A 72,089-nucleotide genomic window follows, 5' to 3' on the forward strand; every position below is an offset into this window, starting at 1 on the left:
ACCAATTAAACAACGGGAGCTATTGAAGCATTTGATCGAGTCAAAGCTTTCTTAAGGTGTTGAATATCATCCGAATTCCGATGTTACAGTCAGATCATATTTGTTCTGACCACGGTCTGAAATGTCTTTTAAAAAATCTTAAAAATCCACTGCGGAAACTGGAAGTCTGAAATAAAGACTGAAAATGCTGGGCTGTACCAGTCGTACTGACAGCATCTGTGGAGAGAGAAAAAGAGTTAATATTTCGAGTCCTGTGGACTGATGGCTGCAACGGATACAATGGCCGATTGGCTGAAAGGCCTCTTTCCGTGCTGCAAAATCCTGTGCCTTTTATGATCCTATTTCGGAACTGCCCACCAGTTTATATTATGGAGGCCATTGTCTCTGTGTACATTAGAATCGATCTTGTCTTTGTTACAATTCGTACAGAACCTCTCTGTTTATATTACAAAAAAAACACACACTCTTAATACGCTTGACCCTCTTTCAGTATCTACTGAACTGGACCCAGTCTTCCTTCATATCAGTGCAGGTGATGTGTCAATAATTGGTGTACTAGGCCTTTTCTTTGTATTATTAAATTGTATTATTAAATTATTAAATTGTATTATTAAAACTGCGTGGGTTTCCTCCGGGTGCTCTGGTTTCCTCCCACAGTCCAAAGATGTGCGGGTTAGGTTGATTGGCCATGCTAAAATTGTCCCTTAGTGTCCTGGGATGCGTGGACTAGCGGGTAAAATATGTAGGGATATGGGGGTGGGATTGTTGTCGGTGCAGACTCGATGGGCCGAATGGCCTCTTTCTGTACTGTAGGGTTTCTATGATTTCTATGATTTCTATGATCATGTTAGGTGTATTAGCCATGCTAAATTGCCCCTTACTGTCGAAAGATGTGTAGGTTATATGGATTCGCTATATTAAATGCGCGTGGTTTAAGGGATATGACAAAGACGAGGGCCTAGGTGGAATGCAGAAGCATTGGGTCAGATGGTCCCTTTCTGCACTGTAGAGTTATATGGTTCTATGTCCATGAAATATTTCATCATTTCCCACGTCAGATATTTGAGCGCTTACTTATTTTTCAATAACCCTCAATGGAGAAAATGACCTTTGTTGTAGCAATTTCCATTCAGTTGTCCCAGTGATAGCCTTCAATCCATTTCTGCCTTCTGTGAGTGTACAAAAACTCCAATCACTCCATGCATTTGAATTGAAGATTATTTAAAAATGTAATTATTTATTGATAACCGTTCTGTTGTGCGTTGTTGCTTTTGGAGTGATTTCAGATAGTCTATTTCGTTCCCAGCATCGACTCTCATGTCTTTCGAGCTCAGTTGGAAAATTGATTAAATCACGTCGTGAATGAGGAGCGGATTACTGACAAATGATTAACTCAACCTCTCACAGAAAGGCCTCACACAAAATTCGAACGCGCAAATGATGGCAAAAACGTTCCTGGGCTGTACTTGACAGGAGATAAAGACTCTCGGAATTCTCAGACTTCTTATTGCTATTGATGCAAAGGATGGAAACCTTTGCTTCTCGCCAGAGAATGTGCAATATTTCTGTTTCTACAAATTTGAACGTTACCTTTCCAAATCACACAGTAATCGCCCGAAATATTTTAGACTGATTGAACTCCCTGCAGATTGTACAATCTAGAAAAATTGATTTTAAAAATGAATGAGGATTACATGTAGCATAAAGAGAGACCAGACCTTGTGTAATGTACAAAGTAGTAGGGGCTGGTGTATATGGGCTGCAGAGATTCAAGGCGGCAGCTCATCACCACTTTATATGGGTCAATAAGAGCAGGCAACCAATTCTGACCTAACCAGCGACGTCCACATGCTATAAATTATGAATAAAGACAGATATGCCAGTGCAATGGTAACATAAACTCTTCATGGGAGTAATATAAACCAATATTTGGGCTGCATGGAATAAGAGAGACTGGACCTGCTATAACTTTAGAATAAACAGAAAAGTTATTTGTGTGATCAGTAAAGAAAAGTACTTTGTCTAATAATAACTAGGAGGAGTCAAATGTACCAAACCAGAGATAGGTCCTTATTCTGAATTGATTGTGAAACTGTTTGCAGAAGTAATCGTAGAAAGTTAGAGTGCTAGAATTTGAATAACCGGCTCAAGTCTATCAATAACAGAGACTGTCGGGTCTGTGGACAGACTTGACGCTGATATAAGGAAACAGTGATTCTTATGGCCTTAACGCAGGTTTCTGTGTCATTGTGAGTGACATAGCGATTTGTGTGGTAAATACGGAGAGAAATGTCACGCCAAACGCAGGAGTGACTAACTCCAATCTGACTGAGGGTTAATATTCCCAGAGATTTTTGATATCTGAGGCGACAATGCTGCATCTGTCAGAGGAACAGAAAATCACCTGTTCCTTCTCATTCTTACCAATAGTTCCCCACTTACACAGACAGACAAATGTCCGATCCGGCATCTTGCAGAAAACAAGGTTTAAATCTTCAGCTTAGCACATGCGATGACTAAAATTTGAAATTTCAAAACCTCATCGGAGGAAAAACTGTGCATCAAATATGAAGGGTAATTGTGCTTTTCCTAAACAACTTATATCGTGTGTTATTCTGTTGAAAGCGATGATTTGTAAAGTGTAATGAATATCGGAATTGTTCCTGGCAATTATCAACACACTCAAGTTCTGTTAAAAGACAGGATTGGCACAAGACGACAGCTATATAAATATTCTCTTCTATTAAGTCTCAGTAAAGGACGGAGATGGATAGAGAAAGGATGTTAAAATAATGGAAGGTAACTTATGCTATCATTTCCCGGCTTCAGAGAACAGAGGGAGCTCAGTGACTGATCCACTGACCATTCACTTATCTCCTGCAATGGAAGCGCTAAATAGATCATAACAGCCTCATTTGTAATTGTCACAGCAAGGTGACTACTGTGACTCTGCCCTAACGCTGTGGACAGATATCGGCTGTCTTGACAGGTCTTCTCATCAGATTGTGGCCCCTGGATTTATTTTCTGCTCAGAACTGAGATGTGCGGTTTGGAACCGGCAGCAGAGAAACACCAAGTTGTTCAAAACAGCCGGAGTCAGTTTGATGTTATCTCCATGAACAGTCTCCCTGCCTGTGAAGGTGAACTCACTCTGAGAGCACCAAGAAAAAACAGAGAGATTACTGCCGCTCTCAGCATTACATTTACACCCATTCCAATTTTAAAGAATAAAACCAATGACAATATTTGGGTTTTAACACATTAACTGAAGGGGACTTGGAGAAAAAAAAGGAAAATTCAAGTAATAATTTTGCTCACAGAGTTATTCTAGAACAGAAAAATGTAGATGTGTTAGGTGTTGTGTGGGGGTAAGTGAGGGGACAGGTAATGCGAGTGAAATAGTCTGTTTCTCTCACTGAATTTCCTCTGATGAGAATTTTGTGATTCATCTTTTCAGTTAGAAGGTACCTGAAGCAAAAACTTAAGCATTGTTTACTACTAGCTGCCAGGTCCGGCAGGTACCTGTTTTTGTCAGTTGATGGACTGAGAGAGAGGGAGAAGAGAGGTTATCTGATTTAGGTACAGTCTGAGACAGAGAGAGGAGAATACAAGCACAGTCAGTCATTTGAAAGATGCATTGCCTTATCAGCGGAAGGCACAGTGGTTCGCACTGCTGCCTCAAAGTGCCAGGGACCCGGATTTGATTCCTGTCTTGGGTCACTGTCTGTGTGGAGTTCGCACATTCTCCGCGTGTCTGCATGGGTTTCCTCCGGGTACTCCGGTTTCCTCCCAGAATCTGAAAGACGTGCTGGTTAGGCACATTGGTCCGAACAGGCGCCGGAGTTTGGCGAATACGGCAATTTCACAGTAACTTCATTGCAGTGCTAATGCAAGCCTTACTTGTGAATAATAAAAATAAAATAAACATCTCTTTTAGGAGCGTCCAGGGCAATTCATTACCTTTAGGTATTGACTGAGGCATAGGATCCATAAGTGAATACTCAATAAATTATCATAACATGCTTAAAGACAATTACAGTTAATTGCAGCTCACTTTTGTAAACAATGAAAAAATATATGTTTCAGATGCAACCACATCCACACTAACACATACAAGTGCACTCACAGGGGTGGTATGGTTACAAAATGGCTAACACTGCTCTCTTACGACTAACCCAGGTTCAATGTTGGCCTTGGGGGTCTGTCTGTGTGAGGTTGCACGTTCTGCCTCTTGGGTTTCTTTCTCGGTGCTTCGTTTCCTCCCACAGCCCAAAGATGTGCATCTTCGGTGGATTGGTCATGCTAAATTAACCTTTAGTGTCTATTTGCATTGCAACATTGAGACGTTTATTCAGTTCCTAAGTCTCTTTTGAATCAGATCATGTTACAAGATTCACCCCAAGCTTCCAAACAAATATTACACACAATACGAGAGTGATTAGATATCGTGCACAACAGCTAATAGTCATTAAGAAGACGAAACGTATTTTTCCAACCAAAGGCGATTGACAGCTTTCACCCATACGCATATATAATATTTTTAAAAAGTTAATATCCATCAAGTCAACTAGTTCTCTTTCTCTCCCTTTCTCTCTCTCTCTCTCTCTCTTTCTCTCTCTCTCTCTCACACTAACTATCAAATGCATTTTGTAGAGAAGTAATAACTGAGACAGTCTCCGTTTTATTATTAGAACCCAATGTAATACAAATCGAGTCACACGTCCGTTTAATAGTGAATTAAATAGAGCCGAACACCATAATAACCGAGAAGGAGCCTAATGGAACATAATGGACACTTTATGCAGATAAACAACACTGGAGAAATGAAAACTCGTAGTTTATCTCGCGGCATTTCCACGTGTATTAATAAATGAAACTGCATAGAATGTAATGTGAATAGATACAATGTCTGTGACAATAATCTCTCAGAAGGAGTCAAATGTAGTATATAAAGAGGCATGGCCTAGTGCATGACTGGATGCGACTCCACCTAAAGTAATCAGTGTCTAACGTAGCAATAACCGAGAAAGGATTAATTGGGGCACAAATAGAAGCAAGGCACTGTGCATTAATAAACTAAACTTCAGATCGCGTTATGAACATACGTACAGTGTTGGAAGAAAGATAAAATGAAACATGTCTAGTCCAGTCATAACTGAAACAATTCATATGCAATAAAACGATTGCATGGTTAAATGCAGTAATAATTGAAGTATTCAAACTCAATAATTGAGTGTAATCAAACTAAACTCAATGTGCAATGAAATATAAACGCACACATGGCCGCACTATAGCAAGTGTGGGGCGGCATAGTGGTACAGTGGTTAGCACGGCTGCCTCACAGCGCCAGCGACCTGGTTTCGTTTCCTGGCTTAGGTTTTCCCTCTGTCTCTGTCTATATTGATTTGCCTCCGGGTGCTCCGGCTTCCTCCCACAGTCCAAAATATGTGCTGGTTCTGTGCATTTTCCATGCTAACCTCTCCCGCAGTGTACCCGAACAAGTGCCAGAGAGTGGCGACTGGGGGATTTTCACAATAACTCAATTGCAGTGTTAATGTAAGCCTACTTGAGACTCTAATAAATAAGTAAAAACGTAAAAAAAGTTCAGTTGTAGGTTCCACGGAATCATAGCCTAGTTCAGTAAAAACAGTATAAGATCTGATGTTACGAAACCTGAGAGGATCAATTGCCGTGGTGACAGAGAAAGACTTGGTACAGTAATACCGCTCCAATAATACTCAAAGATTGCTGAGTGTTTCTGGCATGTTTTTTTTTCAGATCCCATGCATCTGCAGTATCATGTTTTTGCGCAACCAGACATTGGATGACTAAAAGGATGGTCAATAAAGGGACAGTTTTATGGATTGAGTTAAATGAGGATAGTGAGATAAAGAGATGTAGTGAGGGAATAATAGAGTTTAAGGGCTAGATAGGTGAAGGCATCACAAACTGAACGAGATGAGCGCTTTCTGATTGTATGGACATTTATCCTATCGTTCCCGCAGGACTCATCCAGCCAATTGGAGAGAATCCCATTACACTCCTGACTTGTAACTTGTGGATGTTGGACAGGTTTTGGGGAGTCAAGAAGTGAGTTATTCGCCACAGGATGCTTATCAGGTGTTTTGATAATCTAGCGGAACAATAATCTGGCAATCCAGCATCCAGGGACTGCTCAGTGGTATTCGCCAACGTGTTTAAAATGGGCGATTCAGCGTTGGTAATGCCATTGAATGTCAAGGGGCAATTATAAGAAATTTTCATGTTGGAGATGTCGTTGCATGTCACTTGTGTGGCGCAAAACGGTATTAATAATCATCAATTCAGAAAGAGAGAAAGTTAAATTGACCAATGCCGATAAATTCAATAGATTACTGTACTTTAGATTACGATAGCATACTAGATGCTATAACTACCATAATTTACAAAAATAAATCATTGTTTTCACTAATTATCATCAGTTCACAAACATGAATAATTATTTCACCAATTACCATCAATTCACAAAGATAAATAATTATTTCACCAATTATTTTCAGAATTTTATTATATACGAAATGCAGTGGTTTATTTAATGCAATTTTTTGACATTGAAATGCATTGAGATCACTTTGGCATTTCTGTCACCAAGGAATTAATTCTGTCCCAGATCTCAGTGAGAAATGGAATTAATTCAGACCGAGGACAATGAGCAGCTACTCGGCAGCCTCTGCGCTTTATTGGCAAGTAATCCCCTCACCATCAGACAGAAACTCCTGATATATAACTGGAGTGTGTGATCAGTTTGAAAGTGACAGGATGAATGGAAAAAAAAAACCTGTACATTAGACGAGGTTGTTGACTCTTAAAATCCCGACTAATTATTAAACTATTTGGGAATGTTTCTGTTGCCACTGAGGATATGCTCAATGATTTGTTGCACATGAAAGGACCACAAGTTCGAAATATATGCCCTCCTTAACCTAATCATTTTCCCTTATTTTTATCTTGGAAATGAATATTTTCACTATCAGTAAAGAACCATCAGTCCCGCCGAAAAATCTCCTCCGTCTCTTAATGAATGCTAGCTCCCGGTAATCTAGGGATGGATTTCACCCAGAAAATCTGGATGAGTGGAAGGTATTAAACAGACACAAATAAAATAAAGCAGCTGCTTCAACTTATGAAGTAGTCAAGTACAAATATGGGAATGTAGAACACCAGCTTTCAGGGACATCTACTGACGCATCCATCAATTAATTCACTGATTTCTCAATTCAAGTTTTCAGGCACCCAACTTTCATTCATTCCTGCATCAACGCAATCATCCGTTTATTTTTTGGGCTGATGGTGGCGTAATATTCATGCCATTAGACGTAATCCAGAGGCTCAGATCAATGATGTGGGGATAGGGGTTTACAGTGGCAGCTGGTGAGATTGAAATGAAACAATCTGGAAGATGTACCGATGGTGACCAGGGAATCCTCTCTCATTCTCCAATGTAGAAAATCCGCCATCCCTACCTGCTCTCACCAGGATGTGACTCCAGACGGACCACAATATGGCTGAACCTTCATTGTCTTATGAGATGCCGTAGCAAAGCGCTCAATTCATGAACAGTTAGGGGCGGGAAAGGAATATTGGTCTTGACAGTGATCCCGCAGCCCATGAAAACAAAGGGAGAAAAAAAATATGCATGTTTACGCATTACTACAGCTATAGAAAACCTTGTGCAGGCCGTACTTGCAGTACTGCCTGGAGTTCTGGTCACCACACTACTAGAAGGACGTGGAAGCTTTGGAGAGAGTGCAATGAAGTTTCATCACGATGTTGCCTGGTCTCGAGGGTGTTGCCTATGAGCAGAGGTTGAATAAACTAGGATTGTTTCCGAGGAAAATGCAACTGGTTTGATCAGTAAGTTTGCTGATGACACAAAGGTTGGTGGATTTGCAGATCGTGATTAGGACGTTGAGAGGATACAGCAGGACATAAATCTGTTGGAGACTTAGGCGGAGAGATGCAAGATAGAGTTTACTCCGGACAAATATGAGGTAATGCGTCAAGAAGGCATACAGCATGCTTACCTTCCTCGGTCGGGGCATTGAGTTTAAAAATTGGCAAGTCATGTATAAAAAAATCCAAGTTTATAATAACCTGTGCTCATAGCCAACACCATCGAGACCAGGCATGTTGCAGCTTTATAGAACCTTAGTTAGGCTGGATTTGGAATACAGTGTTCAATACTGGTCACCACACTACCAGAAGGATGTGGAGGCTTTGGACAGAGTACAGAACAGATTTAACAGGATGTTGCATGGAATGGAGGGCATTAGCGATGCTGAAAGTTTGGAGAAACTTGGTTTGTTCTCACTGGAACGACGGAGGTTGAAGGGCGATCTCATAGATGTCTACCAGATTACGAGGGGCGTGGACAGAGTGGATAGTCAGAAACTTTTTCGCAGGGTGGAAGAGTCAGTCACTGGGGGGCATCGGTTTGACGTGCGAGGGGCAAGGTTTAAAGGCGCTGGACCAGGCAAGTTTTTTACACAGAGCGTGGTGGGTGCCTGGAACTCGCTGGTAGGGGAGGTCGTGGAAGCAGAGACGACAGGGGCGCCTTGACAAATGCATGAAGAGGATGGGAATAGAAAGATACGATCCCCAGAAGGGGGGGTTTAAGTTCAGTCTGGCAGCATGATCGGTGCAGGCTTTTTAGACAATAATTGTTCTTTGTTCTTTGTTTTCACTGGAAAGACGGAGGCTGAGGGGAGACCTGATAGTGGTCTAGAAAATTTTGAGAGACAGACATGATGGATAGTCAGAGGCTGTTTCGAAGGCGGTAGTGTCAATTACAAGGGGGGACAGGCTCAAGGTGTAAGGGTGAAAATTTATGGGAGGTATGTGCGGAAAGTTTTTCAGGCAGAAAGTGCTGGGTGCCTGGAACCCGCTACCAGAGCAGGTGGTGGAAGCAGGCACATTCGCATCATTTAAGAGGTAACTGCGTGGGTACATGAATATGGAGGAAATAGAGGGGTACAGACCAAGTAAGGGCAGAAAGTTTCTTCTTTAGTTTTGTTGGGACATTATAATCGGCACAGGCTTGGAGGGCCAAAAGGCCTGCTCCTGTACTGTAATTTTCTTTATTCTTTGTTCTTTTTCTTTAACATCAGTCCTCTCTTTGAGTCATCTCTCACAGTCTACCTGCATTTCTTTTCAACCAACCATCGCAATGTCCTGATGTGTTGGTGAGATCACCATTGTTGCTAACAATGTGCCAGAGAACCTGGTTAACTTTCCTTTCCTGAGAAATGGGAACAGTTCAAACACGTTTACAACTTGATAAAAGTAAATTGCCTCCAGTCTTGTTGCCAGGTAGATTTGTTTATGAATATTCCTCATTGACACTGTTAAGAATTTGACATTTGTACCCAACATTCTCTGCCTGAAAAACTTCCCCCACACATCTCCCTTAGAGTTTACAGACAAGCGGTCAGTACTGAGGAAACAAATCTTTGATTTGCAAGTATAAACACCACCAGATGTTTCCTGTAATTAACTTTGGGCGTTTGGCAACCGGCTGGATTGCTGCTAAATGCTGTGTGGGGCAGATTAGCGTGAATCCTTATGGAACAAAATGAGATTTAGCCTTTTAGACAATAAATGTTTCATTCCAACAAGAAATGCACATTTTAAATGGTACCCATTCTAAGCAAATGTTTTAAATGAATACCCTCATCATTATGTGGTTAAATTGTATCAGAAAATAATAAATTGACCAGATGCTATTTTGTTCGTTTAACTTCTCGTAGGTGTCATTCCAATAATTAAAGCCTATTTGTGAACGACTTAATAAAATGCGACACAGAACTGTTTCCAATTTTGCAGTCTGCTGAGATCAGTGTAATGGCAACACAATCAATAAAATGATAAGCAAATCATGAATTTGCCTTGAACAGAAGTGATCCCGAGAATATTGCCAGAGATTTGCAACTCATTTAAACGGCAGAATCTCTTACAGCAATCAATGAAACGTTGCAGTGCAGAAGAAGGCCATTCGGCCCTTCAGGTCTACACAGACAACAATCCCACCCAGGCCCTATCCCATATATTTACCCTGTCACTCCCTCTAACTTAAGCATGCCAGGATACTAAGTGGTAATTGAGCATGGCCAATCAACATAACCCGCACATCTTTGCACTGTGGGAGGAAACCGGACCACCTGGAGGAAACCCAGGCAAACATGGGGAGAATTCGCAAATTCCACAATGCAGTGAAAAGAGCTGGGAATTGTATCCCGATCCTTGGAGCAGTGCTAACTGTGGTACTATGTCACCGTGCTGCCCTTATAACTAAATAGCACCGTGTTCTATTGTGCAGTATAATCTGATTTCGATTATTTAACAGTCCTGATCATAGCTGCCAATGAGTGGAGAAGCGGTCAGGCTTGGTTCAATGGAAGATAAACATTTATTCTTGTGATATTGTGTAATAGGCCACAAAGTCCTTATATCCTGTGTTCCCAATACCAGTGAATGTTAGACAGCCGGTGGCCAATTAAATGAGCAGCAATAATTTGGATGCTGAAGGACAACTTTACTTGTCACCCTGTCCGTTCTGATTTTCTGTCAAAAGCCCATGCCAATTTTATGTTTCTCTCTCAACTCACTGCGTAATTATCATGTAAGGGATTTTCTTTACCGCTAATTTTAATGAGATTGTTATGCGCTCAGAAGCATTTTGAAAAATGTTAGGAGACTCCCGATAATGTGAACAGTTTTTTGTTATTTCGAAAACCAAATTGTATCGTGATAGCCATTCACAACGTAAGTATCATAATTTGGCTCATCCCTCGCAATTAGTTACAGAAATCGATAACAATTCATCTAATAAATGATGCTTTATTATTTGAATGAGATTGAGACCCTGCATTGTTGCAAAATAGACTGATTGTCTCTTTATTCTCTGTAAACGTAATTTAGTTTAGTTTTATCTGCTTGCTAAAGGGTGTGGAAATTAAATAATTACATTTACAATAGAATCAGCGTTTTTAATGCAGAGACGATGAACTGCAAAATCTCCATTAGAAATGAGACATTACAATGAATCTATTCAGTCAAACCAATTTTCCGATACCAATAAAAGGTCAATTTTAATAACAATGCATTGTAAATGTCAGAGTCCATTCTGTTAGGCGCATGGAAGATGGGACGTGGATCCAATCGCCGCTTCCACCAGGGAATCAAAAGGCTGGAAAGCCGCGCCCTTCAGCCGGGTATTTAAATGCCACTCACTGGGACCGGAATACAACAGTCCGGGAGCTGGTGTGTTCACTGAGTTCCTGACACAACCATTTCCCCCAAATGACCAGAAGGATGAGGTCGACGATTTCTCTCAGTTTGTTGCTGACTTTCTTATCCGGTGAGCAGATTTATTGTCCAAGCCTCTCACTGTTACTGTCTCATTGTTATTTTATCTATGGAATGTTGCAGAGTCAGCAATCATTTCACCAGGATTAATCCTCTTGTTTTTTGATATATTTGTACAGGTGTCCAGTCGGAGATTATGTTAGCTCAGCCAAAAGCAGAGCCCGGGCATCCCGGAGGCTCCGTGAGACTGACCAGCAAAACCTACGGGTTCAATCTCGGTAGCGCTCACATGCACTGGATCCGACAGGTTCCCGGAGAGGCGCCGGAGTGGTTGGTTTACGACCAAACTTCATCAAGCAACCTGTACGCCCCAGGGATTCAGAATCGATTTACTCCCTCCAAAGACACTTCAACCAACATCTTCTCTTTGGCCGTAACTGACCTGAAGACCCAAGACACCGCCATCTATTACTGTGCAGTAGACCATGGGGGTATCACAGCATTAACTGCCAACACAAAAGTCCCCTCAGCGCGTATTAAGTGAGGCTAGGTCAGTGTCGCTTTTACAGTCCAACTCTATTTACAGTGAAGTACTGTTTATGTTCAACTCTGTTCAAATAACACAGTTTAACATGGGAGATCTGTGATAACCATTCAATTATCAGTCGGTATTTTCAATAACATGTTCATGTGACACTCTGTGAAATAGAAAAGATTCCGATCATTTATGGAGAGCGAATGGTACTAAAAATACAATTATAATTTCATGAAAATTCATTGTGAATTTACTTTGCCGCAAGATTATGAATATTTTTTTAAAAGGTGGTTTATGTCGTTTTTGTGCAGATCCGGTTATTGAATCACCCAGCCCAGGGGGTGTAACACAGTGATCCTATGGACGACTGGGGACAAGGGACCATGTTGACGGTGACTGCAGGTATGAACCATAGATTTATTTGCTAAATATTATATTTGAGTCATTGTTTTACATATTTTTTCTTTATTTCTCAAATCTTCCGATCACTGAATTGTGACTTGGTGAATCCACTACTGAGATTTAATTGCGAGATTTCGTAGAACCATAGAACCATAGAAAATTACAGCTCAGAAACAGGCCTTTTGGCCCCTCTTGTCTGTGCCGAACCATTTTTTGCTTAGTCCCACTGACCTATAGAACCAAACCAAATCATGTGATTTATTGTAAAGGAGGTACAGAATTACTCTGTCTCTTGACAAAAGGTGCTACTGAGGGATTCAGGTTCAAGTTGTTGTGATTTTTATATTTATTTGCTGAGGATACTGCATGGCCATCTGCCCAGCCGTTTGGCGAATTTACAATGATTAATCTCGATGGTATTTAATGGTTGTGGGTTGTACCATCTAATACACAAGGGTTTGAAATATAACCCAAGATTAACAAAAAAAGTTAAGGTTTTTACATTAATTTATTGAACATGTTCCTCTTACTCACAATGCTAATGCTTTTATTCGATATTGCTGTTTACTTCAACGATTCATTGACTTGGTGACGGGCAGATGTGTTGCGTTCTCGATTGAGATTCTCTTTGCAAATTTACATTTGATTCTGTTGAAAGTGTTTGTAGCTGAAGTGCTTGAGCAGTTTCTCCAGAAAATTGGCTTCAGCCTCCCAGTGATGTGCTTTGATGTTTCTTTTTCTGCTGAGGGGATTGTGAGTCTGGATTATTTTGAATAAGTCAAATTTGTGAAATGCTATTGCCTTTCTGCATTGTTTCCATATTAGAACATGGAAAAACTCCAGCACAAACAGGCCCTTCGGCCCACAAGTTGTGCCGAACACATCCCTACCTTCTAGACCTACCTATAACCCTCTATCCTATTAAGCTCCATGTACTCATCCAGGAGTCTCTTAAAAGACCCTATTGAGTTCGCCTCCACCACCACTGACGGGAGCCGATTCCACTCGCCCACCAGCCTCTGTGTGAAAGACTTCCCCCTAACATCTCCCCTGTACCTACCCCCCAGCACCTTAAACCTGTGTCCTCTCGTAGCAGACATTTCCACCCTGGGAAAAAGCCTCCGAGAGTCCACCCGATCTATGCCTCTCGACATCTTATACACCTCTATTAGGTCTCCTCTCATCCTTCGTCTCTCCAAGGAGAAAAGACCGAGCTCCCTCAGCCTACCCTCATAAGGCATGCCACTCAATCCAGGCAACATCCTTGTAAATCTCCTCTGCACCCGTTCAATCTTTTCCACATCCTTCCTATAGTGAGGCGACCAGAACTGAGCACAGTACTCCAAGTGGGGTCTGACGAGGGTGTTTGCATTGTTTAAACACGGGAGCATTGAGCGGTTATACGCTTTGATGCTGAATACAAATAATATTCGCGCTTGCAACTGCTTGACACATGATTGTAGGCAGAAGAAAATACTTTAAGTACATTTTAAAATTTTTTTAGGTGATAACTGCAAATTAAACTGTGCCACGGTATCCGAGCAGAGATTGTTAGAGCAATCATTGCAAAGCATTTCTGCATTGTTTAATTTCGGTGACATCTGATGTCTGCAGTTTTTACCATCTACTGAAAATATTAAGTGTTTAAATATGTTTGAACTATATTTGAAAAACGACCCAAAATGAACAGCACGTGGTAAATCTTCAATGTTACTCCGTTGGACATATTCGACCTTCTCACAATGCTGTTGCTGTTACTCCAGATTTATGTTTAGTTTGATAATTCATCGATCTGAAGATGAATCGTTTTGCTTAGTTTGACATGTGGATGTTGTTGAAATATTACTTATTCTGTTGAATGTAAGAACTGAGCTGCTTCTCCATGAACCGAGTTTCAGTCCCTCAGTGATGTGATTTGTTGATTTTTCGCCTGAGGAGGTGATGTGTCCGGGTGACTTTGAATGTGTCCAATTTGTGAAATGGTTTGGCGTTTCTGAATTGCGCCCGCCGCGTTGTTCAAACTCACTGACACTGAGCGGTTCCAATTTTCTACCTGAATGCAGTCTGAGTATTTGAATCTACTTGAAGTACAATTATAGGCAAATACAGGCTGGTTTCCGAAATGAAGAATAGAATTCAAGATGTGACAGAGCAATTTTTTGTCCTATTAACTTATAACAGATTAACCTAAATCGCCACAGTGAAGGGATTGTTCATATGAATGTATTTGTTTTGCAGGGAAGTTCCGACTCCATACCATTAGAGATTGAAAAGTAAAAGCTTGAAGTTATGGACTTTGGGACAAGGTCTCACATGGCAGGCTAGTCTGGAAAGTTAGGACCCATGGGATCCAGGGCGAGCTAGCTAATTGAATTCAAAATTGGCTCCATAGTAGGAAGCAGAGGGTGATGGTTGATGGTTGTTTCTCGGACTGGAGGCCTGTGACGAATGGTGTGCCTCAGGGGTCGGTGTTTGGACTCTTGTTATTCGTTATTTATAGAAATGATTCAGATGTGGATGTACAAGACATCTTTCGTAAGTTTGTGGATGATACCAAATTAGAAGATATCACTGATAGCGAAGAAGGTTATAAAAAATATAGGGGGATCTTGATCAGTCAGGGAAGTGCGCCGAGGATTGGCAAATGGATTTCAATACAGATGAGCATAAGGTGTTGCATTTTGGAAAGGCAAAGCAGGGAAGGACTAATACATTGCAAGGTAGGGCTCTCGTGAGTGTTGAGGAGACATCCTAACTCACCGTCAGACTCCCTCACCCTCACTCTCACTCACCCTCACTCATGCACTCTCACTCACGCATGCTCACTCACTCACCTTCCCTTGAGCAACTCCACACACGCAACTCTCTCATCGTCATTCACCCAACCTAACGCACCCACACTCACACACCCTCATTAACTCAGCCTCACTCACCCATCCTCATTCACTCACCCTCACACTCACCCTCATTCAGCCACCACCACTCATCCACCCTCAATCACTCACCTTCACTTACTCACCCTCACCCACCGTCACTCAACATCATTCGTGCACTCTCACTCATGTATACTCACTCACATCCACTTACTCACCCTCACTCGCTCAACCTTACTCATATCACTCACTCACCTTCGCGTAACCACCCTCACTCACTCACTCATGCACCCTCACACACGGACCCTCACTCTCCCACTCTCGCTCACCCACCCTCACTCAGTCACTCAAACACCCTCATTCACTCACCCTCACACACTGTAACTGACCCACTCTCACTCGCACCGTAGCTCACCCACCCTCATCCACCCTCACACATTCACCCTCATTTAATCCCTTCACTCAGCCACCATCACTCATCCATCCTCACTCATTCACATTCACTCACTAACCTTCACATGTTCAGCTTTACTCACACATGCTCACTTGCTCACACTCACTCGCCCACCCACACTCACACATTCGTTCACTCACCTGCCCTCGCTCACTCACCCATTCTCAGGTCACCGTCAGACTCCCTCACCCTCACTCATGCACCCTCACTCACGCATGCTCATTCACTCACCTTCACTTGCTCAACTTCGTGCACTCAACTTTACTCTCTCATCTTCATTCACCCAACCTAACGCTCCCACAATCACACACCCTCACACACTCAGCCTCACTCACCCATCCTCACTCACTCATAGAAATCATAGAAATTATAGAAACCCTACAGTACAGAAAGAGCCCATTCGGTCCATCGAGTCTGCACCGACCACAATCCCACCCAGGCCCTACCCCCATATCCCAACATATTTACCCACTAATCCCTCTAACCTACACATCTCAGGACAGTAAGGGCAATTTTTAGCATGGCCAATCAATCTAACCCGCACATCTTTGGACTGTGGGAGGAAAACAGAGCACCCGGAGGAAACCCACGCAGACACGAGGAGAATGTACAAATTCCACACAGGCAGTGATCCAAGCCGGGAATCGAACCCAGGTCCCTGGAGCTGTGAAGCAGCGGCGCTAACCACCGTGCTACCGTGCCGCCCCTCCACGCTCATCCTCACTCATTCATCCTCACTCACTCACCGTCGCCCATCCTCTCTCATCCGCCCTCAATCAATCATCCTCACTCACACCTTAACTCACCCCACCTCATTCACCCATCCTCACTGGCTCAAACTTTCACACATGCACCTTCACTCTCTCACCCTCTTGCGCCTCTTCACTAACTCACCCCTTTCAATTACTCACCCTCACTCACCCTTTCTCACTCTCTCACCCACTCTCACTTGCTTTCAATGAATCCATCCCCAACCGCACTCATACTTACTGACACAATATCATTCACTCACCCTCAGCCACTCACCCTCAGTCATCCACCATTATTCAATCCACATTAATCATACTCCCTAATTTACACACAGTCCCTCAGTCATCACCAACACCCTCACACTCTCACCATTATTTCCCCGCCTTCAATCCCGCATCCTTGCTTGTTCAGCATCATCCTTCCACCCTCAGTGACTCACCATCACCCACCCACATTCACTCAGCTACAATCACTCACTCACCATCAGTCATTCACTCACTGATATTCACTCACTTACTCATTCACTCTGTCACACTCAGCGTGCACAATCACTCTCCCAGAGAGCCGGGGGAAAGTGCAGAGTGTCGTGGTAAGGGAAGAAAGCTGGAGAAGAATACCCAGAGCCCTGGTAGTGGACAGAGCGCCAGGGGCAGTTGCAGAAAGATGAGGGAGATCACATCGAGCCAAGGAAGAGGGCAGAGAGCACTGGGAAAGTGCAGAGAGCCGGGAGTAAGGAGAAAGTGCCAGGCAAAATGCAGAGAACCAGGAGAAAGGAAAATGTGCCGGGGGGAAGTGCTGACAACCGAGGGAATGTGCAGACTGCTGGTTATCGGATTTGGGGATGGAATATGGAGCTAATAATCGGTTCATCCATGATCTTACTGAATGGTGAATGATGTTCAAGGGACTGAATGGCCTATTGTAGCTGTTAAAACATTATCCGAATATAAGAGAATGTTACAATTGATGAATTGCTACTTTATTGAGAGTTTTATGGGCATAATGGAAGAAATACTCCCGACGGTATTATTGAAGAAAATTCACTATTCTATGTTTTGTGGAGTGCGGTGGACGGGTGGGCAGGGGATTAGTGAGCGAGTGAGAGGAGGGAGCATCAGTCAGTTTGAAAAAAAGGCAATTTCCAAACTGCAATGACAAAAATGAAGAGACAAATTCTTCACCACAACGTGCTGTTGATTGTGAACGAGTCTCTGAAATAATGCAAAGAATCTCTGCTGTTCTCTTTTAATCCAATGAATGTATGTCATTCAGATAACAGCAGAATGTATTCTTATTATGCCGGGATAGAAACGGAGAAAGAGATGTGAGTTTCTATAGGGGACAATCAGTGCAGAAACCTAAACGATAGAAGGGGAATACAGGGAATACAGGTACAGAATACAGGTACAGAATTCCCTAAAAGTGACGTCACAGGTGGATAAGGTCGTAAAGAATGCCTTTGGTATATTGGCCTTTATCAATCGGAGTATCGAGTATATAAGTTGGAGTGTTATGGTAAGGTTATATAAGGCATTAGTGAGGCCGAATTTGGAGTATTGTGTACAGTTTTGGTCACCTAGTTACAGGAAGGATGTAAATAAGGTTGAAAGAGTGCAGAGAAGGTTCACAAGGATGTTGCCGGAACTTGAGAAGCTCAGTTACAGAGAGAGATTGAATAGATTGGGACTTTATTCCCTGGAGCGTAGAAGATTGAGAGGAGATTTGATAGAGGTGTATAAGATTTTGATGGGTATAGATGGAGTGAATGCAAGCAGGCTTTTTCCGCTGAGGCTAGGGGAGAAAGAAACCAGAGGGCATGGGTTAAGGGTGAACGGAGAAAAGTTTAAAGGGAATATTAGGGGGGGCTTCTTCACGCAGAGAGTGGTGGGAGTGTGGAATGAGCTGCCGGATAAAGTGGTAAATGCCACTTTTAACATTTAAGAAAAACTTGGACGGGTTCATGGATGAGAGGGGTGTGGAGGGACATGGTCCAAGAGCAGGTCAGTGGGACTAGGCAAAAAATGGTTCGGCACAGACAAGAAGGGCCAAAAGGCCTGTTTCAGAGCTGTAATTTACTATGGGTTCAATGGTTCTAAGTAGTAGAATATCAAATGAGGCTGACGATTTGAAAACGAAGCTGTGAAGATCGGATCATAGTTGTAGTCGAATTATTAATTGCTTGATTGCTTATTAAAGAATAACAGAGTGTAATTTGTTTAATCGGTCATTCTTTGCTAGCAGCGCCATCTCCGCCTACTCTCTACAGCCTGGTCTCCTGTCAGCAACGCAATTTCGATGGCTCCATCACCTATGGCTGTTTGGCGATGGGCTACTCTCCAGAAATCACCAGCCTGAACTGGAAGAAGGATGGGCAGCCGATCACCACTGGATTTAAGACTTACCCATCAGTAAGAAACATGATGGGAACCTCCACCCCGAGTCGCAAGTTAACCATCACTGAGTCAGAGGGAGCATGCAGCAAAATCAACTGTGAGGTTCGACACAGCGGTTCAGACCATAGCATTGAAATGCAATGTAAGTATTGAGGATCCTAGGAAGAACAGAAACACTGTTATTAAACTGTATCGAGCCTTGGTTATAACACATACATCGAAATCTCCATAGTCCTACTCCCTGAAATAAACGACTCTGGTGTCGCCTGATGGAAAATAAATTGTCAAAATATCAGGAATTTTATTTGTCATCAAAACATTCTACAAGAAATGTTTCTTGAAGGTCCGAAAGATGACATCCCTCCAACCGTTATGCTCACCGTGAGCTCCAGTGAAGAAATCACAAGCAGCAAAGTTGTAACCATCGACTGTTCAATCGTCGGTTTCTATCCAAAGTCAGTGGCGGTGAAATGGCTGAAGAATGGACAACCCATGGATTCAGGAATTGTCACCTCTCCAGCCTGCAAAGTGAACGGGAACTCCTCGGCGAGCATGCGGCTGACAGTCTCCGCTCGGGAATGGTTCAGCAAAGCGGTTTACACCTGCCAGGTCACTCATCAAGAACTCACCCAAATTCGGAACATCACCAGATCTTTGGGTAAGAGGAACCGACCATCAACCAATAAATCATTGTGCAGTCCGATGTTAATGAACATCAGGAATTCATTGAAGTTAATCCAAAGCACAGGACAACTTCTAATTTACTGCCATGTATTTCATTCTGATTTAAGAACTGCATTCGGATTGTTCAACATTTAGGATTTTATCTGAACAGGAAATAATGTTTCACTCTACTTTGATATCATATAGTGTGTAAGGTGGACTTGACGTCAGCTTTGGCCTGAGGCATCTCAGAATATTTAGAGAGAAAGAGAGAGTGGGTGTCTGACATCATTTTTCAGGTAACAGATTCAGGATAAAGAGTTGAAAATTGTATCCCCTCTATTCAATGTGTTTTCCTGAGATCAGGAATGGTATATTTGTATTGGAAATGGTGCAATGTTTATTCATTAGAATGAAGGAGTTTAACGAAGAGAATAGTTTTCACAGGCCAAGCTGATTTTCCAGTGTGGAGAGAAGATAAAAGGCGACAATTAGAGTTTGATATCTGAAAGTTGATTTATTCCCATTTAGAGAATGAAGGCTGAATAATTCTGTTATGATTCTGAAGAGGGAACTAGGGTTGATTTTCAGTATCCATTCACAGATCGTTCCCACTGTACTCAGTCCACAGTGACAATACTGCCACCGCGAATGGAACAGGTCTTACAGGAGGCGACCATAACATCAACCTGCGTCATTTCTGATGCTCCTTATGGAGTCAGCGTGTCCTGGATCCCAGAAAAGAAGACTTTGAAATCAGAGATTGCCGAAAAGCCTGGAGAGGATCCTGACAGCGTGGTCAGCAATTTAAACATCTCGACACAAGCCTGGCTGAGTGCGGCTGTGTTTGACTGCGTGGTGAGCCATCAGGATCTGCCGACTCCTTTAAGAAATTCCACCCACAAGAAAGAAGGTGAGTGGAGAGTCATTGTGCCTACTTCCAGTGTAATTGTAAAGTGAATGTTTAATATTCGTTGCATTTCTGGTCTACCAGAATTGGTAATTCCACTAACTAATCACTCTGGGACTATAGAATTTTTACTGGGGAAATTGAGAAGTAGATGAAAGAAATTGAACTGAAGGGGTTTTTTTTTACATAAAAACTTCCTTGTAAAAAATGACTTTCAACATTTTTTCCCCAAACTTCCTGCAAGTTTACTCTCTCTGGAAGATTTTTGTTCAATTTTGGGTTTAGGTGGAGTAAGACCATGCACCAGACAACGTAAGAGCAGAAGTAAGTCACTTGGTCCTCGACATGCCCATTCTGGCTTGCAGGAAAATCCTGATTGATCTGACATTGTAATACTCCATTCTACTTTCCCGCCTTATCCCCATAACCCTTGATTCCCTGACTGATTACAAATCTGTCCATATCAGCCTTGAACATACTTAACGACCCAGCCACTACAGCCCTCTGCGATAATTACTTCCTTAGATTCGTTACCATCTGAGAGAGGAAATTCCTCCTCATCTCTCTCAACAATGGGCGACCCTTTCTCTGAGATTATACACTCGGCTCCTGGACTCTGCCACAAGAGGCAAAAAAACAGTAAGAGGGTTGTTCCTCTGATCGAAGGAAAGATATACTGGCATTGGAAACAGTCAAAAGAAAGTCCAGTAAGTTCATCACGGGTAAGGAAGGATTTTCTTATGTTGAGAGGATAGATAAGTTAGTCTTGTGCTTATTGGACCTTACTGAGACTTGTAGGACTCTCAGGATTCTTGACACGGTCGACGCTGATAGATTTCCATTTTCACCTTTTTGATCTGTCCAGTTTCCCAGCTCGGCGCGGAGATGGATACACTTTTCTCTGGGAAATTAACGGGTTGGATTAGGAAGTTTCAGTAATTTACAGCACAGAAACAGGTAATTTGACCCTACTGCTCTATGTTTAACCTCCGTACCAGGCTCTTCTCATCTTCTTCCAGAGGTTCAAGGGAAACAAATAAATGTAATTTACTTGGATTTCTCAAAGCCTTCAATATGGAACCGCACTGAAGGCAATTTAAGAAGAAAAAAAAACCCTTCGTGCTGGTGGTAGTATATCAGCATGGATAGAGAATTGGCTTACTAACAGAAGACAGAGAGTCTGGATCAGGGTAAAATTTCAGGCTGGTAAAGTTTAACCAGTGGAGTGCCACCGGTACTATTTCTCTAACATCTGGCTCGCCGTTTCATTGTGTCCGGAATTCTCCAGTTTATTGACATTTATTCTACATTTTCGGCAGATCCACATCCGTGGGAACCGTCCGCCTCTGTCCTCCTGCCCTCTGCAGAAGAAGTCTCCGCTCAGAGATTCGTCTCCCTCAGCTACTCAGTGAGACGTTTCTCTCCCCGAGAGATCTTCGTCAAGTGGACCGTCAACGACAAGCCACTGAATCCTGGGAACTAGAGGAACACCGAGGTGATGGCGGAGATCGGCAATAGCTCCTTCTTCATTTACAGTCTGTTATCCATTGCAACGGAGGAGTGGGCTAGCGGCGCTTCTTACTCCTGTGTGGTGGGACATGAAGCCATCCCCTTGAAGATCATCAACAGAACGGTTGATAAATCCAGCGATATACCCAGTTTTGTGAACATTTTCCTTGCACTGATGGACACCGTCAACTCATGTCAATGAGAATCAAACAGTTGCATTCAAAACTTCAATAAAATAATAAATGACGAATGAAAATACCCAATCACTGACCTGATTGTTTTCCATTCTTACTTCCGTTTGATCTCTTTGACTTACATCTGATATTCAGAGAGTGTCGGATCCGTCTTGTGGAACCAAAGCTCCCACCTCAGATACATCCTGACTTACAGATAGACTGGAGATCATTCATCACAGGATACTGAGATATAACTTCACCAACCTTCCTCCCGCTGAGCAGAAATCTGACGATTTCCCATTTCCGATGAACAAACACAGCACATTTAGATCTCTGTGTTCCTGTTTCTTTCTTTGTCCATCTCTTTAACCTTGACGTCAGCTTGAAGTTGTTGCACCACACCCACTGGGAACTGAAGCGAGGGTCACAAAGAAACATGGAAGAACAAGCCCCCATCAGAGAGAATGGCAGGGAGTGAAATGGTTAACACACTGGACTCCTACTCACCCAACAAAGAGAGTGGAGGGGCATTAGTTTACTCACTGTACCCCCACTCTCCCAAAAAAGAGATGGGAGCGACAATAGTTAGCCCCATGTACCACCATAAAACAAATACAGAGAGGGCGTTGGGGCATTATTTATCCAATTATACTCCCACTTTCCCAATGAAAAGATGAGAACGTTATCATTCAGCCAACTGCACCTCAACAGATGGAGCCAAAAGTAAAAATTGCTCCATCACTGAGAACGGGAAGCGATGACTTCACTATCCTTCCTCTCCCCAAGCAGAGAGTTTTAGAAAGGAAGAGCTGCCGAATGTAAGGATTCAGTTGCCAACTGAAGATATTGACTTCTGGTTTACTTGCCGCAGATTTTGAAATCTCATCATGCTAATCTTTTTACTGAATATGCATTTATGCAACATAATTTTAATGTGTTTTAACTCTCTTGTTCCTATTAATCATTTGCTGCCATTGATACATCATATTCCAAATTTAAACCAATGATTGAATCCTCCCTGGTTTTCACTGTTCTGTCCTGGAGTTTTCTGAGATGCAAAAATGAATTATTTCATTCGGTCAGCTGATGTCACCTTGTCACTCACATGCAAGAAAATTATACACCAAACATTGAAAATATGCTGCATAATTCGTATTGTCAGGTTAATGATTGCCGGTGAAACTTGGAATACCAGTTAAAAAATACACATAGTGACAATACTGCAGAAAACTGACACAATTACAAGTACACATATAGACATACACATCCACACCCATCAACACAAATGCACAAATACAAACACAAATACACATACTCACATTTATGCTCACAAATGCACAGACACGCAAATGTGTACGCATAGACACACATGCATACACCACACAATCACGTATATCCATATGCACATTTATGGATAACACATACAAATACAGACAAACAAATATAGACACAGAAGCACATGTTTGCACAACGCACGCACACATACACAAAATCACAGGCACACATATGCATACATAAATATGCACAAACGCATTCGCCCACAAAAACACGCACAACACAGGCACCACTGAACACACATACAGAGGAGCAATGGCAGTCACACCAACACACCCATACACGCAGATTTAAAAACACAGATTGACATACCCACAAATAAACACATACGAAATTATGCAGATGCACAAATGCACACATGGGCACACACAAATACACAATTGCTCAAACAGGCACAAAAACAAATACATACACACAAGCAATCAAATTAAATAATCACACACAAACCCGCACACACATACACATACAAACATGCAAGTGCACGCATACATGCACATACACGAATATTTACACAGACCCACACACATAAAACATACATACATATACACAAATAAGGACAGACACATACACACATGCAGAGCCACATAAATCTGCGAACACACATACACTGAAACAAATACATATATATTAGCACACGTTAATGCTGAGAGGAATATAGATATAAAGACAAACAATACCACACACATTAACACACATAGCACATTATAATCACATATAAGCACATTAGCAGATTATACACAGGCACATAGATGAACAGAGAGCAAAACATTCACACGAAAATATGCAGACGTAAGCATTAACATGCTCATACAGAGCAGAACACCACTACACGCATTAGTGCACATGGAGACACAAACACATATCAACACATAGGGTCATCGAGTCATAGAGGATTACAGCACGGAAACAGGCCCTTCGGTCCAACTTATCCATGCCGCCCTTTTTTTTAAACCCCTAAGCTCATCCCAATTGCCCGCATTTGGCCCATATCCCTCTATACCCATCATACCCATGTAACTATCTAAATGCTTTTTAAAAGACAAAATTGTACCCGCTTCTGTTACTTCTGGCAGCTTGTTCCAGACACTCACCACACTCTGTGTGAACAAATTTCTCGTCTGAACACTTTTGTATCTCTCCCCTCTCACCTTAAACCTATGCCTTCCAGTTTTAGACTCCCCTACCTTTGGGAAAATATATTGATTATCTAGCTGACCTATGTCCCTTATTATTTTATAGACCTCTATGAGATCTAGAACATAGTTATAAAGAACTATCAAGATGTAAATACATACAGTAACGCATTAACAGACACGCGCACAGACTCAGAGAAATGGAAATAAACATTAATAGTCTGATAGAAATGTGGAATACAAAAAGGGGGATCATTACCGAGCAACAGGCACGAACACATGCGCATGCATTACGGGTGGCATTAAGAAATAAGCATAGATTTCACACAATAATGCAGTCATACACACAGAATTGCAGAAGAATAAAATATACATACTGTTGAAGGCACACAAATACCCAAATGAACATTCATAGGGAAGTGAACACGGACATTAACACTCATACATATTAACTCGGAATCAAAGATTAATGCAGAACACGAGATGCTCATACGCACAGCACAAATATAAAATTTTAAATACAAACGGCAAGCAACTGATTGAAATAAAATTCAAACTTGACTATGTTAATTGGCACATCCTCTGAAAACTGTCCGTATTATACAATGAACGGACAAATACACACTGAGAAACTAGTTAATGATATATTAAACATTTCGAACATAACTAAACATAGAGGATGGGAACTCACATCTGAATTCCTAAACAACAAAATTCATAGTTTGCAGATCAGTAGCAATCTGCTAAAATAATCATCATTGATCAGTGAACGTTCCTCGATATCAACTATAACATACTTCAATAAGGGATAGTGCCAAACTGTTCGAAAATGGACTGATTCTGAAGAAAAATTCTTAAGGACTATCCGACAGATTCTGTCTAAGGAATGCAAATAATGAACAATTGTGAAGATAGTTACGGAGATCGGTTACTGAGTCTCCCGAACTTAACAGTAGATATAGTTTAAAAATTAATTTTGAGAATAAATTAATAGCGTAAGAAAGTGAAAATGTAATATAGAACTAACAATAAAATTTCCTGGATCAATTAAGTAAATTAATTATATTTCCTTGTCTACGTCCCCTAGACTCCACAGACCGCATCTGGGTTGAAGACAATGAGGATCATAATGGCAACAGATGGACAACCGCTTCCGCGTTCATCGTCCTAATCTTCCTAAGCATTTTCTACAGCATCGCAATCAGAAGGGATTTGAAAAACCCCTAAATGTTTCCTTGATTAAAAACTTTTTAAATCATCTGCTTCATTCTTTTATCTCTCTTTTCCAGCTCAAATGATGGGCTGAATTTTGGATTCTGTAGTTTTCCCTCAGCTGATTATTAAGATGTCTATATGGCACAAATACAATACCTGGTCTTGGTGATTCGAGGAGTAACATTCCGTCAGTTTATGTTCCGCACTTGTAACTGAGACAAGTGTTGTCGGTATTTCTGTTTTTCAACTTAAAATTTACGGCATAATTATAGTTGTAAAATGATTGTATCTTGGAGTTTCACCTGAATTTAATGTATAAATAAGTACATTTTCATGAAACATATTCACAATTGTTCATTTTCCTGTATCTTGAAGTCCTGTGTTCTTTTTCTGGTTCTTGTTACAATTGTACATATATTGGACAGCTCAGAGCGCAAGTGTTCATTCTCAGTGCAAAGTTCAATCTTCATTTTCCCTTTTGTGAGCTTTAAAATAGACTTTTCTGTAAAATGTTCTCTGAAATTTTTATTAAATCTTGAATGAAATATGAACAAAATAATCTTCGAGCGAGGATGTAAAATCTCGCCCTAATTCAATGAAAGAATTGCTGCGCCACGCAGCGACCTATGCTGTAAATATATCTTTACCTCTGCCTTTTTATGATAAAGTCCAATGATTGAACAGCGAGAACCTCGATGATTTCGCTTCTAACTGGTCTGTCACTGTCACATGCCAGGTAATTATGAACAGCACGAACTCTGCTTCATCATAGACCGATGCAGGACATTGTGGGAGAAATAGTTTCCTTTACAATGTCCCACCAAGCACGGCCGGTGTCGCTGCATCGTGGCTTGACTGAGTGAATCTCTATATTCCCCGATGAAATGCTCACAAGAAATGCGTACCGCAGACTAGAATATAACACAAACAGAACAGGGGTGCAAAACATAAAGTGGCCCAAGTGACTGAGGTGTATTTCACACTAACATATCATCGAATGCAAACTTCCAAATAAAAGGGCTGATGAGATTTACCAGAGTAAAATATTGATGAAATTCTTGAAACCTGGGGTGTATCTGACACAGTTCAGTGCAAACCGTGGGAATTGTTCCCAGGCTGGGCCTTACTGATACAGAGATTTCAGCTTCGCATTTTGTTTAAAATATACAGGCAGATACATTGTTCTCCCACAGTTCAATTAGATAGTGAAAGGGTCCACTGTCAAGAAAGTACAATGGCTGTCTGCTTCCACCATTATGGTTGTAATCACTGCCTTCTGTATCCATGATGCATTTCTCCCTCTTCAGCTCCACTTCCTTTGATGCTAACGCCCAGAACTCATGAGGATCACTCCAGGGATCCTCTCTCCCTGCTCCATTGTCTCTGATGCCATCTCACTAAACTGACTGAGCAACACCTCAGAGTTGCAGAGCAGTTCCTTCAACAATTTTTCAGCGATTCCTTCGAAGACTTCCTGTTACAGGAATTTCAGCAAAAATAAAACTCTGTTGGGAATCCCAGTATCTTCCAATGTTTTCATTCTACTGTGAGGCAATTGATCCTCTGCAGACTTGAGGTGCAGGCATGTTGTTATTTGACGTTTAATATCACAAATTACAAGGAGGAAAGAATTCAATGTGTTCCATTGTCTGTGGGTCTTCAGTCGATGGTAGCATTAATAGGAAGGCAGATTATTAATTGAAATGACCTCAATTGAGAGAGACGGATAATCAGCGAGACCTTGGTTTCCTCGTGCATCAGTCGCTGAAAATAGGCATGCAGGTACAGCAAGCAGTGAGAAGACAGACTGCATGTCAGACCATCAGACCATTAGACCATTAGATTTAGGAGCAGAATTAGGCCATTCGGCCCAAGGAGACTGCTCCTGCATTCAATCGTGGCAACTATGATTCTCATCCACACTCTCCTGCCTTCTCCCCAGAACTCTTGATCCCCTTATCCATCAAGAACCTATCTATCTCTGTCTGAAAGACGCTCAGTGACCTGACCGCCACAGCCCTCTATGACAATGAGTTCCACAGATTCACCACTCTCAAGCTGAGGAAATTCCTTCTTCTCTCAGTTTTAAAGGAGCGTCTCTTCACTCTGACTTTGTGCCCTCGAGTTCTCGTCGCTCTCACAACTGGAAACATTCCCTCCACGTTCACTCTAACCAGGCCCCTCAGTATTCTGTAAGTTTCAACGAGATCCCTCCAGATCCTTCTAAGCTCCATCGAGTATAGGCGCAGACTCCTCAACCACACCTCATATGAAAAACCCTTCATTCCTGGGATCATTCTTGTGAACCTCCTCTGGTGCCCCTCCAAGGCCAGCGCATGCTTCCTAAGGTATAGGGCCCAAAACTGTTCACACGATTTCAAATAGTGTCTGACCAGAGCCTTATATACCCTCAATAGTACATCCCTGCTCTTATATTCTAGCCCTGTAGAAATGAATGCAAATGTTGAATTTGCCTTCTCAACTGCCAACTGAACCTGCATGTTAACAATCAGAGAGCCCTGAGCTAGGACTCCTAAGTCCACTTGTGCACAGATTTCGGAAGCCTTTCCCAATCGAGAAAATTTTCTATGCCTCTATTCTTCCTACTAAAGTGCATAATCTCACACTTGTATTCCATATTATACTTCCTTGCCCATTCTCCTATCCTATCCAAGTCATTCTGCAGCCTCCCCATGTCCTGAACACTCCCTGTCTCTCTACATATCTTTGTGTGATCCACAAATTTAGCAACCATGCCCTCAGTTCCATCTTACAGATCATTAATGTATATCGTGAAAAGTTGGGGTCACAGCACTGACCTCTGTGGAACACCACGAGTCACCCTCGGACTCCATTACCCCCACTCTCTGCCTTATGACTGTCAGCCAATCTTCTATCTATGTCAGTACATTACCTCCAATAAAATTTGGCTTTTGCTCATTTAGCAGCCTCATGTAAGGTACCTTGTCAAAGGCTTTCTGGAACTCCAAATAAATCACGTCCACTGGCTCTCCTTTGTCTAATTTCTTCATTCCCGCCTCAAAAAACTCAAAAACATTTGTCAGACATGACCTCCACTTAACGAAGCCAAGCTGAAGCAGCCCTATTTTACCATGCATTTCCAGGTAGTCCGCAATTTCATCCTTAATAATGGACTCCAAGATCTTACCCACCACCGAGATTAGGCTAACTGGCCTATAATTTCCCATCTTCTGCCTCTCTTCCTTCTCAAAAAGGGCTGTTACATTAGCATTATCCCAGTCCTCTTGGACCTTCCCTGACTCCAGTTATCCCTGAAAGATCACCACCAATGCCTCCACAATCTCCTCAGCTATCCACTTCAGATCCTGGGGTGTAGTCAATTCAATCGTGGTGATTCATAAACCTTCAGACCTTTCAGCTTCCCTTTAGTGATGGCCATTACATTTACTTCTGCCCCCTGACTTTCTTGAAGTTTCGGCATGTTACTGGTGTCTTCCAACGTGAAGACTGAAACACAGTACCCATTCTGTTCCTTTGTCATTTTTTTGTCCCCGATTACTACTTCTCCAGCTGTCCAATGTCCATCCCTGACTCTCTCTTACCTTTTATATATCTAAGAAAAAACTCATGCAATCTTCTTTGACATTACTAGCGAGCTTACCACCATATTTCATCTTTTCACCCTTTTTGTTTTTTTTTTCTAGTAGTCCTCTGCTTGCCTTTAAAGGATTCCCAATCCTTTAGCTTCCCACTATTTCTCGCCTCACGGTATTCTCTTTCCTTTGCTTTTATGCTATCGCCTTCTTCCCTTGTCAGCCATGGTGGCCTCGTCGTCCCCTCAACATGCTTCCTCTTTCTTGGAATACATTTATGATGTGCCTTCTGAATTGTCCCCCCAAACCCCTGCCACGGTTGTTCCACAGTCTTTCCTGCTAGGCATCCTGTCCAAACAAATCTGGCCAGTTCCTCCCTTACGGCCTTGTAGGTGCCTTTACTCAATTGTAGCACCGTTTTATCCGATTTCAAAGTTTCCCCCTTAAACTGCAAGGTGAATTCAATCATATTGCTATCAATACCCCTTAGGCGTTCCTTCAACTTAAGTTCCCTGATCAAGATTGCCTCATTACACATTACCAGACCCAGAAGTGCCTGTTCTGGCACAAGCTGCTCCAAAAACAAACACCGCATCGACATTCCACAATTTGTTTTATCTTCGGATCCGCTACCAACTTCATTTTCCCAGTCTACCTGCACATTGAAATCCCCCATGCTCTCTGTAATATTGCCTTTCTTCCATGCCTTTTTTATCTCCTGACATATTTTCTGTCCGACTTACTGACGACGGCTGGGAGTCCTGTACATAACTCCCATCTGGATCATTTTCCCAATTGCAATTCCTCAACTCCACCACACAGATTCTATGCCGTCCGACCCTATATCCCTTCTTGCTAATGATTTAATTTCGTTTCATAGAATCATATAATCCTGCAGTGCAGAAGGAGCCCATTCGGCCCAACGAGTTTGTACGGACCACAATACCATCCAGGCCCTATCCCCGTAAAACCACGCATTTACCCTAGCTATTCCCCTTGACACTAAGGGGCAATGTAGCATGGCCAATCCACCTAACTTCACATCTTCGGACTGTGGGAGGAAACCAGAGAACCCAGAAGAAACCAACGCAGACACAGGGAGAATGTACAAAGTGCACACAGACAGTCACTCAAGCCGGGAATCGAACCCGGGTCCCTGGCACTGTCGGCCACAGTGCTAAACACTGTGCCACCGTGCTGTGTTTCTTACCAACATGGCATGTTGGCCTTGATAGCGAGAGGTAGTGTGCATGATTATCCGAATCTCGATGTTACAGCCATATTGTCACTGGGGCGGCATGGTAGCACAATGGTTAGCACGGCTACCCCTAGGCGCCAGGGACCCGGGTTCGATTCCTGTCTTAGGTGACTATTTGTGCGGAGTTTGCACATTCTCCTCGTGTCTGCGTGGGTTTCCTCTGGGTGCTCCGGTTTCCTCCCACAGTCCGAAGATGCGCGACGTACGTTGATTGGCAATGATAAATTGCCCCTTAGTATCAGGGGACAAACTGGGATAAATGCACAAGGTTATGGAGATCGGGCCTGGATTGGATTGTGATCAGAGGAAAAACGATGGGCCGAATGGCCTCGGTCTACAGTGGAGGATCAGATAATTCCATTTGAGTATAGAAATAGGAATGCTGTGCTGCAGTTGTATGGGGCGTTGATGATGTCACACCTGGAGACAACAAACTGGCTCTGCAATAAAGTCAATTCATCAAAGAGCGTGGACTTCCTGGTCAATAGAAACAGATAATTCTTCTTTCTCACCCCGCACTGTAATTCGTAATTATAATTCAAAGAGGGCAGAAGAAGCGATGTTTCCATTTACGGATAACTAGCTCACCACCTTCTGGTTTTACAGCATCATTTGTAACAGACAGAATTGAGCTGAGAACATTCTGAGAGACATCAGCAGATTATCAAGGGCAGAATTTCGAACGGGTGACTTAAAATGTTCGACTCTCCTTTTCGAGAGAGGACAGCGACAATACGGCTACTTCGCGCGTGAGTCGTGTGGGGAGCATTTCTGACAGTTGATTGTGGTCCAGTGACATTGGTTCTTTCCTTAAATTATCGAATAATTTTCGCATACACTGGCCAGATTTCTTCATATTTTAAAGTAGAGGCGCAGAGTTATAGAGGTTTACAGGATGGAAACAGGCCCTTCGGCCCAACTTGTCCATGCCTCCCTTTTTTAAAACCCCTAAGCTAGTCGCAATTTCCCGCATTTGGCCCATATCCCTCTCTCCTCATGTAACTGCCAAAACGCTTTTTAAAAGACAAAATTCGACCCGCCCCTACTACTGCCTCTGGCAGCTTGTTCCAGACACTCACCACCCTCTGTGTGAAACAATTGCCCCTCTGGACCCCTTTGTATGTCTCCCCTTTCACCTTAAACCTATGCCCTCTAGTTTTAGACTTCCCCATATTTGGGAAAATGTATTGACTATCGAGCTGATCTATACCCCTCATTACTTTATAGACCTCCATAAGATCATCCCTCACCTCATAGAAATCATAGAAACCCTACAGTGTAGAAAGAGGCCATTCGGCCCATCGAGTCTACACCGACCACAATCCCACCCAAGCCCTACCCCCATATCCACCCGCTAATCCCTCTAACCTACCCATCTCAAGACACTAAGGGGCAATTTTAGCACGGCCAATCAACCTAACCCGCACATCTTTGGACTGTGGGAGGAAACCGGAGCACCCGGAGGAAACCCACGCAGACACGAGGAGAATGTGCAAACTCCACACAGACAGTGACCCAAGCCGGGAATCGAACCCAGGTCCCTGGAGCTGTGAAGCAGCAGTGCTAACCACTGTGCTACCGTGCCGCCCTTTCTAAGCTCCAGAGAAAAAGGTCCCAGTCTATCCAGTCTCTCCTTATAACTCAAACTATCAAGTCCCGGTAGCATCCTAGATAACCTCTTTAGCACTCTTTCTATTTTAATAATATTCTTTATATAATAGGCTGACCAGAAATTTGCACAGTATTCCACGTGTGGCCTTCCCAATGTCTTGTACAACTTCAACAAGACGTCCCAACTCCTGTATTCAATGTTCTGACCAATGAAACCAAGCATGTGGAATGCCTTCTTCACCACTCTGTCCACCTGTGACTCCACTGTCAAGGAGCTATGAACCTGTACACCTCGTTCTCTTTGTTCTGTAACTCCCTCCAACGCCCTACGATTAACTGAGTAAGTCCTGCCCTTGTTCAATCTACAAAAATGCATCACCTGGCATTTATCCAAATTAAACTCCATCTGCCATTCGTCAGCCCACTGGCCCAATTGATCAGGATCCCGTTGCAATCCGAGATAACCTTCCCCACTTTCCAATATGCCAGCAATCTTGGTGTCATCTGGAAAGTTACTAACCTTGCCTCCTCCTATATTTTCATCCAAATCATTAAGATAAATATCAGAGGACCCAACACCGATCCCTGAGCCACACCTCAGGTCACAGGCCTCCAGTTTGAAAAACAACCCTCTCCAACCACCGTATGGCTTCTGTCATCAAGCCAATTTTGTATCCATTCAGGTACCCCACCCTGGATCCCGTGAGATTTTAATCTTATGCAACAATCTACCATGCGGTACCTTGTCAAAGGCCTTGCTAAAGTCCATGTAGACAACACCAACTGCACGGCCCTCATCTACCTTCTTGGTTACCATTTCAAAAAACTCAATCAAATTTGTGAGACATGACTTTCCACTCACAAAGCCATACTGACTGTCCCTAATCTGTTGTTGCGTCTCTAAATGCCTGTAGACTCTGTCTCTCAAAATAACTTGCAACAACTTATCCAGCACAGATGTGAGGCTCACCGGCCAGTAGTTCCCAGGCTGTTCCCTGCAGCCCATTTTGAACAAAGGGACAACATTTGCGACCCTCCAATCTTCAGGCACCTCACCTGTGACTATCGACGATTCAAATATCTCTGTAGGGGACCTGCAATTTCCTCCCCTGCCTTCCACAATGTCCTGGGATACACTTCATTAGGTCCCGGGGATTTACCTACCTTGATGGACTTTATGACTTCCAGCACCTCCTTCTCTGTAATATGTGCGCGCCTCAAGACATCACCATTTATGTCCTCTAGTTCTCTAACATCCATGCTTTTCTCAACAGTAAATACTGATGAGAAATATTCATTTAGGATCTCAACCATCTCTTGTGAATCCGCACATAGATGACGTTGTTGATCTTTAAGAGGCCATACTCTCTCGCTAGTTACTCTTTTGGCCTTTATGTATTTGCAGAAGCTCTTTGGATTCTTCTTTGCCTTATCTGCCAAATCAATCCCTTGTCCCCTTTTTGCCCTCCTGATTTCTCTCTTAACTCTACTCCTACATCCTCTAGACTATTCAAGGGATTCACTTGATCCCAGCTGCCTATGCATGTCATGTGCCTCCTTCTTCTTTTTGACCAGGTCCTCAATATCCCGAGTCATCCAGGGTTCCCTACTTCTACTAGTCTTGCCCTTCACTCTTAAGAGGAATGTGCTTACTCTGAAAGCTGGTTAACACACTTTTGAAAGCCTCCCACTTACCAGATGTCCCTTTGCTTCCCCACATACTCCCCAATTAACGTTTGAATGTTGCTGCCTGTTATCATCAAAATTGGCCTTACCCCAATTTAGAATTATAACTTTTGGGCCAGACCTATCATTCTCCATAGCTATCTTAAAACTAATAAAATGATGGTCACTGGTCCCCAAATGATCCCTCACTAACACTTCTGTCACCTGCCCTTCTTTATTTTCCAAGAGGGCATCAAGTTTTGCCCCCTCTCTAGTCGGATCATCCACATACTGAATGAAAAATTCCTCCTGACTACACTCAACAAATTTCTCTCCATTCAACCCACTAATACTAAGGCTGTCCCAGTCAATGTTGTGAAAGTTAAAATCCATTAATATTGCCGTCCTATTTTTCTTGGAGCTATCTGTAATCTCCTTACGTATATGCTCCTCAATTTCGCGCTGTCTATTTGGGGGCCTAAAGTACAACCCTATCACAGTGATTTTCCTCTTATTATTTATCAGTTCTACCCATATACACTCAGTGGCCGAACCCTCGGATATATCCCCTCTCAGTACTGCTGTGATGTTCTCCCTAATCAAAAGTGCCACCCCTCTCCTCTCTTACCTCCTGTTCTATCTTTCCTCTAGCATCTGTACCCTTGAACATTGAGCTGCCAGTCCTGTCCCTCCCTTAGCCATGTTTCAGCAATTGCTATAATATCCCAGTCCCAAGGACCCATCCGTGCCTTGAGTTCTTCTGTCTTGCCCGTCAGGACTCTTGCATTGAAATAAATGCAGTTTAATCTGGACTTCCCTCGCTCTCTGCTCTGCGTTTGCCTGATGTGTCTGGTACTAGGATGACTGACAATGCCTTTACTACTTAATGTGCTCTCTTTAACTTCTGTGCTGTCCTCAACGTTCTCTTCTGTCTCCCTACTGCTTTGGGTCCCACCCCCCTGGCACTAGTTTAAACCCTCCCGAGCGGCTCTTGCAAATCTCCCCCCACTAGGGTATTAGTCCCCCTCCAGTTCAGGTGTAACCCATCCCTCTTGAACAGGTCACCCTTTCCCCAGAAGAGATCCCTGCCCCTGCACCAGCTCTCAAGCCACGCATTCGGCTGCCTAATCTTCCTATTCCCACCGACACGTGGCACCGATAGTAGTCCAGAAATTACAAACTTCGAGGTCCTGCACTATAGCCTTCTGCCTAACTCTCTATATGCACACTTCAGGACCTCATCCCTTTTACTATCTATGTCGTGGATACCAATATGTACAACGACGTTTGGCTGGTCACCCTCCTCCTTAAGAATGTCCTGCAACTGCTCAGAGACGTCCTTGACCCTGGCATCCTGGAGTCTCGATCGCAGCCACAGAAACGCCTGTCTGTGCCTCCACCTAGCAATTCCCCTATTACTGCAGCTCACTTGCTCTTTGCCCAACCCTGTGCGACAGCAGAACCAGGTTTGGTGCGTCAGGGCAGGCTGCTGCTGGGATCTTCCCCTTACAGGCTATCCCCTTCAAAACGATATACCTGCTTGAAAGGGGAATAGCCACTGGAGACTCCTGCACCTCCTGTCTGCCTCACCTGGCGGTCACCCATCTACCTGACTGAAGCTGTGATGTGACAACCTCCTTGTAACCTATGCCCACCACACTCTCTGCCTCCCGTATGCTTCGCAGTGCATCCACCTGCTGCTCCAACCGAACAATGTGGTCTGTGAGGATCTGCAACACTTCCTGCACACATAGTTATCAGGGAGACTAGATTGCTCCCTAATTTTTGATTTGATTTGATTTATTATTGTCAGAAATATGAACATATAGTGAAAAGTATTGTTTCCTGCGCGCTATACAGACAAAACATACCATTCATAGAGAAGGAAACGAGAGAGTGCAGAATGTAGTGTTACAGTCATTGCTGGGGTGCAGAGAAAGATCAACTTGATGCAAGGAAAGTCCTTTCAAAAGTGTGTCAGCAGCAGGGAAGAAGCTGTTCTTGAGTCAGTTGGTACGTGACCTCAGACTTTTGTATCTTTTTCCCGAAGAAAGAAGGTGGAAGAGAGAATGTCCGGGGTGCATGGGCTCCTTAATTATGCTGGCTGCGTTGCCGAGGCATCGGCAAATGTAAAGAAAGTCAATGAATGGGAGGCTGGTTGGCCTGATGTATTGGCCTACATTCACCACCTAATTTCCCACATCTGGCAGGAGGACCATACCACTGCCCCAACTGTCATACTGCCTTCAAACAGGTAAAAGGATAAAATAATCTCAGCCCACCTTTCCCTTGATTGTAGCCCTCCCAAAGTCTTTTTTTTTGGTTCGAGGAAAAGGTAGGCACGGAAACACTGAAGTAGCGTTTGGCGTTTAGCTGTCCCTTTACAACAGCTCCTCCACAGACTACCTTCTGGTCGCAGTGACTGCGACAATGCAAATCTTACCTGCAACAGACAATCAGCCCCGCCACTCTGCTGCCCTCACCTGGACACTTACCTTCACACGAATATGGAGCGTCCCTTCCGGACGTCCACCTTCTGGTCGCAGTGACTGCGTTGATGCAAATCTCACCTGCAACAGCCAATCAGCTCCGCCGCTCTGCTGCCCTCACCTGGAAACTTGCTTCACACAAAGATGGAGGGTGCCTTCCGGACGTCCACCTTCTGGTCGCAATGACAGCGCTGATGCAAATCTTACCTGCAACAACCAATCAGTTCCGTCGCTCTGCTGCCCTGACCTGGACGTGATGATCTTTTCATGTCCTTGTGAAGGAGATTCTGTCACCCAGCCGCCCTCATTAGATATAAAGAAAGAATGAGATGCAGTGATATTGACCAGTACGCATAATACTACAGTGAAGAACTATATATCATGCTGGTACCGACAATACCCAGATACACAGCCCGAGTTTGTATTCTTGAAAAACTCCTGGGATTCTGCGGTCAAAGCATATTTTGCCAAAATCCCTTTCTCTGCTGAGCTCCAGATTGAGAATAAATTTACCAGATTAACAAGCTCTGGGCTGGAGGAGAATGACTCTGCCTTGCATTACTGTGCTATCAGTCTCACAGTTTTAGCATTCAATCTGATCACCGTACAAGAACTGTCGGCGGGAGTTGCTATGTACTGCAGGTCATATAGAATCGGAGATGGCTGCAACTACAATGTTCAGCGGCGATTCCATGTACCAGAATACTCAACGAAATGAACCAAAATTAACCTGGGATCAAACTGTAATCTAACGGTAAGCAGCAGGGGCTAAGTAATCAAACTGCAGAACCCAATAGAACAAAGACACAGCGCAGTGCCACAATGACACCCCTCACCCCTACCTTCAATAATTTCCTGTCTTGTCAGACTGATCGATCGTGAGCTGGATATCAGTGAATGGAAATAGGCTGTGTTAGAGGGCAATGTCCTGACCATGGAAATACACCCACTGTTGGAGAGCGGGAGTGGGAATGTAAGCATCCTCTTTTAAATTGGCACTGTCGCTAATAAAACAGATTTAAAACCAATCATCGCACTCAACCAAACATACTGAAGGCCATCTGTGTAGATGAGAATTTGTACTCAATTTCCCGGTGGCCCGCAGACTGTGGATTTCGTCAGTTGCAATAATAAAAATAACCAGAAAATGTAAGAACATTTCACCAGCATCCGTTAGCCTTTTGAGAATTCAGTGGATTCTCAGAGAGAAGACCATTTGCCATGCATCGCAAGCGAGGGAACAACTCACGCTTGGCATGTTTACTGTTGAATGGAGATCACTGGATCACATTGCACTCGGGCAGGAGAACGGTAATTTTCCTCATCATAGTTCACCATTCCACAGTGAGAGAACCTGAACGGTTTCCCATCAGTGCACATATGTTGATGTGACAACAGATTGCAGGAGCTTTGATCGCGTTTCCCGCAGTCTGGGCATTTAAATGGTCTGTCAGTTGTGTGAATTCGCTGGTGTCTCAGCAGGATGGGTGCTTGACTCGATCCCTTCCACCTTTGGAGCAGATGTAAGGTCCCTTGTGAGTGTGAACTCGCTGGTGTCCCCGCAGACGAGAAGAGTGAGTGAATCATTTCCCACACAGAGCAGCTGAATGGCATTAATGTCACACCGCGTTAATGAAACACCTGTGAAATTCAGAGACAATGAATGGCCGGACGATTACTACTTGCTCTGAATTCTCCTGACTTGGTAGTGCAGTTGATGTTATCTACAGTGCAGTTGATGTTGTCTGCATGGACTTTAGCAAGGCCTTTGACAAGGTACCGGATGATAGGTTGTTGCATGAGGTTAAATCTCACGGGATCCAGGGTGAGGTATGTAAATGGATACAAAATTGACAGAAGTCAGAGGGTGGTTGTGGAGGGTCGTTTTTCAAACTGGAGGCCTGTGACCACCGGTGTGCCTCAGGGATCAGTGCTGGACCTACTGTTATTTGTCATTTATATTAAAGATTTGGATGAGAATATCGGAAACATGGTTTGTAAGTTTGCAGATGACACCATGATTGGTGGCATAGTGGACGGTGAAGAACGGTATCTCCAATTGCAACGGGATCTTGATCAATTGGGCCAGTCGGCCGACGAATGGCAGATGGAGTTTAATTTCGACAAATGCGAGGCGATGCATTTTGGTCGACTGAATCAGAGCAGGACTTACTAAGTTAATGGTAGGGCGTTGGGCAGAGTTACAGAACAAAAAGATCTAGGGGTACAGGTTCACAGCTCCTTGAAAGTGGAGTCACAGATGGACAGAGTGGTGAAGAAGGCATTCGTCATGCTTGGTTTCATCTGTCAGAACATTGAATACAGGAGTTGGAATGTCTTGTTGAAGTTGTACAAGACATTGGAACGGTCGCAATGGAATACTGTGTGCAGTTCTTTTCACCCTATTATAGAAAGGATATAATTAAACTTGAAAGAGTGCCGAAAACATTTACTAGGATGCTTCCGGGACTGACGGTTTGAGTTATAAGGAGAGGCTGGATAGACTGGGATTTTTTTTCCTGGAGCATAGAAGGCTGAGGGGTGATCTTACAGAGATCTACAAAATAATGAGAGGCACAGATTAGCTAGACAGTCAATATCTTTTCCCAAAGGTAGGGGAGCCTGAAACTAGTGGGCATAGTTTCAAAGTGAGAGGGGAGATATACAAACGTGTCCAGAGGGGCAATTTCTTAACATAGAAGGTGGTGAGTGTCTGGAACAAGCTGCCAGAGGTAGTAGTAGAGGCGGGTACAATTTTGTTTTTAAAAAAACATTTAGATAGTTACATGGGTAAATTGGGTTCAGAGGGATATGGGCCAAAAGCGAGCATTGGGATGAGCGTAGGGGCTTAAAATAAATGAGCGGCATGGACAAGTCGGGCCGAAGGGCCTGTTTCCATGCTGTAATCTTCTATGACTATGGCTCTATGCCTCTTTGTGGCTTGCCGGTCCTGTGTGAGCCATCCTTACCACCGAAATCTGATTCTAAGAGCTGCTGTATGGTGATGATTGAAGACAGAGTCCCTGAACTACTCCAAGGACGAACCCGCACTTGACTGCACATGGATTTTGTTCAGATTTCCGGTATTTTCAATATTTTACATTTTTTTTAATAGAACAAATCCATTTATTTTTAACCATGGTCTGTTACCATTTGCTTTTAAGCTGCTGTTCCACTTGATTTTACCCAAATGATTCATTTTGTTTGCTTCATCTCTCCCATTCAGTTCACACTTTGCAATTTAATTTGTGCCGCCCTACAATCTGATTTCTGTATCTGTGTCACACGCCTTCAGTCAATGTTTATCTCTCTTCTCACGTCCCCTGTGAAAATCCCGACATTGTTTAATCTCTGTTCAATCAACCTTCCCATTGTCCATGTGCCTCCACAGAACTGTCTCGATCCACCTATCAGACTGCACGGTACCGCATCGGTGGCAAAGCTAATTGGTGAATTATCAAACTTTTTGCTTTATGTCACATTATAATAAACACCTTTACTTGATTTTTTTTTACATCACAAACTCAGTTCGCCTTCATCTGTAACCATCTGTTGGAAATTAATTGTACCCTTTACTGCCGTAAATCTCACCTCAGACTGTACAGATATTGAAGCTTTCCAAGCTCAGTTAGAATTAGTCTTTGAAGACATTTAGGTTTGGGCAACGTTCGTGTACAAACGCCCCATTAAATGACAATTTCCAACAAGAGCGAATATGACAATCTCCCATTGACAACGAGTCACCCGCCATAAAGCGTCTGGGTTAGCAATGAAGAGAAAGTACTGGACCTCACAACGAAATAATTTGTTACAACAGCAAATAAAATACGAAGAATCTTGCGGTGGCTATCTCACCTTCTGACTCCCCAAAGTCTCCCACTATCTAAGAGTTACAAACCAGGTTGGCGATTTAATATTTTCAACTTGTCCGGTTCAGTGCAATTCCAACAACACTAAAGAGATTTAGAACATAGAACATAGAAAAGAGAACAGAGAACAGTACAGCACAGAACAGGCCCTTCGGCCCACGATGTTGTGCCAAACATGATACCAAATTAAACTAATCTTTTCTGCCTGCCCTTGACCCATATCCCTCTATTTCTTGCATATTCACGTGCTTATCTAAAAGAGCCTTAAACATCCCTATCGTATCTGCCTCCACCACCACCACGCTTGGCAGCGCGTTCCAGATTCCTACCAATCTATGTTTAAAAAAAATGCCCCTCACACCTGCTTTGAATTCTTCCCCTTTCACCTTATGAGTGGGACCCCGAGTGTTAAACATTTGAACATTCTGACGCTCAACCCTATCTATGCCTCCCATAATTATCGAGACTTATATCAGGTCTCCTCACAGCCTCCACCGCTCCAAAGAAACGAACCCCAGTCTGTCCAGCCTTTCCTGATAGCTATATGCTCTATTCCAGGCAGCACGCTCTCCAAAGCCTCGACATATTTTCTGTAATGTGGCGACCAGAATGGAATGGAATATTCTAAGTGTCGCCTAACAAAAATGTAATCAAGCTGCAACATTTCGTCCTGAGTCTTGTACACAATGTCCCGACCAATAAAGGCAAGCACGCCATAGACCTTATCTACCAACCTCTCTATGTGTTTGGACCATCCAGGGCAAGCTGCCATTTCCATGAAAAAGAACCCACAACCTTAAACATTCATTCCCTCCACAACCGATACAAAGTGGCAGCAGTGTGTGTTGGATACACACTTGATACACTATCTATTGGATATATTGCAACAAATCGCCATGGCTCCGTCGACAGCACCTTCCAAAGCCACAAACTCCACTTCCGAAAAGGACAAGAGCAGCAGATTCATGAGAAAAGTATCAGCTGCAAGTTCCCCTGCAAGTCACACCGCATCCTGACTTGGAAATATGTCGCCGACATATTTAGCGGAATTCCTGGATATTTTTCCCAAAAGATCTACAGCTGCAACTCACATGGAATGTGATAGTTCATGAAGGTGAACTGTCACCATTTCAATTATAATTACGCCACCATTTCAATAATAGTTACGAATGGTCAACAATGTCCGACCTTTCCACCTGCTATGAAACAGCTTGCGTTAGTAAATAAAATTAATGCCCAGATAATAAACTAATTTATTTCTGGAGAAAAAAATGGAGGGCGGAAAAAATATTACATGTTTGCCCTTCCGAGTCCCAAACACCAAGGAAATGTTGAATCCACAGCACTAATTGATCAATCCGGTCCTATCTTTACTGTGAAAATAGTAACTGTGACAGAGCTCCATAAGACCATAAGACCATAAGACATAGGAGCGGAAGTAAGGCCATTCGGCCCATCGAGTCCACTCCACCATTCAATCATGGTTGATTTCAACTCCATTTACCCGCTCTCTCCCCATAGCCCTTAATTCCTCGAGAAATCAAGAATTTATCAATTTCTGTCTTGAAGACGCTCAACGTCTCGGCCTCCACAGCCCTCTGTGGCAATGAATTCCACAGACCCACCACTCTCTGGCTGAAGAAATTTCTCCTCATCTCTGTTCTAAAGTGACTCCCTTTTATTCTAAGGCTGTGCCCCCGCGTCCTAGTCTCCCCTGTTAATGGAAACAACTTCCCTACGTCCATCCTATCTAAGCCGGTATGTTTCCATTCACTGAGAGAAATCTACCACATATCGGTCGCACTGCACCATGGAGATAGAGGAAGTGAGGTAAGAGCACCCTGAGACACGACAGTAGATTGTTGAGGGTGGGGTTTGGAACCGGAGTTTAAGCATACCCTACTCTCATTTTACAGAGCAGACAGCGACAATGATCTGCATCTGGGTTTTGTGGGGTGCATTTCTCGCAGGTAATTTTGAATGTAATGCATTTCATATCTTTATCATTTCCCAAACATGGGTAAATTAAATATCAAATAACCACAGTTCATATATTTTCCTGTTTGAATATGTTTTCTTTCCAGATCTATGTCATGCCAATTCTGTCAATCAGATATTCTCCTCGGTTACAAAGACAGAAGGAGAAGCGGTGTCATTACCCTGTAGCTATGAAACTACGAGGAACAGTTATAGATTATTCTGGTATAGGCAAAACTCAGATACACAGCTATCGTATACACTGAGGAAGGACAGCGATGGCGATGAATTTAAAGCTGATTTTGCAGAAAATCGTTTCTCTGCAGATCTCCAGACCTCGAAGAAATCCATCAATTTAATCATCTCGGGTCTTCAGTTGACAGACGCTGCCGTGTATTATTGCGCTTTCTGGGACTCACAGTGATAGAAAGCAGGCTCAACCCTGTACAAAAACTTCGACAACTGCTGCAGTTGGTAGCTCTGGTCCGCTGGAGGATGTGGGGAATCTCTGTTAGATTCAGTCACAATGTGCTTTGTGATGTCAGCCCCTCAAACAAACGACTACAGGAAACCAAATTAACCTCGGATCAAACTGCCAGTCAACAGTTTCCAGGGGTGAGAGAGAAAGCAAAACTATTGATTCCAATCAGGCCGAGACGCAACACAGTACCGTGTTTGAAGAGGGCCGCTCTCATCGCCAAACTCAATGATCTGCTGTTGTGTGAGAACTGTTGGTATCAGACGGATTTCATTGATTTAAACATTGCAAATTGAGTTACAATATAATTACAGGGGAGCGGCAGTGATGATGTTCGGCTAAAGTGTGGGAATGAAAGTCTGACCTCTTTATTACCACGAATAAAACAAAACGATTGTAAATTTAAAATATTCCAGTATTTGGTAGACATCCTGAAAAACATTGGACTTTGAGGGTGGTCAATTCTTGAGTCCGTTTTGATGACCACAATCCCTAACTTGTGAGATATGTTGATTCTGTATGCACAGTGCCTGATACAAGAACAATCTCTGATCAAATATACACTGTCAACTGTCCGCAGTGACAGACTAAACAAAACGGTGTGGGGAGATGAGATTACATTGCATTACATGGCAGGCATTCGAAGTAAGGACATCAAAGGACAAAGAGTCATTTGCAATGTCACAAGTGTATTTATGAAGTTTCTGAATAGAGGTCAAAATCAAACAATCTAAATCCACAAGTGCTCGCCTCCTTTTTTGACTCATTGCTGTACTTTGCGCTCACTTCCTCTCACGATGGAAGCTGGATAGTTTTTTATATATTCATGCGTGAGATATGGGCGTCCCTGGCTGGCTAGCATTTATTACCCATCCAGAGTTGACAGAGGGCAGTTGAGAGTCAGCCACATAATTGTGGCTCTGGAGTCACACGTAGGCCAGACCGGGTAAGGGCGGTAAATTTTCTTCCCTAAAAAAACATTAGTGAACCAAATGAGTCTTTCCGACAATTAACAATGGTTTCTTCAGTCGATTCTTAATTCCAGATTATTAAAATTGTACTCAGATTACACCATCTGAGGTGGAGGAATTGGAACTCAGGTCCCCAAGACATGAGCTGAGTTTCTGGATTGATAGTCTCGCGATAATACCTCTAGGCCATTGCCTCCGCAGCAATATAAATGTTACTGAGCGGTGTGATATATCTGCGATATCTCTGCGATATGTCTGGTGGACACTCTCTGCAAATCCCATGATGAGTTTTATCCGGGTGCTCTTGTCACTACAGCAGGGTGGCGCTCATTCTGTATCATTACACATTGTCCAAATTGTCCCAAACCAACGCTTTGAAAATTTGCAATTCAAGGTAAGTTGAGAAATCACGTTGAAATAAACCATTTTCTTCTTGAAATAAGTGGCATGGGCTCTCAGTCGAACAAAAAGAACCTGCAGCAACACGGCGCAATTGAACATTGCAGAGAGGCAAGTTAATGCAGAGCGCTGTTAACTGCTTCGAGAGTGTCGTGATTATCACGTTCACCTCACACGAGAAAAGTATCTGGTTCAAAACCGAGCAGAAACACTGTTGAATCCTTCTCGTTAAGCGTGAGGAAAGTTTGCATGATTAAGTTCATTTCTCAACATTATCCGAATCTCGATGTTGCATTAACTCAAATGCTTTTATGATAATCAGAAATGCTTTATTTTAGGATGCAATGGCAGGAACTAAACGTTTGTATTGTTTGTTGATATATTCGCAACTCGTTCAGTCCACAACAGAATTTAATGGGTTTATAGGTGCAGACTAATATATTTAATCATCATCTGAAACATGTCTAATAGTATTACGTGCTCATAAAGATAGACACAAGTGATACTGTAAATGAACGAGAGGAAATGGCGCACGTTTCCGAGAAGCATCTTTTTAAAATTGTACTTCATGATCAAGAACTTGGAAAAACGACTCAGACAGATGAGGGAATCGAGAATCAGTGCAGACTTGCTCGACTTCCTATAGATGAACGAGATTTAGACGCCAGAATGTTTCACACACAGAATAAAGAGGGATCAAGTACAACTAACAAATCATCACTAAATCTCTTCCCTTGAAAGACACGTGATTTTGTTTAAAAGATGATTGTGGTCAATCTCAAATAAGCACCATGACATATGTATTACCCAGTGATGCGATTTCTTTTGTTGGACAGTCAAATTGGCAATTCAATGTTGTATATCTCAGAGATATTGAATAGAGAATGAGGACGCCTGTGTTAAATAAATGTATTGATATTAAATGTCGAATAACGACAACTGCTGGATATAACTTGTTGAAATTATTCAACGAAGATGAGAATTATGCATTAATGGTTGATTAGAAATTATTGCTCCCATAGACATTTGCCGGACGAACGCTTTTTAGTTTTGAAGTACAAGATAATATGAGACTTAAAGTTGGAAGTAACGGATGTGTTCTTGCATTAAGTGACATACATAGAAACTCTACAGTGCAGAAAGAGGCCGTTTGGCCCATCGAGTCTGCAGCGACCACAATCCCACCCAGGCCCTACCCCATATCCCACCCGCTAATCCCCCTAACCTACACATCTCAGGACACTAAGGGGCAACTTGTTTTTTAGCATGGCCAATCAACCTAACCCGCACATCTTTGGACTGTGGGAGGAAACCGGAGCACCCGGAGGAAACCCACGCAGGCACGAGGAGAATGTGCAAACTCCACACAGACAGTGACCCAAGCCGTGAATCGAACCCAGATCGCTGGAGCTGTGAAGCAGCAGTGCTAACCATTGTGCTACCGTGCCGACATGGCTCTCAATCTAATCATTGGAACCTGCAGCAACACAGTGGAGTTGAACATTGTAGTCAGGCCAATTGGCGGCGCTATGCTGCTATTTCTTGATGTAGTGTCATGGTTACCACGTTCGCGGAACACGTGAAGGGTTCCTGGTTCGAAGTCGGGCAGGCACACTTCTCGATCTTTCTCATTAAGAGTGTGTGAAGTCTGCATGACCTAAGTCCATCGCTCAACATTATGGGAATCTCGATGTTCCATCAACTCAAATGCGTTTCGGAAAATTAGATCCCAGATCAACTCAAATGCTTATAGGAAAATTAGAAATGTTGTATTTTAGGAGGCAATGGCAGGAAATAAATGGTTGTAGTGATTGTACACATATTCGCAACTCGTTCAGTCTACAACAGAAATTAATGGGTTTATAGATGTAGACTAACATGTTAATCGCGATAGAATCACAGAGTCATAGAGAGTCATCGAGGTTCACAGCATGAAAACAGGCCCTTCGGCCCAACTTGTCCATGCCGCCCCTTTTTCTAACTCCTAAGCTAGTCCCAATTGCACGCGTTTAGCCTATATCCCTCTGTACCCATCTTACCTATGTAACTGTCCGAATGCGTTTTGAAAGACAAAATTGTTCCCTCCTCTTCTACTACCTCTGTCAGCTTGTTCCAGACACTCACCACTCTGTGCGAAAAAAATGTCCCTCTCGACCCTTTTGTATTTCTCCCCTCTCACTTTAAGACGATGCCCTCTAGTTTTAGACTGCCCTACCACACACAAATAAAGAGTGATCGAGTATAACAAACAGATCATTCTGAAATCTCTTCCCTTTTAAGATATTTGATTTCATTGAAAAACTGACTGGTCAATATCAAATAAGCATCATGGTATTACTCAGTGACTCGAATTCATTTGTCGGTCAGTCATGTTTCCATTTCAATGTTGTATATTTCAGAGATATTCAATTCAGAATGAGGACATCGTGTTAATTAAATGTATAGATATTAAATGTTGAATATAAAACAAATACTGGAAAGAGCTGGTTGAAATTATTCAACGGAAGAGGAGAATGATGTATTAATGACTGAGCATATTCTATGATTCTATGATTTACAGGAGAAATCATTGCTCCCTTAGACATTTTCTGGATGAACGCCTTTAAATTTTGAAATCCTAGATAAGTTGAGGAATCACGTTGAAAATAACGGTTGTCTTCTTGTATTGCGGTACATGGACTCTGAAAGACACATGAATTGCAGAATCACAACCGCGGTAGGGAACAATATGGAGAAAATGTGGAGGGGGTGAGGGCGATGGAGGAGGAACATTTTTCCGGTTGGATGTTTCTTTTTATTCAATAGCGAGATATGGGTGTAGCTGGTTGTGTCAGCAATATTACCCATCACTTATTGGTTCTTGAGAAGGTGGTGGTAATCTACCTTCTTGAACTGCTGCTGTCTATTGGTTTCCGCGCATCCATAGAGCTGTTGGGGGTGGAGGGTGGCGGGGGCGGGGGGAGGGAGGGGTTCGTTATTCCAGGACCATGTCCCAGTGACAGTGAAGGTTCAGCGATATATTTCCAAGTCAGTGTGTTGATTGGCTTGGAGGGGAACTTCCAGATGGTAGCGGTCTTGGGTTTGAAAGCTGCTCTCTAAGATGCATTTGGTGAGTTCATGCATCATCCAGACAAGTGGAGAATATTTCATCACACTCTTGACCTGTGCCTTGTAAATGGTGGACAGGTTTTAGGGACTCAGGAGGTGACTTCCTCACCGCAGGATTCCTAGCCTCGGACCTGCTCGTGTAGCCACTGCACGAACTGATAAAATGTGTGCTGAGCGACAATATGAGCATTTCTTTTCGTGCTCAGTGTGGAGTGGATTTTCAGCACTTTTCTTTTTTTTTCTGAATGCATCTTGAGGCATATGTAACAGCTAATGCCATGCGCTTGTAAAATATTCTTTTCAAGTAATATTCATTAAGAAGTCCCACAACACGAGCTTAATGTCCAACAGATTTATTTGGAATCAGTACCTGATGAAGGTGGAGTGCTCCGAAAGCTCGAAATTCCAAATAAACGTGATGGACTTTAACCTGATGTGAGACTTCTTACTTTGCCCACCCCAGTCCAATGCCGGGCATCTCCACCTCAAATGATATTCGACAATTGGTCCAGTGAGGGGATTGGTTAGTGGTTGGGCAGTGTTATTGTCTTTAATTGCAACACGGCAGATTAACTCAGCAACTCAATTCAAGGGCAATTAGGAATGACTGTAAATGAATAAAGAAAATCACAATGATGGAGCCTATCGTCAGAAGTAAACAAATAATTTTGACAAAGCTTCTGCCGTATTCTGAAGCGTCGACCCAATATGGAACAACTACTACAAGCTTGCACACGGGCTAGTGGCGCATTGGCTAACGCGTTCGACTATGGAACAAATGGTTCCAGTTTCGACTTCTGGCTTGCTCGGTGCAACTTTTAAAAAAGTTCACAAGTTCCATGTTACTTTTGATGACTGTCTTTAGTAACTTTAGATTGACGAGGCGGCACAGTAGCACAGTGGTTAGCACTGCTGCTTCACAGCTCACGGGTCCCGGGTTCGATTCCCGGCTCGGGTCACTGCCTGTGTGGAGTTTGCACATTTTCCTCGTGTCTGCGTAGGTTTCCTCCGGGTGCTCCGGTTTCCTCCCACAGTCCAAAGATGTGCGGGTTAGGTTGATTGGCCAGGTTAAAAACTTGCCCCTTAGAGTCCTGGGATGCACACGTTAGAGGGATTAGCGGGTAAAATATGTGGGGGTAGGGCCTGGGTGGGATTGTGGTCGGTGCAGACTCGATGGGCCGAATGGCCTCCTTCTGCACTGTAGGGTTTCTATGATTCTATGACTCAGATAAATGCTGACGAACTTCAGTTTGCTTCTCTGGAGCGATTTATCTTAGGAAATTGTTTTTCAACAGAAACCGACTATTTAAAGTTAAATTCTACTGAAAGATTAGCCTTATTCATATTTAAACGAGTTTTTTAACGAACTTTTGCTATATTGTCTGGAAAACATTTTGATACGTTTAAACTATTTTTTAAAAGGTTGGAGCCGTCTAGAGATGGTATGGAGAAGTTATTTTGGAAAATGTTGAAACTAGTTTCCAAAAAGTTGACAAACACTTGTCAAATTCTAGGGAAGAATTTATTTCAAGTCTGTTTAGTGCTAAGAAGTTCACAAGATATTTCAGTTCGATAGCAGTTTTTCAAAAGTTGACCAATTCTAGTGAAACCCCATGGAGAAATATCTGTGAATAAGTTTCGTTTTGAAACGTTCACAAATTAGCCAGGAGGTCGAGGTGCTGTAATTGTTCTCCAATGAAGGGGAGGAGATTGAGGATTGAGGTAATCCAGGTGGATGAGATTAGGACAGGTTTTGCTCAGGTCGATAAAGAAAAGATGTTCCCATTAGCTGGTGGTGCTAAGAGAAGATAGGCTGGGGGTATGGAAGGGGGCATTTTTTTTCAGATTATGGGCAATGGAGGAGGTGAAGGCGATGGAGGAGGAACATTTTTCCACAGTGAGCACTAAGCATCCAGAACACTTTGCCTACGAGAGTGGTGGACGGGGCTCTTTTAGATAAATAGAAATTCTGAGGCCGGAAGGTTGACCTCTTGAGAAAGAAAATGCATCTCCAGGAACACTATGGGGCAGCTAAATGGAACTCCTCGATTCAATTTAACCTGTAAAGGCACCACTGCTGTGGTGTTTGTTAAGAACCTCGCTGATGTTAAATGTGAGGGTACCCCAAAGTAAAGAACGATTAATTGGAACACCAATTTTTAATTGTGGAAATTTTCAATTTGACATAATGTATATCAAAAAGGAAATGAATGAGACATGGCCCAGCCTTGTTGCAAATAATTAATAATAGATAGTTATTAAATTTAAGGCAGGCACACAGCAAGAAAGACACTTCAGCATGGCCCTTAACTTCAATAATGGCTGCAGACACAAAGTATCTCATGAGGTTGACCCCTTTTCCCAGCTGTCCAGGTTCCTGACCTCAGAGAACTGCCCCTCTCCCTAACATCATTCGAAATTAGATAATGCAGATTATAGTGACTACCCACGGGTTATTTTCCAATTTGAGAAAACCTTCTTCAGTCCAGCATAGCGGTTCCTCTCTGTTAATTATTTTTAAACGGCAGTACATTGCCTTTTTGCAGAGCCTGCTTTCTCCTGCTGGCTATGGCTTTTGTAGTCGCTATTCCTCTCCTCCTGTACTCAGCTCCCATGGCTATAGTTTCCATTCCTTTTGATGTCATGCTATCTTAATTACACCTCTTCATATCAATCCATGGTGAATCACGTACACATTTGTTTTCCTGCTGCTTTACTAATTCGCATATCAAAAACCCCTTCAGACAGATGCACTTTTTAAAATCCAATTCTTCAATTTGTTTTATCCAAAGTTGAATTTAAATATTTATATTTATAAATCTTGTAATGTTCTGGGTCGAAAGTTGGGGGTGGCCTCCATTCTGAACTGGAGAGGCAGGCCAAGGCCTTGTTCAGGGGAATCCTGACATCTGTACGCCACGTTCTTCGGGCCTGGGTGAAAGATTTTGGTCGGAATTCCGCTGCGAACGAGAGCGGAGAAATTGGTGCTCAGCCAAATCTACGTTTACTGCAGCGGGACCGGAGAAATCCAGCTGTGGTCGAGAAACTCGTGTCATAGCATTCTGCGTCCACCTGGTGGCAGTTCGATCACAGCTATGTTTTCAGACTGTAGACCTTTTCCATAGCAATGATTTTTAAAGGAGGTCCTCTCCCAGCTTTTGCTCCACTCGGCAATGTCTCTCGTCACTTTGCACCAGATTGTATTTCTGTTCAAATTGCAGGAAGTCCTCTTTTATTTTGACATGTGAGTAGGCTTCTGATGATAACAACCAGATCCTGCCTCATATAACACTTCATTGGATCATACTTGTGCTTAACTGACAGTTTGTGTCTGTTGTAAACAATAAAATATATCTTTACATTTTATTATATGTCCTAGCTAATTAATATTACGCTGGACGTTCTCCCTGCCCACGTGTCCTGAGGCCATTGCCTGATTTCATATTACACTCGACAACTTTCCGTTCATACTGTATGGTATCACTCCATGTCTCGATGTAAAGTCAGTTCATCCCTTTTTCATGCATTCCGCTCAACTGTGCCCCTGTTTGTATTAGAGAAGAATCGGCATCGATAGAACACATCTCTGTCAATGTTACAGTTGGCTAGTTCTTTGATATAAATGCACTGAATTATGCAACGGATTTATTACACTTCGACTTGATTCATTGCTCTCCCTGTGTTACCCTTCGGCCTGCATTAAACTTCGTGGACTATAACAAATTATTGCTCATAATGCCTGAGGCCATTCCCAACTGCTCCTGCACAAGATTCTCTACCTGCTCAGATCGCACCCTGTTTATATCACACTATATGGTGTTATATCTATTGATGTTATACCGTTCAAATGTTTGTATTACAATCATCCTACCTCAGTTATTAATGCACGCAAATTACCTCAATTTATATAACACTAAGACCCTGCCTCAGCTATGAGTGCACCAGAACATATATCAGTTTTTAAAAGACTCGGCCCTGCCTCTATTTCTACGACAGTACAGCTTGTCTACATTTCTATTGTATTGGAACTGCTTATGTCATTTGCCGACTTGTCTGTTAACTCTGCACCATGTCTTCCTATCTGTGACTTATATCGTTACTGTGTTGTATTGCTGTGCTCTGTTTCTAGCGTGGCAGCTGCTAATATTGTGCTTGGACATGGCTCACTTATTACAGCACAAGACAATGCCACTACTTACGTTAGAACAAGGTGTATCTTGTCAATATTAGTCCCGTCCCTGTCGCAGTTATTACTGGAGTATACATGTCCGCGCCCCGAGTACACTAGACTCTGTATCAGTCGTTACTGCAGTGCAGAAAATATGTTTTCATCAGTTAGTGCTTTACTCGAATATGTTCCTGCTAAAATGTATTAGATATTGATTCAGTTTACAATACACAAGGTCTGCCTTCATTATTGAAGCAAGTTACCTTGCATTTATTTATAAAACACTGGATTATTTGTCTGTTTATACGACTCTGCTTTCTGTGTCAACTGATACTGCACTAGAACATGACTTCAGCACGCACGGACTGCTGCTTCACAGCTCCAGGGTCCCGGGTTCGATTCCCGGCTCGGGTCACTGTCTGTGTGGAGTTTGCACATTCTCCTCATGTCTGCGTGGGTTTCCTCCGGGTGCTCCGGTTTCCTCCCACAGTCCAAAGATGTGCGGGTTAGGTTGATTGGCCAGGTTAAAAATTGCCCCTTAGAGTCCTGAGATGCATAGGTTAGAGGGATTAGTAGGTAAATATGTGGGGGTAGGGCCTGGGTGGGATTGTGGTCGGTGCAGACTCGATGGGCCGAATGGCCTCCTTCTGCACTGTAGGGTTTCTATGATTTCTATGATATGTGATCTTTGTGTTCTAAATTGACGAGCGCTCACTGTGTGTTGCTTGTTTCTATCTTTCATTGAGCCATTACTGCTGTTTGTTCTGAAAAGCGTTTCGGAGCATCAGTGGAGCGATCGTGTCTCAAAGAAACAAAACTCAGTGTGGGCATGTGTACAAAAAGACTTGCACGTTAGATTCTGGAATATATTGGCAGCACTTTAGAAATAACACCTGTTCAACTTTTCCTGATGTCCTTTCAAATGGGTATAATAGAATATGTGAAGTCTTTGTTGATGTGAATTGTCAGTCTGTCCCCTATACTATGTAAATATTGAGATGTACTCTTTTCTCTATTGTATATAATCCAGATGCCTCCTGTAATAGTTAGATTGTGATTGACTTTACTCATTTCCGAAGAGGGAGAGATATGCTCGTAATCAATAAAGCGGTTACCTAATGTTTTACATCTTATTTTACAGGTAAAATCCAAGGGAATTTGGTTTCACAGTGTCAATCTAAGTTAAAAGTATCTGAGGGAGCTAATGTGCAATTGAACTCCAGTTCTGTTGATCCGATCGCTGCTGGTACCGGTTGTACCCGAACCAGCCACTCCAGTTTATATTGTATCGGGATAACACCAGGCGCAAGAACGCCGATTTTCCCAAAGGTAAATTCGATGCTCAACATTTCAGTCAATAACAGGTTTTCTTTTTGTCAGTTTTTGCATGGAGACTAAAGACAGCGCCCTCTGTTTCTGTGGATTGAGTATCATGATGGTTCAAACCGGCTGCGACCCGTACAAAAACCTTGACAAAAACACAACGAAGACAGGGGGATCAGCAAAGGCATCTTCCAACCTTGAAAAATAAAATCCCTCGTTTATATAATGATTAAGAAAACTAACAGTTTTGTTCTGACAAATTGTTGTCAAGGATTATAAACACCAGTTACGCTTAGTGAATAGAGAAACTGAATTTGTTCCCTTGGAAACGAGAAGTTTCACGTGAATTTAAAATGAAGTGTCAAAATTAATGAAAGGATTTTAAATACTATATGACGAGGAATTATTTACATGGGCAGCAGGGACGACAATGAGAAGATACTGATTAAAGATAACCGGTCAATAGAAATGCTGGAGAAATTTATGATTATGTTCAAAGAGCGCCGTTATGATCTGCAAAACACTGCCTGAAAGACTGGTGGAAGCATATGCAGTGATAAATAATTGGGCGCATGTTGGAAAAAGACCAAAGTAGAGGACAAAGGATATGTATCTGATCTGAAGGAATAGCTCTTGCAGACTAGAAGTACAAGCAACTTAGCCGAATGCCTTCCTTCTGTGTCGTTTTATCCAGTGATTCGATAAATCATATCCAATCCTAACTCCGGCATAAACAACCGTTCCTGCTGCTGTCTCTCGTTCAAAATCCTAAAAGTGCCTCCAGAATCACAGTTGAAAGCACCTTCAACATTCACACTGGCGTGGTACTCAGGATGAGACCACAACGTAATTATGTGAGGTTCGCGATGGACAATAAATTGTGGTCTTGCTATAATCGACGACAACTCGAGAAGAGAAAGAACCAAACAAAAATATATAGCACCTTATGAGAATCAGCACATAATTTCTTCCTCGCTTTGCATAATTCATTCTTTCATTTTTATTCGTGTCTTGTCTGCTCTATTTCAGGCCGGTTGCCTCTCTGCCAGTTTCTCTCATTTTCATTTCTTTGCATCTATAATGAAGTTCAATGACAGATTACATGGCCAAATGTTATATTTTCTGAAAAAGTAGCGTGAGGAGGGAAGGGGCGAGGCTGAATTCCAAACACAAGCCCTGCCCAGAGCAGTTAAGCAGTCAGATGGTGTAACAGGAGCGAGAGAGAATATATCTGGCCAGTCAGCACTCTTGTTAACATGCTGCTACCCAGTTACCGCATTGCTAGTTTATATTGGTAAACGATTTCCCGAGGCTCTTCCTCTCCTTCTGTTTTAGCTTTCTGTACAACAGTCGCTTAATTTAAAGGATTGCAATAGTAAATATATCCATATCTTCACACATGCGATTCAAGGAGATCACTGGCCAAGAAATAATGGTGTTCTTCTGTTTTTGTCATCTGGTTATATTGTGGCTGTTGTTCGGTATGTAACACCATCACTTCTTATCTGCTGGCAGTATTGTGATGTTAATGGACTCGCCGCTCAGTGTTACGTTAAAGCTTTCCTTATACTTTATACAGGGCTGGTTCAAGCAGATTCTCTGTCGCAACCTCAGACTGAACTGTATATTACTGAAGGAGATAGAATGAAAATGGCCTGCAGCTACACGACAAGTCACAGGTATCCCTTTCTTCATTGGTACAGACAGCAGAGTGACAAGGCTCCGCATTTTATTTTGTACCGAGATAGAAGCAACAGAAGAGACGCAGGTTTTGCCACGGGAAAATTCGAGGCCGACCAGACGAATGCAGAAAATAATTTTCCTTTAACGATTACTCGAGCAGAAATCCAAGATATCGCTGTCTATTTCTGCGTGTAGAGAGACACAGAGGTCATTTATCGCTGTACAAAACCTCATTAAACAGACCTGGCTCAGGTGGTGTCGCCAGTTCAGGTTCTATCTGCGGTTCCGTGTCAACTGTTACATTTCTTAGTTCAACCGCCTCTTATTCAGGAAGCTGTGGGCTCGGGGCTCCCTTCAGAGACCTGAGCGCACATTCCACTGCCACTTACACTGCCAGTACTAGTGGAGTCCAAGCGTCTCCGCAGTGGATTGCTCAGATAAACTACTATTTGAGGCTCCGCCTGCCCTTTCTGGAGGATCTTAAACATTTCAGCGCACCAGCCTCTAAAGCAAGGCAGTTGTCTACAACATTCAAACCTCAGTCGACAAGCTGCAACAGACAACCACGTGACGTGGGATCGTACTCTGTTCATAGCGACTCTTTCCTACATTACAATAGTCACTGCACTTCAGATTTATTTCATTTTTATTGTGCGCAGGTTGGATGTACTCGGCCGTCCTTCTCTGTCTGTCATTGTTGGCAGCAATAGTAAATAATGCAACTTGCGGGCCTGCACACATCCTTTTCAGTTTCCCACTCAACACTCGCCCAAACAATGCCAATTGCCTGACTGGGCCTCAGGCCGGCCCTGGGGCGCTGACTTTTCAAACAACCAAACTGAGATTTCTGTACCAATCCAAGGAGAAAACTTGAGTTCAGTCCTCTAAAATGTCCCTAATTCCTCGCGTGCAACATTTGACTGGATTCCAAACAGCTTTCCTTCACTTTTAACGTCATTTGTGGCATGAACATGCACAAGCTCTCTCCTCCATCTTCTCCTCATCCACCTTTTACACAAGAGCGTTTTTAATGACCTCGTTGCTGTTCCTTGAGCGGACAGAGAAAGCCACAGGATGTCAATTATACCAATCAGGAAAAAAGCCTGATGAACTATATGAGTTCAACCGAATTTTATCTGGCTGTTTACAAACATGAGCATTTGTAAACATGACTGGAAGTTCACAGCTGCGTTCACCATTTAAATCCTTGAATTTAATTTGAAGGATGGGCGTGGCCTAATTTACCAGTGTTCGGGTCTGAAGTATTTCAATTCAGCCCTGAGGTCCAGTCTCCCAGAGCAGTCCAGCTCTACAGTCTCAGTTCCCAGTCATATAAACCTCAGTTCCAGGCGGCAGAGCGTTGGGAATCCTTCTTGTTTTCACCGTGTGTGCCTATTTACCCCATGAGTACCGATCAAACTAACCCACATTGTGTGGATTGAACATAAAGCTGCCCCAGTCCATCTCAATTACAAACACTGTCTGGGGTTTTAGCCCCGTTGTGCGGTTCGGCTCTGATGGTCCATTAAACTCTCTGTGTTGAATTTCCAGGATGTTTCAGTCAGTCAGTGACTCAAAGCCCGGCAGCGGTGACCAGGAAGGAGTGTCAGTCTCTCACCATCACCTGTGTTTTCAATGGTGTTTATGATTTAGAAAATGGCCATTTCTTCAGACAAACCGAGACTGGGACAGAGCGGGAGCGGATCTCCAGCGGAGGGAGGTTTGTTGTGTCGGTGAATGAAGCAGAAAAGACATTTTCGCTGGAAATTCGGGATATGAGAATTGAAGACACTGCCACCTATTATTGTAAAGCTCAGCACTGGTACTACACACATGGGACACCACAGTGGAAAAGAGGAGAACAAATACTTAAGTATTTCTGAACAAGCGAAGCAATAATTTCCAGGACACGGACCACAGCTTGTCGGGTTGTTGTTATTATCGTTGCAACATGGTTTAATTTCGTTGTAATTTCCTCCTTTCAGTTATCTTTCTTTAACTTTTTTATTCCATTTCTACGAAGCGTCCATCTCCGCTCCGTTCCTGGGCCGTTTTGCCAAGAGTTCAGAGTGTCCCAAGGAACAGTTTGTTCCAATGGGAATTATAAAACTATCATACTTCATTATTGACCTATAACCCCTGAATAATTGATAAACGCTGACTATTCGGTAATTTTTTCCCCATCAGTTTGAGGTGTCTGTCATTCTTGTACTGGGCTGACTGAGAGCGCTGACACCGTGGGGAGAATGGAGATTTACAGATGGGTCTGGGACGGTGGTGACTGTCTCAGCTGGTAAGCGACTCCAAATCCCCCGTATTGCAGAATGTCCTGGTTCGTTTTCGCCGTCAGTTCATTCTTGTAGTGTGTCTCACTTCAATCCTCTGTGACTACAATAGCAGCGTGGGGGAAGGGGGTTTCTGTGGAAGATTTTCAATTGCAGTTTTAGATTTGGGAGCAGAATAGGAAACTGGAGTCGGGTCCACATTTTGAAGCTATGACTTCTGTCCTAGTGTCAACTTTGCTTCTCTCTGTGGCTCTTACGAAGGGTCATCCAGACTGGAAAGGTTGACTCTATTCTGTCTCCACAGATGCTGTCAGACCTGTTGAGCTTTCCCAACATTTTTCAGGTTTTGGTGTTGATATAAATCTTTAGCATTAATTTATAGGTTCATTAATGTACGAGTGGAGAAAATGATTCAGATTAAAGAAACATTTAATATGATGCCAGTGAGATAAAAGAAAAGGAAATTAGGAGGAATGTGGAGCGCGCTGCCACATGGAGTGGTTGCAGTAAATGGCGTAAGGAATTTTTCTGACGGCGTGAAAAATCGAGGAGGGAGAAGGACACAGTGCTCAGTGTACAAAGGTTTCGTTAGGGATCGAGTATGAGAGGGGAGTAGGTACGTGTGCAGTGCAAGGACAAGCGTACTGTGAGCCGACTGGCCTACTTCTGTTCTGTGGAATCTATATCATATAAAATACAGAGAGGATTCTGCCCAGAAAGCATGGGGAACAATCAACCAATGGATGGAAGGAATTGAAAATCTCAGGCGCCTCGAAAAGGCAATTTTCACAGGAAGTAACAGTGAGCAAGTCGATCGGGGAAACTGAGCATGCTGATCTCAACTGACATTGGAGAGTGTCTGGGACAGGTTCTCATGGTGGCAAGAAATCGCAAGCAGTACAAAGAGAACAACTCAGATTTATAAATCCACTGGTATTAACTGTAAATCATTCTAATATATAATATAAATTGTAGAATTGATGGACGAAACTGTGCAAAGAGTTGGACTGGAGTCAAAGGTTGATCTTTGACACAGATATGCAATATCAGTTTCGCTTAATCAGTTTCGCTGGGCGAGTATGACCGTCTTTGCCTGAATCTTGATGCGACCCAGCATATAAAAAGGCAGGGCTATTCTCAGTCAATCAACTCTGGACAGCAATTGTTATAGTGAGAAGAGTGAACTTTCATATAATTTCCTCAGGTTTGTAAATCGCCAATATACACAGAAGCAGACACTAAATATAAAATATAAAATCAGAAACCAGAGAAGGACATCACTCTGACCAAGTGGTCATTCTTTGCAGGTGCTACTGAACTTTTCCTATTTTACCTTCCTGCTCTTCAAACCCCCGGAATTCTAATCTGATTCTGTATATTTCTTCCATTTACCGTTTGAAAATGAGTGTTGAATTTGTTTCCAACACACATCTCCAAATAATCCAGATGAGCAAAATTCGCTGTGTACAAAAAAAATCATCTAAGTATCTGCCCCTCGGCTCTTTTGCCATTTTTTTTCAATTCATCCTCTGGATGTGGGTGTCCCTAATTGCCTTTGAACAGGATGGCTTGCGAAGCCCATTTTAGAGGGCATTTAAGAGTCAACCGCATTTTTGTGTATCAGGAGCCACATGTAGGCCAGACCAGATAAGGATGGCAGATTTTCTTCCCTCAAGAACATTAGTGAAACACATGTGGTTTTAACGGCAATCGACAATGTTTTCATAGTCATCTTTGAATTAACATGCTTGTTTGATTGAAATCAATTCAATATTGAATTGAAATTCAAATTTCACCATCTTCCGTGGCACAATTCGTACCCGTGTCTTCCCGTATTACTTGGATACTAAATCTCTGGATTAAGCAATCCAGTCATAATACCACTTTGCCACCGTCTCCCTAATTAATTATAGTGAATAAATGTCGCACACCCTTCAATGAAACAATTACGGGAAAATGGCGAGCTATTGACGCGATTATATTTCCCTGGGCAAACTAACATGCAACGCAAGTAATGGAATCATAGAAATGCATTATTTTATAGGTTCTGCAGAATCCAGTTTATCTGTGTCACAGAATCCGTCTCTCCAAACCTGTGCTGCCGACGACACCATTACTTTAAACTGTGAATATCCAGGATTTTGTCAACACACACTCTACTGGTACCGTCACTCTCCAGGACAGACCCCAAAATACCTGCTTAAGAGACACACATCAGGCGGGGCGAGCAAAGAAAACGCTGCCGGGCAGAGAATTTCTGCTTCTGTCGACCCTGTCGAAAAAATCAGCTGGTTAAAGATCTCCAAGGTGCAACTGAGCGACTCCGCTGTGTATTACTGTGCACTGAGCGGGCGCACAGCACAGTGATGCAGAACAGGGAGAGAACCGTACAGAAACTTGAACATGGTGAGGATTCCAGACACAGTGATACAGAACACGGAGAGAGCTGTACAAATACCTGGACCTGGTGAGGTTTTCAGACACAGTGATACAGAACACGGAGAGCGATGTGCAATAACTTGGACAAGGTGATGATTACAGACACAGTGATACAGAACACGGAGAGGGCTGTACAGAAACCTGAACAAGGTGAGGATTACAGACACAGTGATACAGAAGACGGGGAGAGTTATACAGAAGCCTGAACATGGTGAGCTCACAAGAATCTGAAATGCATGTTCAGGTTTTTGTACAGCTGTCTCCTTGTTCTGTATCACTATGTCTGTAATCCTCACCATGTCCAAGTTATTGCACAGCTCTCTCCGTGTTCTGTGTCACTGTGTCTGTAACGCTCATCATGTCCAGGTTTTTGTACAACTCTCTCCGTGTTCTGTATCACTATGTCTGTAGTCCTCACCATGTCCAATTTATTTCACAGCTCTCTCCGTGTTCTGTATCACTGTGTCTGTAATCCTCACCACGTTCAGGTTTTTGTACAGCTCTCTCCGTGTTCTGTGTCACTATGCTGTGCGCCAACTCAGTTCACAGTAATAAACAGCGGAGTCGCTCAGTTAAAGTTTGGAGATCTTTAACCGGCTGATTTTGACGGAAGAATCGATAGAAGCAGAAATCCTCCCCCCGACCCTGTTTGATTTATTCTCCTCTCCAGAAATGTGTGTCTGAAGCAGGTATTTCTGAGCCTGTCCTGGGGTCTGAGGGTACCAGTGTACTGTGTACTGACAGGGACCTGAATATTCGCAGCTTCAAATAACCGGTCACCGGCAGCAGAGGTTTGTCGAAGGGAACTTGGTGACACAGCTGAGCTGGAATCTGCAGTGTGGAAATAAAATGAATTGTTTGTTTATCCACTGTTTACCCGGGAAAACTTGTCAATCGGATGAATAACTGTCTGTTGCGGCAATTTGTTTCATTTAATTTGGGGGCGGCACGGTGGCACAGTGGTTGCCAATGCTGCCTCACAGCGGCAGGGACCCAGGTTCAATTCCGGCCTCGGGTCATTGTCTGTGTGGAGTTTGCACATTCTCCCCGTGTCTGTTTGGGTTTCCTCCGGGTGCTCCGATTTCATCCCACAGTCCAAAGATGTGCAGATTACGTTGATTGGCCAAGGTAAATTGACCCTAGTGTCCGAGGGAGATTAGAAGGATAAATATGTGGGGTTATGGGAATATTGCCTGGGACTGGGTGGGATGTGGTCGGTACAGACTTGACGGGCCAAATGGCTTCCTTCTGTCCTGTCGGGATTCGATGAATGTGTTTCAAAATGCATTGATTATTGGAAATAAACAAGCGTGGCAGATCTTCAGATCTTTTTTTCACAGAGAATTGCAGTCACCTGAAGTGCACTGCGGAAGGGGTGGTTCTGGAAGCAGATTGAACATTAACTTGAGGGGCAATTGAGGGGCAAAGACTTCTGGGACAGGACAAGATTCCAGTGGGGACAAAAAGAAGAACGAATGGATATATTGGCAGCAACTTCAAATTACTGTCATTATTGACAGAATTGTGTTTCTTTTGCAGAGTATGATTTTATTTTTATTAAATATCTGCTAATAAATATATTGGTGACATGCGAACCAGAAAACTAAATCGTAAAGTTCACTCTTCCCTTCAATGAATCAATTGCTGTCTAGATTTGACTGCCCGAAGGAAAATCAGCAGTCTTATATTTCTATACATACCAAGGTTCAGCACAGAACAGAGATTTTCGTCCACACCTATTAATCCGAAATGACAATGTAAATCTGTGGGTCAAAGATCGACTTTTGGCCGCAGTTCAACATTACAAGGTAAATCCAGTCTGCCGTTGGGCTATTTGTCTCTTTCCGTCCATCAATTCTACCGTTTTACTTCCATTAGAAATATTTGCAAGTTGATTTCATTTTATTTCTACATCTGAGTTGTTTTCTGTCTGTTCATGGCGGTTTCTAACCGTCATGAAAATTTGCCCTAATTTCTCTCAGTTGTCGGTTGGTTCAGTCTGTTCAGTTTCCGCAGTGGTTTTACTGTTACTCACTGGGAACTGCCTTTAGGGGATGTGATAATTTCAATCCCTTTAGTCCATTGGCTGATTGTTCCCTGTCCTTTCCGAACAGAATTGTCTCTGAGTTTTATATTCTACACTTTCCACTTAACACGAATAGGCCACTTGGTCCAGATGATCGAAGCTTGTTCTATTACGCCCCTTCTCCTCTCATCCTGAGCTGTGTGTCTATTTATTCCTCTCTCCCGCCCATATTTTTCAAGCTGTGTCATAAATTCATCACGCCGTTTCTCCAAAGAGCGAGCTTCACATGTTGATGTGTTTCCGTGTAAATATACCCGAATGTATCTATCTCTTCTGATTGTCATTTCATATTTCATATATAAATATCTACTTCTTCTGGGGACCCTGGTTCGAATCCTGCCTCGGCAGTTGGTGGAATTTGACTTCAATTTTAAAAAATCTGAAGTTAAGTATCTGCTGCTGACCGTGAAACCATGTCCGATGTTTAGAAAAAGCCACAGCAATGTGATTGACTCTCAACTGCCCTTAAAAATGGCCTTGCCAGCCATTGATTTGAAGGGCGACCAGGAATGCACAATAAATGCTGGCCAACCAGCGATGACATGTCCCACGAATGAATTAAAGAAGAAAAAAGAACAACTCTCCCACCGAAGGAACAGTTTCTGCACATGGAGCTCCTTGAAACTACAATATAATGTTCAGTGTTTCTGTGCTGCTTTTTCATGTCTTACCGGACTTCGAAAGACAAAAGGCAAAGCTTTTCCAAACTTTCGATATCCATATACATTATTGATTATTTATTTTCTCAGAAGTGTAAGAAATTCATGCGGATAATAACTAATCCACCTTGGGGACCCGCTGTACAATTCAGAAATGTTCAGATCTGACCATCCATGGAACGGTTCAGCTCCCTCAGCCTCGACACAACCCAATCCTTGAGGGATTCATTATGCTTCAATGAGCGCAATCCCATGTTTTTGAAATCGACAAAAAACATAAAGCAAACGGATTTGTCCACCATTAGCGGTCAATATGTGGAGGAGAATGCAATTCAAAGTTTTCGGAGTTCTGCCAAAATGATTGTTTATAGGAAGGAAATAAAAATCAGTTCGGATATAATTATTGTTAGTCACTGATTGCACATGAAATGTCACCTACACCTATAAAATAAGCTCTCGAAGCTATTTGTGTCATGTTCCCGTTTTCCTGCCGCTGCAGGTATTGGACCTGCCGCTTCAATTTTGGGTTACCTCTCCCGGTACCTCGTTGACATTTCCTGGCCTCTGTTAGACCATTTCCTGGAGCAGAGAGAAATCCTGTGCTCGTTGGCTCCGCTCTCTCCCAGCGGAGAGCAGGGAGCAGGGTTCGGAGCGTCCATAATGTATTTTTATTCACTGATGTGACATGGGCGTCGTCGCTGGCTTGCTGCCCATCCCCAGGTACCCTGAGGCAGTTGTGAGTCAACCACATTGCTGTGGCTCTGCTGTCACATGTAGGCCAGACCAGGCAAGGACAGCAGGTTCCCTTCCCTGAAGGGCATTAGTGAATCAGATGGGTTTTTCTGACAATCGACAATGGCTTCATGGTCATCAGTAGATTCTTAATTCCAGATATGATTATTGAATTGAAATTCCACCATCTGCGCTGGCGAGACTCCCAGAACTTTAGTTGTGTTTTTGAATTAATAGCCCAGCGATAATTCCACTTGGCCATCACCTCCCCGAATGTACACTCACTGAAACCAGTTAGGAGAGTGAGAGTGCGGGATGTTGTGAGGATTACCCGATGCCTTTCTTAAACCATGATTGGAGACGCCGGCGTTGGAATGCGGTGGGAACGGTAAGAAGTCTCACAACACCAGGTTAAAGTCCAACCGCTTTATTTGGAATCACGAGCTTTCGGAGCACTGCTACTTCCTCAGGTGAATGGTGAGTTGGGTTCGCAAACATGGCATATGTAGACAGAGACGCAATTCCAAGATAATGGTCGGAATGCGCGTCTTTGAGGACCGGGATCTTGGGTTCATGTCACACTACATGTAACCTCTACCATTTTCCCTGGCTTGCAAAGTCCTACCATCTGTCCTGGTTTGAGACAATTCACACCTCTTTAACCTGTGATTATCCCTCTCTTCACTCGCATTGTCTGCACCTGTAAAGATTTGATTACCTGTAATGACTTGCATTCCAACCATTTTCTTGCAATTGCGTCTCTATCTATAGCTGCCATATTTGTGAACCCAACTCTCCACTCACCTGAGAAAGGAGCAGCGGTCTGAAAGCTCGTCATTCGAAATAAACCTGTCGGCCTTTAATCTAGTGTTGTGAGACTTTTTGCTGTTCCTTAAACCAATAATAGCCCAGATAGGATCAGCTGAAACTCCTTCCCCGGAGGAAACCTGTCCTTTGGGGTCTCACACTGCTTCAATCTGGTCTCACAGCCGGACTCGACTTCGGTTTCTTACTCTGCTCCTAAGTCTAAATCTGCAATTCAAAATCTTCCTCAGGAAACCACCCTGCTTTAGAAGCAGACAATTGAACATAACTGATAATGAATTTAAACTGACGGTGAACACTAACCTAAACAGGCTGCAACATAATGGGATTAGGAGTCACTTACCGGCTGTGACAGTCACCACCGTCCCAGACCCATCTGCAATCTCCATTCTCCCCACAGTGTCAGCGCTCTCAGTCAGCCCAGCACAAGAATGACTGACACCTCAAACTGCCGAGCAGCCATTACCGAACAATCAGTGTTTCTCGATTATTCAGGGGATTTGAATCAATAATGAACATTGGTTGTTTAAAAACGAAACATCATTGGACAAAATTTTTCCTTCTGACTCTCTGAGCTCCTGGTAAAATTTCCCAGGAACAGGAGCAGAGATGCAAGATTCTTATTAACAGCGAAAAGCCTTGAAGAATTATAGCTGATGGTGGAAATTACAATGAAATTAAACTAGATTGAACTGGGAATAACATCAACCCGACAAGTCAAGTTACCGAACATGGGAATTGCTGGGAATTACAGTTTTGATTGTCCTGAGGTTTTTGTCGAACTCTCTCCCAATGCGGTGTCCTGTGTGAGTAGTACCAGTGCTGAACTTTACAGTAATAACTGGCACTGTCTTCAACTCTCACGTCAGGAATTTCCAGTGAAAATGTCTTTTCTGCTTTATTCACCAGTACAATAAATCTCCCTCCGCTGGAGATCCGCTCCTGCTCCGTCCCGGTCTGGATTTGTCTGAAAAAAATGACCATTTTCTAAATCATAAACTCCATAGAAAACACAGGTGATGGTAAGAGACTGACACTCCTTCCTGGTCAACGCTGCCAGGCTCTGTGTCACTGACTGATTGAAAGATCCTGGAAATTAAACACAGAGTTTAATGGACCAAACAAAGGGGCTAAAATCCTAGACAGTGTCTGTAATTGAGATGGACTGGGGCAGCTTTATATTCAATCCACGCAATGTGGGTGAGTTTGATCGGTACTCATCAGGGTAAACAGGCACACAGGGTGAAAACAAGAAGGATTCCCATCGTTCTGCTAACGGTTTATATGCCAGGGAGCTGAGACTACAGAGTTGGACTGCTCTGGGAGACTGGATATCAGAGCTGCACTGAAGTACTTCAGACTCGAACATTGGTAAATTAGGCCACGCCCACAGTTTAAAATGAAACTCAAGTATTTAAATGGGGAACTGAGCTGTGAATTTTCAGTCGAAACTCCCGGCAGCGAGAATCCAGAATTTCAGCAGGTGTTCGACAGTTGTGGGTGGCATGCTCTACTTGGTCTCGAGTACATTATTTATTGTTATTGATTCAGGGGATGTGGGCTTCGCTGGCGATGCCAGGTGAGTCATAGAGTCATGGAGGTTTACAGCATGGAAACAGGCCCTTCGGCCCAACTTGTCCATGCCGCCCTTTTTTTTAAACCCCTAAGCTAATCCCAATTGCCCGCATTTGGCCCATATCCCTCCATAGCCTTCGCATCCATGTAGCTATCTAAAAGCTTCTTAAAAGACAAAATTATACCCGCCTCTACTACTACCTCTGGCAGCTTGTTCGAGACGCTCACCGCCCTCTGTGTGAAAAAAATGCCCCTCTGGACAGTTTTGTATCTCTCCCCTCTCACCTTCAACCTATGCTCTCTCGTTTTAGACTCTGCAACTCTGGGAATGGATATTGACTATCTAGCTGATCGATGCGCCTCATCATTTTAAAGACCTCCATAAGATCACCCCTCAGCCTCCTAAGCTCCAGAGAAAAAAATACTAGTCTATCCAGCCTCTCCTTATAACTCAATCCATCAAGTCACGGTAGCATCCTAGTAAATCTTTTCTGCACTCTTTCTAGTTTAATAATATCCTTTCTATAATAGGGTGACCAGAATTGCACACAGTATTCCAAGTGTGGACTTCCCAATGTCCTGTACAACTTCAACAAGACGTCCCAACTCCTGTATTCAATGTTCTGACCGATGAAACCAAGCATGCCGAATGCTTTTTTCACCATTCTGCCCACCCGAGACTCCACTTTCAAGGAGCTATGAACATGTACCCTTAGATCTCTTTGTTCCGTAACGCTTCCCAACGCCCTACCATTAACTGAGTAAGTCCTGCCCTGGTTCAATCTAACACAACGCATCACTTCGCATTTGTCTAAGTTAGACTCCATCTGCCATTCGTCAGCCCACTAGCCCAATCAAGATCCCGTTGCAATTGAAGATAACTTTCTTCACTCTCCCCTATGCCACCAATCTTAGTGTCATCTGCAAACTTACTAACCATGCCTCCTCTATCCTCATCCAAATCATTAATATAAATGACAAATAACAGTGGACCCAGCACTGATCCCCGAGGCACACTGCTGGTCACAGGCGTCCAGTTTGAAAAAACAACCCTCTACAACCATCCTCTGGCTTGCGTCAAGAAGCCAATTTTGTATCCATTGGAGGAGGAGACAATCTCGATCTTGTTTATCCCTGCATCCTAATCAAACAGGATGAAGCAATATTATAGAGAGCCGAGTGAATTCATGAATGACACAACGACTACTAAATAAATAACCAGAGCTTTAAAACCACCAAAAAACAAGGAGAATCTAGCTAGCACAATAGAAATGGGGTCCAGAGAAAAATAAACATGGAAAGAAACGACTGGAATAGTCAAGACGGCTGGGATTGTTATCAACATATCTATTAATTTCCACATGTTCTTCTGTCGGATTTGTTGACAGCTCCCACGTGGTGCGCATTGGGCAGTTTCATGATGTTTCTGGTGCTGTGTGAATGTGTTTGTGAGAATGCATACTATTGTGACGTTATGTACGGTGGAGTCTGTCGGCCTCATTTGTACTGTCTGGGAATGACTTACATTTTATGAGGAACTTATATGTTGCATGGGACTCCTACTTCTGTTATATGAGGCCATTCGATAGCATGTGACTGTCACTGTCATTTCGATACAAAAACAGAAAATGCTGGAAAATCTCAGCAGGTCTGACAGCATCTGCAGAGAGAGAATAGAGCCAACGTTTCGAGTCTGAATGACCCTTTGTCAGACCGCTTCGCTCCACAGATGCTGTCAGACCTGCTGGGATTTTCCAGCATTTTCTGTTTTTGTTCCAGATTCCAGGATCAGTACTTTTTTAAATCTTACTATCATTCCGATTTTCATCAGTTCTAATGTCACTGAGCTATGCTGCCTGCTGCCTCGTGGCTATAATATTTATTAGCTGTATCATTACAATGAACATTTCACATGATAAGCATCCGTTACTTTTGCCCAAGTATTAAGTAATTCAACTCAAAATTACCCAGGCTGCAGGAGACATAAAGACTAGATCGTCCCCTCCCTGGAATATCGCAATATGCTAACCCTCCCAGAATGAACATGGAAAATGAATGCTGAATCTGTTTGTTCAAGTCAGTGTAAATAATTGTGAAAATTAATTGCGTCCCTGTAGATTTCCAACAGTATTAATGTGGGTTCCTTTGACCTTGTCACAAAGAATCTTTGTGTTCAACCGTCATCGTTTCTGATACAGAATGCACGGGCGAATATCTGGTGTAGTTTATGCCATTTACTATCCAAATCTTGCTGCCATTGGAGTTCCGGGTAAGTTGTGATACTAAATCATGAACTTGACGCATCATTGAGTTATTAAGTTAGCGCTGATTATGGTAATAAAGAACATGACATTATTGTTTCCAGGTATCTTCTAAAACCTTATTTGCACAGTGATAGTTTGTCTTTCCATCACTTAAATATGTATTTTATTTAAACTTAAGCCTTACTCATTAAGTCTTTGATACATTCAATACTCTGTGGCTGTTCTTGCCAGCATATGTATACCGAGGCGAGGTTTTTCATATCTTTGTAACCTATAGTTCCTGGGCATTCAGCTACAGGGGGTAACGTGAGAAAACATTTCCAGCAATACAAACTTTGGGCATGATTCCAAAATCAGCGGGCACAACCTCCCAGTATTTACTCTGTCAAGCCTCATGGGAATTTCATTTGTTTCAACAGGATCGCCTTCACTCTTCGAAACTCCAGACAATGTATATCCTTTTCTTTCACTTCTCATTATGGAACAATTAGTGTCATTGCTCAACAGAACGGGAATGTATTTTCCCAGCAAGCGGGATTTCTGATGAAAACACATCTGATGCTCCTTAAATTGCGTTAACTTGACACATCATACTTACTGAAAATATTCCCGTGGAATTCTACAAGCCAAACCGAATCCTTATCACATTATACATTTTAACAACACGGGTGTAACTAATATGACAACCGTATTTACAGGCTATTCTGCTTATCTATTACATGGTTCAAAGCTTGAATGCTGAATTTTACATGCAACCCGGAGATCTTCAGCCTTTCGGTCCTAAAATTTGCAATTCCCGCCTTGTGCCACATTGCCTTTCTTGCTCATTCTGCTCATTGCATAGTTTCCTTAAGTGTATCTCATTGTCAAGTTATTCAGCATTTAACTTAATATCGCCTCATATTATTCGGTGTCAAATTTTGCTGCATTGCTTTCCTGTGAAGCGACTTGAGACACCCTTTCCGTTAAATTTGCGACATATTTGGAGTCTGCCCTTGTAGCTCTTTTTGAAACATAATTGACCTTGAAAAGCCAGGAATAGCTGTCTTCCATAACGAAGATAAACCAGCAAAAATGCCACACAAAACCCGCCACATCCATGTGTGTGCTTGGAAGTTGTTGAATTAATTTTGCTTTTGCTCTCAATTAACTTGATGGCTACTGTGATCCTCTCCTGAGCAAGGTGTGGTCTCTCCAAGTGCATCACTCGATATCTGGTTTCCATGGCAGTGATAGATCTCTTTGTGGTTGTCACCGCTGTGATATTCAACCGGATTATTGGCATTTAGTTTCCATTAAGTTTATGCCGTTGTCTCCAGCTCGTACTCTGAGTACTGTGATAATCTATGCAGTCACGGAGAGTTCTGCCTGGTTAACCGTCGTTTTCACCTTTGATCGTTATGTAGCCATTTGCTGCCAGAAACTGCAAGCAAACTATTGCACCGTGAAAACTGCAGCTGTGGTGATTGGAATGGTCTGTTTGTTGAGTTGTTTAAAAAGCATTCCCTGGTATTTTATGTATGAACCGCTCTATATAATGAACAATGTGCCATGGTTTTGTAATTATAAAGTCAACTTTCTACACTTCCTTCTCATGGACAGCCTATGACTGGTTTGCACGTATATTAAATCCCATTCTGCCATTCCTTCTGATTTTGTTGTTTAATGTACTGACCGTCAGACACATCCTGGCGGCCAGTAGATCCCGCCGTCGACTCCGGGCTCACAGCAGTGCAGATAATCATAGTGATCCAGAAATGAAGAACAGGAAGAAATCTGTTGTTTTACTCTTCGCCATCTCGGGAAGTTTCATTCTGTTGTGGATGACATACGTTGTGGATTTCCTCTATGTGAAAATTACAAATGAAGCATATTTCAGAGGATCCAATTTCAATGACCCATAATTCATTCGCCAATGAAGTGGAAACATGCTACTGCTGCTGAGCTGCTGCACTAACACGTGTATTTATGCAGTGACGCAGAGGAAATTCAGAGAAGAGTTTAAACATGCAGCAAAATGCATTGGCAGTCTCATTGTAAGCATAGTAAAGTAGAAAATCCAAAAGTTTTGGTTTACATTACAAATCGAAATGTATATTTTTATCTCAGAATTTTTCGCCTTGACTTGTGAGGTGAAACTGGTCTTCGGCAGCTCCGTAAGAAAACTATCACGAGTTTCCCTTTTATTCCACTGAGGTGTCAATTGAAGAAAGTTGTATCACCTGTAAAGAAGGCAGCTGCTTTCTGGTCACCAGGCTAATGTAACCTTTCTCTTCCATTCTGTCTCCATCCTTCCTTCGAGATTTCCTCTTAAGAAAATAAGAATCGGGAGAAGAGAGGCCACTCGGCTCCTCCAAACAGTGCTGTTATTTAACATGTTTGGGACCAATCTTCTTCATGAAACAATAAATCTGCTCTGTCCCTTCATCCCTTAAACCACTTAGTGCCCCAAAATCCATCAACATCAATCCTGAACATGTTGAACAATTGAATAACCACAGCGATCACATAGTGAAATCCAAAATTATCAACAATTGGAGCGCAGCTATTTCTCATCATTCCAGTCCTTCTTCATTAATCTGAAACTCTCATCCTTCACACTATCTGGATGGAGAAATAGCTTCTGAGTATTCACGCTGTTAACTTCAAACAGGAGTTGAAACATGTCACAGAGATCTTCACATGATTTGAATCCAGCCACTATATACCCATACTATTCAATTTTCACCCGGTCTCTCTCGCAGTTCCTGCCTCCGGATACAAAAAGGATAGTATCAAGTATCAAGTGAAGGTCTTCAGAGGTCAGAAGTGAAATGCTAAAATAGATCAGTGAGGAACATTATTTGATGATTTGTCCTTGCATGAATCATTGAACTAGTTTAAATGCAGGTACTCTTTCTTTGAGAAAACATTCCACACATTAAGGCCATCAGGAAGAAAATCAGCCGGTCACAGCCCTCAGGATCGTCAAGGTTTCAACCAAGTGGCTTCTTAATCTTCGCAATTGTCACACATTGTCTGCCTCTAATACACATCTGTTATGTACCCTACTAATGTTAAATACGAGGGTATCCCAGAACCAGGAGGTGTAACTTGGAACACTGGTGCTTAATGGTTTATATTTCAATTTGGTGTCCATTAAGTACGATATGCAAACCCGGGAGGAACAGTCAAGTCTTGTTGCGATCATTTAATAAAGAACATTTATTAACATAAAAAGAAAAGCGCATGACAAGCATGATGATAAAACACCAATACAGTGCACGTAACTACACTAATGGCTATAAATACGCACGTTAACATGAAGTAACCCCTTCTTTTCCCCAACAACCAACTTTTCCTGAAATCTGACATGCCCCTTATTGCCAAACAGCAACCAATATTATACAACTGTATGAGCATCTAGAGCATATAAGTTCCAATTCCCTGAACGATCACATTGAAGTTACCTCTTCCACACCTGATTGTATTCCCCCAATCATATATGTAGACCCTTGCTTTTCTGACTGGCATGTTAATTCACTTATCAGTACCCCCTTCTTCCAGCTGTCCTCATAAATTTCCTTTTAAAAATTTTATTACCCAATTTTCTTTTGTTTTAATAAGTTTATTCCTAATCTAAATTTTTCCCAGAATCGTAGGTGCGATCTGGTTTGTTTCCTGGCTCCTCGTGTTGAAAACCCTTGTGCCAATCTGAAGGATTTATCCTTTAGGGAATGGAACAAAGGCATATAAGTAAAACAAAATGAGTGTGCAGAGGGAGTTGCGCTCCTGGATAGTGGACAAAGCAGAAAACGAATTCACACAGTCAACTGAGGACGACATTTGGAATAACAAAGATGGAACGTGGCATGATCTAGGGCAAAGCAACCTCCTTCATTGGAACCCCTTCCATGCATTGACATATATCAGCCCTCGTTAACGCCTTTTGTCAAGATGCATCACCTTAAATTCCAGCTTTCACTCATTTACCAATTCTGCTAGCCTGCACCGGTCCGTTTGCAGCTGAAAGGTACAATTCTCAATCTGTGACACATTTCGAAATATTTAGAAATTTCAATCAATATAACAAGAACACGGAACATATATAGTGCAGAACAGTGATGCGAGCACTGAACTTTGGGGGATCAACCATTGTTTATCACCAAAAACTAGGTTACATTGACATTTGTCCCTGAGGCAAAAGGGGCAAAAATGAAATTGTCCAGATTACTGGATTGAATAGAAAATAAGACTATTTTGGGATGGACTACAGACTGCACGCTCCCGAAGTACATATGTACATAAATCGCAACATGTTAGCATTGCAGATACGGTACATATTTAGGAAGGCAAACAAAATGTTCTGAATATACAGAGTGTTGGTGAAATCATCGCTCAACACAATTTTCTTGTCCTGAATTAAGAAGGGTTATACGTGCATGGAAGCTGTTCGGGGAAGATTCACCACGTTATTTCCAGAGAACATTTGCTTGAATTATGGCAATATGTTTAGTTAGAAGTGCCAACATACACTGGAATATCGATGAATGAGAGACGATCATTTGGAAACATAACCTTTTCTCAGCGTGTTTCACAACATAGATGTGGAGATTGGAGAAAGGAGAACTCGTGGCACAATTTCAAAATAAGAGACCTCCAACTTAGCAGAGATTAGGAGGAATTTCTTCTCTCAGATGTTTTTTTGTGGCCTTCCAAAGATCGAATGCTGAATTGGACATGTTTCTGATCTACAACGGAGTCAAAGGATACAGGGCGCAGGCAGGAAAGTAGATTTAAGTCTACAGTTAAATTAATTAGTGGCAAAGACCGATGAGCACATGGTTTTCAAAGAGCAATAGCATTAACAGCTGAATGAAATGAAATTCCACAGTTATTAGGAACTGTAGGCTAGTGAATATAGGTAAATTGTTATTGCAAGGAGCGAGCCTGGAATGGAAGGGCCGAAAGCTTGCATGT

General features: G+C 42.7%; 1 pseudogene; it reads left to right on the plus strand.

The window, feature by feature from the left end:
* Positions 1 to 11,290: 11,290 nt before the first annotated feature.
* Positions 11,291 to 25,703, plus strand: LOC144486947 (Ig heavy chain C region, membrane-bound form-like; annotated as a pseudogene).
* The last annotated feature ends 46,386 nt before the right edge of the window (positions 25,704 to 72,089 follow it).

Source organism: Mustelus asterias, unplaced genomic scaffold (genome assembly GCF_964213995.1).
Source record: "Mustelus asterias unplaced genomic scaffold, sMusAst1.hap1.1 HAP1_SCAFFOLD_528, whole genome shotgun sequence".
Lineage (NCBI taxonomy): Eukaryota > Metazoa > Chordata > Chondrichthyes > Carcharhiniformes > Triakidae > Mustelus > Mustelus asterias.